The 65,887-nt window shown below is 40.4% G+C and overlaps 2 protein-coding genes across 3 annotated transcripts; one reads left to right on the top strand and one right to left on the bottom strand.

Annotated features, from left to right (window-relative positions):
- Positions 1-27,602: 27,602 nt before the first annotated feature.
- On the top strand, positions 27,603-53,917 carry ccnd2a (cyclin D2, a). Of its 2 annotated transcripts, none has more exons than XM_086163013.1 (5): positions 27,603-27,983; positions 29,426-29,641; positions 32,037-32,196; positions 37,500-37,648; positions 50,405-53,917. In XM_086163013.1, exons 1-5 carry the CDS (start codon positions 27,789-27,791, stop codon positions 50,603-50,605), a joined length of 921 nt encoding a protein of 306 aa, XP_086019139.1. In that variant the 5' UTR covers positions 27,603-27,788; the 3' UTR covers positions 50,606-53,917. The 2 variants fall into 2 exon arrangements, with proteins under 2 accessions (XP_086019139.1, XP_086019140.1); XM_086163014.1 differs by lacking the exon at positions 50,405-53,917 and adding an exon at positions 38,306-39,303.
- Positions 53,918-61,163: 7,246 nt separating this feature from the next.
- Positions 61,164-63,433, bottom strand: LOC147224780 (uncharacterized). The gene is made up of 3 exons (XM_086163320.1): positions 63,203-63,433; positions 62,459-62,562; positions 61,164-62,383 (listed from the first exon to the last, which is right to left on the bottom strand). The coding sequence occupies exons 1-3, from the start codon at positions 63,408-63,410 to the stop codon at positions 61,973-61,975; spliced, it is 723 nt and encodes a 240-aa protein (XP_086019446.1). The 5' UTR covers positions 63,411-63,433; the 3' UTR covers positions 61,164-61,972.
- Between the last annotated feature and the right edge of the window lie 2,454 nt (positions 63,434-65,887).

Raw genomic sequence — 65,887 nt, 5'->3', positions numbered from 1 at the left:
TTTTGGTTGGTGGTGTGCCCCAGGATTTTTTCAAATGTAAAAAAAAATGTGCCGCGGCTCAAAAAAGGTTGAAAATAGCCTTTACTGTGAACATACTGACACACATGAATGGGCTGGACGTGAAGCTACAAGGGAAAACCGGTTTGTCCGTGAAATGCGAACAAACGCCAGAGCCTTTAAAACCAAGCGGGTTTTATTTTCAAAGCAAATGTCAGATGAGTCTGATATGTACCGTTTACAAATGCGTTTTTTTTTTTTTTATATGTATCGTATCTTGTGCTAAAGTGTTGCCAGTCTGGCTGCTGTTAAGAGCTGGTTATCAATGAATCTCTTTTTCTTTGATTTTGGTCAAGACAGAAATTATGACTATTGGACCATTTTAATGTTTTACTCTGTCTGAATGATTCTGTTATCCATCGCTAATTCAGGTTCAGACATTGTTTTGACTGGAGCAAATAAATTTGAAAATATTACTCCTCTGCTGGTTTTGCCCCACGGGCTTCCTGTTCATGTGGCAGGTGAGGGCAATTAAAATTGTTGCTCCTCACAAAGTCAGTGGTACTGCACCATCATATTTTTCACACTTACATTGTACATTGCACTCCCAAGAATTTCACTCTAGTTCTAGTATTTTGTGTGCCATCAAGGTCTGTAAAAGCACTTTTTGCAAGAGGGACTTTTGTTTGTGTTACAGTCTGCCTCTTGAGTTCAGCCATTCTCTTTTGATGTCTTTTAATACAGAACTGAAGACCCACTTGTTTGCAGTTTCATATGCGTGATGACGGATGACATAGAGTTTTAATGTGTTATTGTAAACTGCAAACCTATTTATATATTTATTTATGTATTTATTAACTATGGGCAGAACAGTGGTGCAGTGTTTAACTCTTCTGCCTCGCAGTAGGGCCTTTTCTGTTTTGATTCTGATTGGAGAACTTTCTTGAGAAGTTTGCATGTTCTCTGTGTATTTGTGTAGGTTTCCTCCTGTGTTTTCAGTTTCTTCCAACAGTCTAATAACATACAGTACATGGATTAGAGATCTCTAACCCCACCGTGTCCATGACTACATGATAGGAAGAATATACAATCAATTTTTTAATTTCAATTTATTTGATTGTGTTTTACTCTTATTTTGTCTTGTTTGTGCAGGATTTTGATGAATTCATTTTCTTTATGAAGAAAATCGATCTATCCATCTATCTATCATTATTTTTTTCAGCAATCATTTCCTCCTTTAAATTTTTATAAGCTTTCACTGTCTATTTCATTATCATCCTCCACCCCTCATCATTGCAGACTTTGTTTATGTGGCTTTCAATTCAATTCAATTCAATTCAAACATTTTACTGTCATTACACAAAGTGCAACAAACTCGAGAGATAGCGGCTCTCAGATTCAGTGTTATTTCATAAGACAAAAGGCAGAACACATCAATAGCAGCAACTATTAGTTAAAATTTAGTATATAAAAAAACAGTATAAAACCCAGTATGTACGTGCAGCAGAGTCACTTAGAATTATTGCGCTGTGCTGTATTTAATGTTCATTTTTTTCAGGGTTGTGCAGAATTTAATGCATATACAGCTCAGGGTTTTTTGTTTTTTTGTTTTGCTTTGATAGTCGTGAAAAGCCTGCATGAGGGCAACAGTTTAGATAGGTGATGGCCAGGGTGGGATGGGTCTCTAACAATGCTGTGTGGTCTCCTGAGGCAGCATGTGTTATGGACGTCCTTGAGCAATGGAAAAGGACAACCAATAACTTTTCGGGCGGTGTTAATGATCCTCTCCAGTGCCCTCCTTTCTGATGCTTTGCAGCTGGCGAACCACAGTGAGATGCCGTAGCCCAGGACAGACTCAACAGTGCAGTTATATAAGGACACTAACAGCTTCGCCGTGAGGTAGTATCCGAGTATCTTCAGGTAATGCCGTGCCTTTTTCAGCGGTGCTGTGGTGTTAATGGTCCAAGTCAGATCCTCCTTTGTATTTGTGCCCAGGAACCTAAAGTCTCGGACTCTCTGCACCCTATCTCCTTTGATGATAATCGGTTAAATGTCCAATATCCTCCTCCTGAGGTTGACTATAAATAAGCAAACAAATAAGTAAATAAGCAAGCTCCGGTTTTGCAAGGTGATGCTCTGGGCTATTCTAGTTTTGCATAGATTAACCGTTGTTTTCTCAAACTGACTTGCTAATGTAATTTTTCTGACACGTACTTTTGCACATTTGTATGTCTGCTAGGAGGAAGATTTCACAAAACTCTGTTCACCATACTCAACGCTCTCGATGACTCATTTTCAAAATTCCAGTGAGGTGAGCTGTCACTCTCTAATGTACAGTGATCTCAAAAACATCCTTAATGCAGGCTCTCATATGTGCCATGTGTGTCCCCTGACAGACAAAAAAGTTAATATTTAAAGTTATTGGAAATTCAAAGCTAATCACCAAATCTCTCATCCTCTCTTTTTTTCTCTCTCTCCCCCTCACACACACACACACACACGCTAACTCTCTTGTCTCTTGTGCTTGGCCTTGTCTCTGTCCAAACAACCCTTCTATAGTCAGACGCTCTAATGGAGTGGATCAACTCCAGCTCCCTGTCACACATACAACCTCCTTTTCTCAGAAGCCTCCCTCCTGTGTGACAGGGGCCTTGTTCCATCCTTGCTCCTGACACAGAGCGTCGGGGGAGTCACAGATGACTCCAAATGGCCGGATTTGTCTCCATCAAGAAGAATGACGGAAAAATAACAGACATGCAGAGAGGAGGATGCTGCTGCTGTTGACCAAAGGCTGATTTTTGTTGTTTTTTTTTTGTTTGTCATTCAGAGATACTCAAAGAAAGACGTATTTCCTGTTTAATTAAATAACAGGAAGGTGGAGAGATAGGGTCAAGGAACAGTTCGATTTGTTGAAGAACATATACCGGCATGATACGACTCATAGGCACTTATTAGTGAAGAGGCCTGAGGATGGACTAAGATACACATTGCCTTCCATTGGCATTTTTATTCCTTGGAATGAGTCCTTATTCCTCATTCCACTTTGTGTTTTGTTTGCGAAACAATATAATGACTGAAAAAATAAATTAAAGGTTAACATCAGGGACCCTGAGTTTGAATGCCGGTTTTATACAGGAAATGACTTAAAGCAAACTCTCCAAGCTTACTGCAACTTATTTGCACCACATGATTAATCTGAGTCTGGCATTTCATTGTATCATCTGGAGATTTTAGAGAGGAAAAAGGGTGCGAGACAAAGAGAGACAGAAACGTAATCTGTGTAGTTTCCTTCTCTATAACTTATTTTCATATAAGATGATATAGAAACTATCAGCTGTTCTCAGCTGTCACATCGTTATCAGACACAAAAGAGAAGTCAACCTCAGTGTTTTTTCCATCTTCCCCAAGTCTCCCATTTACTTGGTCCACTAGTCTTTTGCAACCAGTTGTCTCACAACAGTCCCCAAAATTGCAACATCAATCCACTGTGGTACGTGTCTTTTAATACAGACTCAAGCCCCCTTTATCTTATTCATCTCTCCTATCCTATGTTTTTCACTGTACATATAATCTGCTCTTTTGCTGTTGTTACAGGCATTTGTCATTTATCTTTCCCATTGTCTTCCATGCTATATCTAAATGTGATCATTTGTGAGCTTTCTCCTATTCCTGTACTGTTCTCAATTGTCCTACAATCCAAACCGTGCTCACTTTTTCAAATGTCACAGCTTTGTATCTTTTCTTCTCATTTCCTTGAGAGTAACTACTTTTTCTGTATCCCCGTCCTGCCGTATTTTCTCCCAGGTGTCTTTACGGCAGGGATTTACATTTTCACAGGACGGGGAGCCCATGGAGAGCCCAACAGGCAGATCCAACACTCTGGCGGTAAAACGATCTGAAAGAATCCAGCATTTCCATCCATCAGTGTACCTTAAAAGCTCCCTGGTCAGCTGAGTTGAAATTTGAGGGGGCCTCAAAAGTAAAAGCCCAGTCTGGGGATGGATGATGGATGGAGGGTAGACTGGGAGCAGAGGGACATAGAGTGGGGTACAGATTAATAACCACAATAAATGCGGAAGAAAATTCTCAAAAAAAGCTGCAATTACTTTCAGCAATCTCCTCACATACCATTTCAATTTTCTCCTTTGTTTACTCTGCAGGAGAACATCACCGTGTTGCTCCTGGGCTCAACTAAACTGAAATTCACCCAATCTAAGCGCTGGTCAAAAAATAAGTAATTTGTGTCCGCACATATTACCTTCATAACAATTGCAATTAGGCTAATGTTTCCTGATAAGTCCTGAGAAATAACACCATGCCATAATGGTTGCAGCCAGCTTCATCCACAAATTTCCCATATACTTTTGTCACAATCAATTCAATATAGTATATGTCACGAAGAATCTCTTAACACCAAAATGGCAATGTTTCAGATCATATCAACCAGAGATGTAGGAGTTGTTTACATTATTATATTGGAGTCCAGATTTGGTCATTCACAGACCACATACCCAGCTAGACATAGTAGTCAAAGTGGGAACATATCAGATCTGTTGTGTAGGACTAGGTGTTGATATCCCTCGATAAAATTCAGATGTAAGACTATTTTCTGATTATAACAATTTACTGAAGGGAGACTTTTCATGTCTGTCATCTCAATATATCGTGGTCCAAGCAGATGGGCTCTTACAGTTTACTGCCTCAATTTTCTGAAGAGGAATTAATGGAATATTGTAATCAAAACATGATTATGTCAATATTTCCATAGTTACCATTCAAATACAGTATTTATTGCACTGTTTTAATTCTTAAAGTCTGAGGATCTATTACAGGATTTATTACATATCAACATTCCTTTTTGCATTCATACATATGTCAAGAGACACACACACACGCACGCACGCACGCACACACACCAGTTGTATTCATCATACTGACATGTGTGGAGCCCCTGCATGAAAGGAAAGGAAAAGGGCTCAATGCCAATGGATGTCCCATTTCTTACACACACTCAGACAGACAGACAGTGGTGTGTCCACCCAAAGATGAGTTCCTCCTCTGTTTAGGGAAAAGGATGTGATCTCACTTGTTAAAAATCCAACCTATGCCGCTTGCCACTCATGACTTAATCCAGGCTTCTTCATTTTACAAAGTACCATCCAGTTCTTCTCTTGTCTTTTTTTTTTCTGGGATAATCTTATATCCACATTCGGGGATATCGGTGAACAAGTGAAGACTGCCTCATCCTACATCTCCTTCTATGTCGACAACGTCATACCCATTAAACAAAACACCACGTTTACAAACAACAAAGAACAAGGTGGAGCGAACCTTTGCATAAGGGAACCTCCACTCAGTTTGGCAGGGATCAAAAATATGACCTTGGTGAACACTGCTTCCCCCAGTCATTCATCCATTCGAATCCCAGGGAGTAACCCAACATCAATCCGCAACAATCTCAATTCCCTCACCTGCTTTGAGAGTGACAACAGATCCCAGATAGACACCTCAGTCTCCACTCTCAAACTGGACTGCCGGACTTCAGCACGGTTCAACCCTCCAGGACTTTGCGCTCTGGTGCAAAGCCTCCTGCCTGAAACTGAATGTGGGCTAGATGAATATCAGCCAGAACGTGGTCATCACGTTCTCCAGTAGGCTGAGGCAAATGTCAGAGGCAATCACCACCACCATACAGGGGGAGCCAGTAGAAACCGTGAAGGGGTACAGATACCTGGCCATCGTCTCTAACAACCCCCCCCCCACACACACACTTTTTTTTAAGTGGCTTGTTTGAATGTGTAAAGTTCTCATTGTGTATCTGAATAGTTTTCTCCAGAAGAGCAAGCGGACTGGTTTTTAATTGAAGACTACCGTGTTTTCCGCACTATAAGGCGCACCTAAAAGCCTTCAATCAAAAACCGACAGTGCGCCTTATAATCCAGTGCGCCTTATATATGGATCAATATTGAGCCGCAAGAGGTCTCGCAACTACGGGAAGCAGCCGCCGACTCCATTTTCTCCTGTAGAAGAAGTAGCGCACGGTGCATGCTGGGATATATGACTGCTAGAAGCGTGCATTTTCATTTCAATTTGTGTGCGTGTGTGTGTATGTGCGCGCGCGTGTCGTCGAAGTAGCAGCGGTAAAAACGGTAAATGGGAATTCCAGTCCCACACCACTTGTGTGTGTATAAAGACCTCAAAATGGCACCTTTCAAGAGATGCAGAGTTTAAACTCAAGGTTATCAGGCAAGCAGTAGAGCGAGGGAAGAGAGCAGCAGCGAGAGAATTTAACATTGACGAATCAATGGTGCGGAAGTGGAGGAAGCAACAAGATGACCTGCGCCAAGTAAAGAAGACCAGACAGAGTTTCCGAGGGAACAAAGCGAGATGGTTTCAGTTAAAGGACAAACTTGAACAGTGGGTTGTTGAACAGAGAGCAGCAAGTAGAAGTGTCACCACGGTCACTTTTCGAATGAAGGCAACAGTGCGAGCACGCAAACTTAACATCAACGAATTTAGAGGAGGTCCTTGGTGCTTTCGTTTTATGAAACGCTTTGAACTGTGACAAATTGAGTCGGAAATACATTGTTTGAATGAAGGCGGTGCAAATACCGGTAAGAGCTACCAGTACGTATGCTACTGTATTGAGAATGCACTAAACTGTTTTGGGAGTGAACGGAGTTGTCAGAATGTTGGTTTGCATTCTATTAATAAAGTTTGACAGACTTATCTGACTGTTTTGTTGACATTCCCTTTAGCGCAGCTCCATTTAATGGATGCATAACGCAACCCCAGCTACTACTGTAGCTTCTATTATATGCGTCTTATAATGCGGTGCGCCTTTTATATGAAAAATGTTTAAAATACGCCATTCATTGAAGGTGCGCCTTATAATCTGGTGCGCCTTATAGTGCAGAAAATACAGTATAAATATATATGGGGTACATATAGATATATGTATATTTTTTTATATATTTATATATATATATTTTTTTTTTTCTCATGAAGCAGCCCTTCAAGCAGCACATCACTCTGGGTGAAGCTTCAGACCAGCCACCGATGATATCCTCTGGAGAACCCGCTACAGGGCCCCCAAGTCTGTATGGAAGGAGGTCCCATGGACCTGCACGTCATCTAAGTAGACCAGACATTCCAGTCTGGGGAGGTCAGCTAGTGCCTTCATCAGCTTTTTGAATGTGGCTGGGGCATTGCCGAAACATAGGACTCAGAACTGCTACAGTCCTCTGCCGGCACAGAAAGCAGTCTTTGGTCTGGCCTCAGGGCTGAGGGGCACTTGCCAACAACAGCATAGGTCCAACTAGGAGAGCCAGGATGAGCCGGATACAAAGTCTAGAGACTCATCGATGCAGGGCAGTGGGTATGAGTCTTTCTTGGTCATCCTGTTTGGTGGCCTACAGTTAACACAGAACCTAATTATCTGTTTGTCTTGTTCACCATGACAACGCCTTAGGACCACAGGCTCTCAGATGGCTTAATAATGCCAGCTTTCTGTATCTCCTTAATAGAGCAGCTGCTTGGTGTGCCAAGGGAAGGTGGCAGGGGCCCGTCTTGATCATCGGTGTTAATATTGGACACCTTGCATAGGGTGTGTCAGGTCCACTTCCTCCACTGTAAGGGCAAAAATGTCCTAAAATTCCAGCAGCAACTACCACAGTTCCTCCTGCTGCCTAAGTTTTAAGTAATTGCAGTTGCATTCCCATACCCCCCTTACTGCTGCCAGTCTACCAACCCCACAGGCTGCCAATTGCAGGTCCAGGACAGGCAGTTGCACACCAACTGGGGTATGGGGGACAAGGTTATCAGCTGGGGCATCCATGATGTGACTCTGCGGCTCTCAAGGTTGGTGAGAGTTGTCTTGGGGCCTGAATGGGGTGCATCATTTTTACTTTGGGTTCTCTTGAAAAGGCCACTGTGTTCTTCCCCAGGTCTAAAACACAGTGAGCAGCCTGTAAGAAGTCACGACAGACTCATAGTCACTGTGAGCAGACCCTCCTACGACCTCTCTCCCCAAAGCTAGCTCCAATACATCCTGCAGAGTGCTGGGGTATGCTAACTGTGTCTATGTGCAGGGAGATATGGCCTGGATGAATTGGTCCCTGGCCAGCTTGCCTGCACCTTTTCCAGGGTTTCAATGTCATTAACTAGCACACAGAGTGACCCCTGGCCTGTCTCTGCCTTTTTGACAGCTCTGAGCACAGAAAACTAGAGTGGTTGCATTGTCCAAAATGCTGCTGCAGAGCACCAACTAAAGTCCTGTAGTCCAGTCTAAGCAGCAGCAAGCATATTGACGTTTCATCAGTAAGACACAGTGCTAGCTGGGGAGCTTTATTGGCCACTGACTAGCCAGCAGCCCATGTCAATAGTTCAAATTGGGTGTGGAACACCTCCCAGTTTGATTTACAAGAGTATTTCAGCGTCTTAAAATGGAGTTGGTTACTGGGGGCGCCGCCATTCCCATCCAGCCCCATGTAGCCCCTGGCAACCATTCTCCTGGTGGTGTGCTCCTCCACACTCTGTGAGCCAAAGGCTGCTGTTAAACAATTATGAGTGGTTGGTAAACAAAAGCTTTTGTTAGAACACTTACATCCAAAAATATACAACAGATGCTCAAAAACCTGTTACCTTCATGCCTCTTAAACACTCTTGCAAACACACACCCTGCCTCAATGCTCTCTCTTCCAAAACAAATTCACAGCCTCACAGAACTCTGAACATTCCTCTCAACAGTACTGCAGGGTTGCTATACAATATGAGTGCACAAATGACCTGGGTCTGGTTGCCATTGTTCCCAAGCAAAACCAGAACCTAGATCTAACTGAAGCTACGCTCAGGGTGTGGAGCAAACGCACAGCTGCAGCAAGTTACCTGCACTCAGTGAAGACTTAAAAGCAAGAGCTTCAATCTTACTGTTTGTTGGGTCATTCCTCAGTTATTCTCATTTGCATGCTCACCACTGTCTTACACACTCGCTGTCTCCGGCACAATCACTTTTTCCACTCTAGCCACACTACACCCCAGCTTTTGCCCTTTTGCTGGAACCAGCACCAACCAATCACTGTTCACCTGTTTTTGGAACCAGTGCTCTCCTGTTCCTGATTTTGTGTAACTCTTAATCTACTGCTGGACCCGAAATAAAGTTGTCTGAGCTGCATGTAGCATGTTGCTCTGACCTCAGAACCATAACATTACAGCCCTGTCTGGCTTGTTCTCTGGCAGTTCCAACCCCTACATCATACATCAGCTTCTGTGAGGACAACTGCATTTCATTATATACCCAGGTTAGTTATAATAAAGATATACCCTGATTCACAGGAAAACAGAAAATTAAAGTCAGAAAAGCAAGCTGTGTTTAGGAGTGGTGACAGAGTCACGTTCAAACAGGTAAAGTACAGATTTAGCAAGGAGCTGTGGGAAGCTCAAAAGCTGTACTCAGAGAAACTGCAATACCAATTCGCAGCCAATAATTGTGCTTCTGTCTGGGGTTTGACTCCTTTTGGCTTTTCCCTTCATGGGTCACCACAGCGAATCAACCTTCTCCATCTAACCCTATTCTCTGTATCCTCCTCTTTCACACCAACTACTAACCAACTATCTATATCCTCTCCTACTGTGTCCATAAATCTTCCCTTTGTTCTTCCTTGAGACCTGCTGCCTGGCAGCCCCAATTCCAGCATCAGTCTACCAAAATATTCACTATCCCTCCTCTGTACATGACCGTACCATCTCAGTCTGGTCATCTCAGACCTTCTCTCAAAAACATCCAACGTAATGTTCCTCTGATAGACTCATTCCTTATCCTATTCATCCTGGTCACTCCAAAAGAGAACCTCAACATCTTCATCTCTGCAACCTCTAGCTCTGCATCCTGTCTTTTTGTTATTATAACTGTTTCTAGTCCATATAGCAAGGCTGTCTCACCACTGTCTTATACACCTTTCCTTTCATTCCAGCTGATAGTCTATCACATAGTACCCTGACAATTTTTTTCCACCCATTCCAACCTGCTTGAACTCACCTCTTTTCCTCACTCTCCGTTGCTCTGGACTGTTGACCCCAAGTATCTGAAATCCTCCAACTTCTGGATCTCTACTCCCTGTAGCCACACTGTTCCACCCAAGTTCCTGTCATTCACACACATACACTCAGTCATGCTGCGACTGGCTTTCATTCCTCTCCTTTCCAGCACATACCTCCACCTCTCTAGAGTTTCCTCAACCTGTTCCCTGCTCTCACTACCAATCAGTGTCATCTGCAAACATCATGGTCCATGTAGACTCCTGTCTAACCTCATCTATCACCAACGCAAATGAGGGGCTCAGAGCTGATCCCGGATGGAGTCCTACCTCCACCTGTCACGGGGGTGGACTCGGGCAGGGAACCACACCTTCAAGGCTGAAATCAGGGTTTAAGCGCTTTATTTAGGTAGACAGGCAGGTAGGGTGTCGCTGTCCCCGAAACAGAGTTGCACAAGGCTGGGTCTCACCAGGACAGGCCCCAGGCAGGGCTGGGTCAAGGCTGGATCTCAGACAGGGTCCGGTGGTCCACCGGGGGTCCCGGTCTACACTCTGGGTCCGGCGGTCCACCAGGGGGTCTTATGAGGTCAGGGTCCGAAGGTCCAGAGGGGGCTCTCGCAGGGTCGGGGTCCAGTGGTCCCGGTCTACACTCAGGGTCCAGTGGTCCACCAGGGTTCTCACAAGGTCAGGGTCCAAAGGTCTAGAGGGGGCTCTCGCAGGGTCAGGGTCTAAAGGAGGCCTGGGCCACAAGGGGGTCGTGGGGGTAAACATGGCAAAGGGGGAGTCCAGGAACCACGGCTAGGTCCAGTTGTGACAGGTGTCGTGGGGGTCCGCAGTGGTCAGGGTTGTTGGACAACCACAATCCCCCAGCGCCGGGCAGAGTGTGCCGCTGCCCTTTATAGGGATCTTGATTAGCGGCCGCTGCTGCAGCTGGCACCGATTACGAATTGAACCCAGCTGTGAGACCCTGACACCACCTTGAACTTCTCTGTTACCCCCACTACTCTTTCCCATAACTTCATTGTATGTCTCATCAACTTTATCCCTCTATAGTTGCCGAAATTCTGCACATCTCCCTTTTTCTTAGAAATGGGCATCATCACACTTCGCCTCCGTTCTTCAGGCATCTTCTCATTCTCAAAGATCCTGTTGAATAATCTAGTCAGAAACTTTACCGCTGCCTCTCCTAGACACTTCCATACCTCTGCAGATATCTTATCAGGACCAACTGCCTTTCCACTCTTCATCTTCTTCAATGCCTTCCTCACTTCACTTTTACTTATCTTTGCTACTTTGTGGTCTACAATGGTCACATCTTTTACCCTTGCCTCTCTTTCATTTTCCACATTCATCAGCTCTTCAAAGTTGTCATTCCACCTTCCAATCACTCTTCTAGCATCCGTCAATGCATTTCCCTCTATCCTTAATCACCCAGACTTGTTGTAAATCCTTTCCATCTTTATCTCTCTGTTTTGCCAACCTGTACAGATTATTCTCTTCCTCGCTACTGTCCAACCAAGCATACAGCTCATCGAACACCCTTTGTTTTGCCTTTGCCACCTCTATCTTTACCTTACGTTGTATCTCCCTGTACTCCCACCTGTTCTCTTCAGTCTTCTCAGTGTTCCGCTTTTTCTTTGCTAGTCGTTTTCTCTGTATATACTCCTGCACTTCCTCATTCCACCACCAAGTCTCCTTGTCTACTTTCCTTCCAGATGACACACCAAGTACTCTCCTACCTGTCTCCCTGATAGCACTAGCTGTAGTTGTCCAATCATCTGGAAGCTCTCCCTGAGCCTTTCTCAACTCCTCCCTGAAAACTATATAACACTCCTCCCTTTTCAGCTTCCACCATTTTATCCTCTGCTGTGCCTTTGTCCTCTTGATCTTCCTTGTCACCAGAGTTATCTGACAAACCACCATCCTATGCTGTCTGGCTACACTCTCACCCACAACTACTTTGCAGTCACTGACCTCTTTCAGGTTACCTCATCTATACAAGATTTAGTCTACTGCGTGCTCCTACCTCCGCTCTTATAAGTTACCCTATCTTCCTGTTTTTTTCTGGAAGAAGGTATTCACTACAGCCATTTCCATCCTTTTTGCAAAATCTACCACCATCTGTCCCTCTGCATTCCTATCCTGTATACCAAATCTGCCCATCACTTCTTCATCCCCTCTATTGCCTTTACCAGCATGTCTATTGAAGTCTGCACCACACTCTCATTTCTGGGAATATTCTGCATCACTTCATCTAACTCATTCCAGAACTTCTTCTCTCCTTCTCTCATTGGGATCCAGGGCTAGGGCTCTATGTGCATTTCCCTTCACCTCTGTTCTTCACTGGAGAACCTGGTTTGGATGTCAGCTGGGGGCAGTGCACACCTAAGGCTCATCAGGCCTTGTCAGGCTTAGGATAAGAGGAGCCTGCTGCAAGCCCTTTGGTTCCAGATTGTGTATTGATCCACACTAGTTCCCAATTCCTGTATTCTACATCTCCCCCGCGCCAGTCGCGAGTTCCCGGGGGGTCGACGGCTCCCCTCACCAGCCGCGAATTCCCGAGAAGCAATCCCAGAAAAAACCCGGACCTAACACAGCCCTCCATCCGTCTCCCTTGTCAGATAAACCCCTTAATACGCCTAACCCCCATTGCGTTTGGGTCTGGCAACATACCCGAAATCATGACAACAGTACAGCACCACAATTTTGAAAACCTGTCAGTTTGAGTGCTTGTGTGTTTGTGCACCAGGGCTTGTTCACAGCTTGTTTCAAAATATGATCCAAACCTCAGTTTCCAGGCTGATTTGTTCATGATTGGGGGCGTTTGTAAGCCGATGTTCTATTGTACAGTATTCTGCTAATTCAGATGTGAATCATTTTGTCGCTTAGAGGCAAAACATTTTTGTGTCAGTTTCTCTGCTCTCTTCAGGAAAGGTGCCAGTACCTTGTTCCAGGTTTATCTTCAACACCACAGAATTGCTTAACTCATCACATCCAATTGACATCCCCTTTTATTGGGCAGGCAGAGCTGCATCTTGATCAGCTCCACGTGAGAAACTACCAAGAACTCCGCCGCAACAACTCAAAAACCCAATTTTCTTTGGACCATTCATAAAAAGGACAGTTGGCCAAAACCTGAAAAGGGTCTTAGATGTCGGGGAGGTTGGACTCTGCTCCCTGTCTTTCACTTTCTTTACTTTTCACTTTTTCCAAGGTTGAGAATGTGAAGCAGAAAACTGTGTGTTTAATAGCTTTAGGCCATATTCCACCCAGTTTAGATTCTCCCCAATCCATGTCGCTCACAATGTGAATCCAGTACACAAGTATTGCCAGGTAGCTTGGTCCTCTAAAGACCCACTCTACCTCAACATCGGGCAGCACTTGTGGTCACATAGACAGACAGAGGCCAAAACAAGGTTGTCTTTCATTCAAAAGACCTGCCACTCTCTGGTACTCAGGGTCATCTAGTAACTTGAGCAAGTTTACACGCCTAAATGGCTGCCTGTGAGGGCCTTTTTTTGGTTGTGGAGTGCCTGTGTAATAAATGTGTGGCTTGGAACAACAACTGAGTCCGAGCCATGCCTCAGTACTACCACTGTTTCAGACACAAATGTGTTTTTCTATTATCTTGGCACTTTGTCATCAATGACCTTTTTAATTTTCCCCACTTCCAATGATAACCAAGTATATCTACTCAGCTTGTAAAGAAAAGTGCTGGCAATATTCTCAGGAGGAGTTTTTACCTCATATTTTTCTCCTCTGTTATCTTTTCTGTCAGAGTGAAATGCTGGGACACTGCCATGATAGTAATTGCTTTATAGTGACCTTTAAGAACGTGTAGGAAAATAGTTGGGCCAATATATGGTCAAAATATACCATGTCATGCCACTGAGATTTTCAATCCAATTCGAAAAAAAATATGAACATTACTTTTAAAACCACTTAATGTGAAGGCATTTGAGTTGATTAAAATTTTTCAATATTGGTACTAAGAGTAATGCTGCATATTAGTCTATTTGTCAGTCAACCAATGTTTATACAAAGTGGAGAAAACCTTTACCAAGATTTGGGATCTAATGGATAAGTTAAACTGTTTGTACACTTAAAGTTAGAGAATGTTTTATTTGTAAAATAACCGTTTTAATGCGAATATTTCACAGACAAAGTGAAAAATAACCATAATGCCACCTACATTATAATAACAATTCCATTAAAGCAGTAACAGAATTTCTGCTAAATGAAACATCTTTCTTTGACACAGTAGTAATGCCCACCCCTGCGGTAGCAGGAGGACAGGCAAGAGAGCGCGCCGTCACACAGGGACTCCTGAAGCCCGGCGGTAAAGCATGGAGACAAAAAGGGTTTATTTCGGGATGTCCCTTTGCACAAACAAGGTGACCTGTGCACTGGGAAGGGAAAGAAGGTAACCTGGGAACTGGTAAAGCTTTTAAGTCTGCATAGTCATGCTTTGCTAAAAAGGCCAAATCCTTTCATGTAATTGAGTTTACATGTAGTTCTATTCTGTTTGTGTCAGTTATATTAGTTCACACAAACGCTCCATCTATCTGATCCTGGCCTGGTCCCTCTGTCAAATATTAAATAAAAAAAAATAATGTATAAAATCATATATATAAGATTATATATATAATATTTAAAAAAATTGCTCACCCCAGGTGTAAAGTTTCGCGGTTATTTCAAACATTCTGTTTCTAATTCCATTGTTATTTCCAGTGTGAATTCAGGTTGTGCTTCTTTTCATGTTTTCCCTTCTCACATGACATTTGGTCTGATGCATTTCTTATTGACAATCGCCTGTGTTAATTAAAGTAATTTATGCCAAATGCATATTTTAAATTAATGGGATTATTACTGCTTCTTCTTTTCATTTCAGCTGTTCAAGGGCTGCCATGGCAAATCATCTGCCCTCAGAAGGCGTCAAAATAAATAAGCTGGCGAATACAGCAAATCATCTGCTTCATTGAATCTTCTGTCTATCTGTCTGGGATCATTTTAAACATTCTCTAAAAATTGTTGGCCCAACCTCCTTTTCCCAAATCTATCTTTCATCCTGATTCTATGCCATTTCTTTATGCTTTCCAAAGCATAAACAATGAAAATTGTTTTTGAAATGCATTGTTTTGTATTTCTATTTTGTTTATTTTGCATTGCTTGAGCTGTTTAGATGGCAGTCACGATGGAATATCTATTTTCCTGCATGTTTTGTGAAACCAACCAGTTCTTACACTACTGCTGTGAAATAAGTTGTTGCTTCCAATGGTGCTACAAATTATAAATGTGATGATACACACACGTTGCCATAAAAAGACAAACACACTCACTCAGTAGGATAGAATTAGATTAGAAATGTAAATAAACATCAAGGTTTTTAACAACTGAGAAAGCAAATATGTGGACCACCCTTGTGTGTTTGTGAAATGAAATATTGCACAGAAAATGAAAATGTAGTTTGGATTACTAATTACTCGTTTTAGTTATGGGACGAACTTTTAGTGCTATAATCTGAACATGAAAAAGCATTTCTGCTAATGCATTTCAGTTTTCAAATTTTACATTTCTCATCGAAAACTGATCACAATTTTCCGGCGTATGTTTAGAACATTAAATCCTAGATGTATTTCGCTTTTTAATTCGGGTTATGTCACAGAATGAGCAGTCTGGAAGAAGAAAATGAAAATGCTGTTCAGACTGGTTATGCTGCCACATTTTGAAAAAGAAAAAAAAGCATTCTTCCAATGCATTTTAATCAGAATTATGATACCTATATGCATCCATATTTTCAATGCAAACTTTTTTTTCTTTCCTGTCTTCCAAAATAAGGCATCCCACTGTCTTTTAGAAAACACATAAATTGGATTAGGCATATTGAGAGCCAAGGGTCAAACTCCTGTCAGTAATCGAAATGCAATTATATATGAGCTAACACGATTAAAGCAGGGAGAGGCTGGAATTGGGAGAGGATGATTGAAAGGTGAATGCCAGGTTGTGATGTGTTGCTTTTCCGCAGCTGACATTCCAGAGGTAATGGAACATGAATCAGTTCACATTCAAGGTGCAAATCAGAAGTTTATGTGTATCCCAGGTAAGGTTTCCGCGTTTGTGAGACACAGAGTATTTAGATGCAACAAACAAATATTGTATAAGTATAATAAATAAGCAGGAGAGGAGACCAATATAACAATATTTTAATGGGATAACGAACTTTCAGACTTCGAAAAGGGAGATACTAAATATTCTAGTTACACACTCTACAATCTACAATTTTCCCACCTCGTTGATATTCATTTATTGAAATATTATTAAAATTGTCAAAAAATATGATGTAATGTGTGGGGGAGACAGGCCGGCAGATTGTGGTTCTTTGTTGGAGAACTGTGTTGTATGAATAGTTGCACAATATTGTTGATGTGTTACACAAACCTGCAGCAGTAGTTGTGCCATAGCTGCCACCCTCCTCTGCTCCTTCTGCCACCTTGAAAACAAAGACTTCTACCTAAGGATGCTCTTTATGGACTACAGCTCTGCATTCAACACCATTATACGCGCAAAATGTCCACCCTTAGCCTGCAGCCCACCCTCTGTTTCTGGCTCCTGGACTTCTTGACTTGCACGTCCCATCTTTCAGGATAGGTAATAGGATCTCAGCCAGCATCATCATGAACACGGGCACTCCTCAGGGATGTGCTCCTCGGACCCCATCCTCTACATCCTGTTCACCCACGACTGTGTGGCCTCTGAGATATTTATGTGTTGTACTTATATGATATGCTCAGAATGATGACACAGAGCTTCACGATATGCTGCTTTATTGCTGCGGGAACTTACTGAACTCCTGCCCAAGAGATCACATCTAGTATACACTTACACCAGCTTCACGACGCAAGCAGTACATGCAAAGATTAACATTACATCACTTCAGTTTACTGGCGCTATCTGAATATTGCATCACTTTTTTTTTTTTTTGAATTCAACGTTGTCACCTTTGGTTACCTTAATACTCAAAAATTGAACATGAAGGTAGGTAAACGATAATATATCTTTGGTGCAATAAACAGTTAGGTAAACATTCACTTGGTCTGTGAACAACAATAAAACACTATGAGGTGAACAACTGGATTGTTTCAGTATAACACAGGTAAGTGCAGATTTCAAATATCGAGCACTGAAACAACCTATAGATACTTTAAAATACGACCACATGAATAAGCAATATGTATAAGTAATACTTATATGATAGATATATATGTAAGCACTTAGAGTTGAGTGTTTTCCTCAAGGTAATTTCAAGTATAGAGCATAAAGTAAACAATCTTATAAAGATAACTTATTTTGTTTTTCATCTCTTTCAAAAAAATTCAGTCCATTTCTCAGTTTCTGTTTTTTTTTTCTTTGTTTTTTATCAATCCATTTCACAGTATCATTTGTTTCTTTCTTTTCGGTAGCCTTCCTCCCTCAGGCTGTATCAGAGATACTCATTTAGGGACCGCGGAGGCTGTTGGCAACAGACCAGGTACCTTGCCAACACCGGCACTGTGTCAGCGGTGACTTCATCCTTTTCTTCTGCTGTGGTTGCGTCCTGCAGGCCAGGGTTGAGCTTCTTGAAGTATGAGGAGCTTCTTGTCATACAGTGTCCACTCGCGTTCAGCTGTGACCATAAAGCCCTTGACGGTGGTCACGCTGTATGGCTTGGGATTGTAGACCGTGGTGAGTTTATTGTGCCTGGGCTGAGAGCACAACACCATGTCGGGAGGTTGGAGAGGGTAAGGTGCAGCGTGACGGCGAGTGTCTGAGTACATCTTCATCCTGCGAAGATCCTCATCCGGTCTGATAGGCGTGCTCACTAAAGGTATCCTTGTGTGTATCCTGCGTTTGAGCAGCAACTCGGCAGGTGATTATGTTGTTGTGCTGTGCGGTGTTGCACGGTACTCACTCAGGATCATGCAGAGATGTTTTTTCCAGGGGATGTTCTCCATGTGGGCAACACGGAGGCTCTTTCTGAGTGTTCTCATGAACCTCTGCTATAATGTTGCTATGATGTTTCGATGGCGGAACCCCATGAAGGCTGCAAATTTGCCAAACTTCTCACCATTGAAGGGGCGTCATTTTCCATCATCACTGTTCTAGGGATGCCAAGCATTGAGAAAATCTTGTCCATGACAGGGATAACAGAGTTTGCAGAGGTGGAGTGCACAATATCCACAACCGGGTATTGGGAGTACTCATCCACGATAACTCGTAAGTGTTAACCCGTTGGTAGTGGGCAGTAGAAGTCTGCGTTGATGTCTTACCAGCCCGTGTCAGTGATGTTTGACACCTGCAGAGGCTCACTGTGTGTCTCAAGTGTAGTAGCTTGACATGTTAGGCAGTTTCTCACCGTTGCCTCAGCTTGTCGATCGATACCCGGAAACGACACCTTTTCCCTCAGGAGGGCCTTTGACTGATGTGCCTTGTTGCGAGCTGCAGGACCCTGTGCTTGAGTAAAGAGGGAATGACTATCCTGGAATCCATCAATATGATGTAATTTTCAGGTGGCAATGTATTTACATGCTCATATTGTCATTGTACAACTACAGAGCTCTTGGTCAATCCAAAATGTCAACAAACCCTCAAACGTTTAAGTAGTAAAAGTGAAGTTTTGGCTTTAAGAGAATATCTACAGAGACACCATTATCAGGCAACTGTTAGTGTGCAGAATTACTGTGCAACAAAAGGAAAAAAACTAAGATTTTCCCATGTCACTTGTTTATTTTCATCTGTTAAAGTGAGAATTATAAGCAAACTCAAAATTTACAAATAAAAATTTCTTAAATTAAAAAAAACAAACAAAAAAACAGTGACCAATATAGCCACCCTTCGTTTCAATAACAGTCACAAGCCTTCCATCCGCAGAGTCAGTCAGTTTCTGTATCTGGTCAGAATGAACTTTTTGTGCAGTCACAACCACAGCCTTCCAGATACTGTTCTGAGAGGTTTACTGTGTATCTTCACTTTAAATTTCCTGCTTAAGAAGGACTCAAAAGTTCTCAATAGGGTTTAACTCATGTGAAGAAGAGGGCCATGTCATTCGTTTTTCATCTTTAAGGCCCCTACTGGCCAGCCACGCAGTGGCGTACTTAAAACCCTTATGCGATCTTAAAATTGTGTTTACTCCCCAATCTTTGTACCCCAGTGGTGTACAGCCCACATGGAAACATAAACAAAAAAGAAGTATAGCTTTTTCGAATTATGGGGTCTCTTTAGGAAAAGTCATAAAATTTCAAGCTGGGAAAAAATAGGTTAAGGTGTTTTTTCTACAGCTAAACATGGTAGTGGGTCACTTTTGACCCGCAAGACAGCACAAGGGTTAAATGCATGCGATGAAGCGTTGTCTTGTATAAAAATCAAAGTATTCGTGAAAGATGCAGACTTTTTCCTGTACCACTGCTTGAAGAAAGTGTCTTCAAAAAATTAGCAATAGGTCCGAGAGTTGATTTTGAGTCGTTTTCAACCCGAAAAGGTCCAACTAGCTCATCTTTAATAATACCTTCCCGTACCAGTACCCCACCTCCACCTTGCTGGCATCTCAGCCGAAATGGAGCTCTGTGTCTGTGACTGATCCAACCATGGCTCCAACAATCTGGTCCGTGAAGAGTCACTCTTATCCCATCAGTCCACAAAATCTTTGAAAAATCTGTCTTCAACTGTTTCTTGGCCCATTCTCGATGTTTCAACGTATGTGTCTTGATCAGAGGCGGCCGGGTTTCAGCCTTTCTCACTTTGGCCATGTCTCTGAGAACTGAAAGCGTCGTACTTCTTGACACTCCAGGTAGGTTGAAGTTGTGGATTATGGCAGCACTGGAGGATAATGGGTTCCTGGTAGCTTCATGTTTGATTCATCTCAAGTCTTTGGCGGCTAATTTGCATCTTTTCTTCTCAACACATTTCTTGCAACCCTGTTAACTATTTGTAACAAAAGATTTAATGGTTCTGTGATCACACCCCAATATCTTAGATAGTTCAAGAGTGCTGCATCCCTCTGAAAGACTTTTTTGACTTTTCAGAGTCAGTAAATCTATTTTTTGGCCCATTTTCCTGAGGAGAAAAATCTGCCTAAATAATTATGCACACCTTGATGTTGGGATGTCGATCTCCTCAGGCCATACCGTCCCTCATTACGCAAACACACATCACCTGATATACATTAGATCCAATGAGCATTCAAGTTTATACAGCTTAGAGTTGGAAAGTATGGATAAAATTAAGATACAATCAAAATAATCACTTGCCTAATAATTGTGCACACAGTTTAATATGAAGTAGTCAAATAAGTGCTACTCCACCTATCAGTTGACTTGAACATTTATTGAATGTGCATTAGCTATGGATACTTTGGGCCCTGCTACTCAGTGCACTGGAGATTACTTGAGTTGGGCCTCTTTTCTGCTCCCATTTATCTTTCTTTCACCTCTCCTTACCCCCTTCCCCCAACCATCAGCGCCCCACCCTCCTTCTTTCTCTTTAATGTCTCAGCTGTTCCCTGCAGGCAGGGCTCTGACTAAGTGCCTACTCTGTTATGGGTTCATTGGGCTGGTATGCAGCAGGAATCTTTGGATCAAGGTAATTTCACACTGTTCAACTTTTTTCCCAGGCTGTTAAGCTTCCCTTTACCTTTGTGCCACTCACTGAGGGAAATAGAGAGCGACACATATGACGATTCAATATGTTCACTGGCTCATGAAAGATGACAGGAGCATAAACAAGGAAAAAGAATGTGAAAGACGCGGAAGATATTGCCCACAAATACCTCAGTTTCCCTAAAGGATAAGATAATTGCATCCTGAATCAAAGAGGTGGGCCGAGGGGGCACATTCATTTCTGGTGTTGTAATGAAGCTTTGTGTCTGTTGTGCTGCTTTTGTCAGCTTTGGTCAACTTTGAGAATGTTAACAGGTTTTCAAAATTCTTGCCTCCTTATGCACACACACACAAACATATATATATATATAGATATATATGGTGTATAAATTAAAAAATGTACATTGTGTATTTCAATACATTCATATACCAACAATATCAATATCACCTTTGTTGATATGTGCTTCTGTTCTTTGACTCTCTGATATATGTGCTATTACTATATTAAGAGCCAGGTTATATATGACAATACTGGTACCTCCTGCTACTGGTGGGAGATACTGTAGATTTTTTCTGGTCTGCTTATTATTATCAGTGATCTGGCATCTCTATCTGCAGGAGATACAGAAACAAAGCAACAATAGGGGTATTTCCTGCAAAATTGATAAGTAAATGTGGGGCACATTTTAGCTCCCCCCACTGCTCTCTATATTTTAATAAATACGGTTGTGCTACTGTTCATTTGTTTGTTTGTTTTTGGTAAAAACCCATACAAACAATGGGAGAAAAGGCCTCCACTCAGACCTGACACTCGACCCATACTGACTCTGAGGTGGCAGCACTAAACAATTGCCTAACGATGCCGTGGCCAATACGTCATTATTCATCATATCATCACATATCTAAATTCAACAGAGTGACAGCATCAGCTGGCAACTATAGACATATATCAACAGATCATACATCTGGTTTTGAAAATATCAATTTTTAAAGCATTGGTATCAGTCCCTACCTGCTTGTCTATTGATATTGACCTGTCAAGGGAAAAAGATGTCAGCCAATAAAATGGACAGCTTTATTTTGTGACAGTTACAGTTATTCTAATATGATTTATTGATAGGCCTCGGCATGAGATGTCTTGACCTCATGTCTGAGCATTTTGTGATCCCGGGTGAAGGTCTGTAAAGCTGATCCTCCTAAACCACCAACAGAGTGGCTAAAGAGAGGCTGCCTTCATACTCTTGTCATGCTGAGATAGAGCACAACAGATTTCTATTTTTTAAAAGCTAGTGAGTATTAGGTAATCAGTGCTGACAACTGATACAAGAGGTTAAACTTCCTCAAAAAAATGATCAAATCCAGTCGGTACAACAAGATGTGTACTGATTGGAGGGTTTAAAGAGGGTTGAAATATCCATCTTTTTTTTGTCTGATCTTGCTACAAATACAGAAGAGGGCTGAAAACATTTTGGATGAGTGTAATTTCTTCATCTTCTCTGTTGGAGAGCAAACATGGTTTGCCAAAATATGCCAAAAATTACATTTATAGTTAAATGTGGTTTCAAAAAATGAGATGTCTGTATGTTATGTATTTATACATACATTTTTAAAGATAAGCAAATAAATCAAACAGTGGAATAAATAAATAAATGGTTAGATTGATAGATACAGTGAGGAGAACAGGCTTCTCACGCTTACAAAGCATGTAGAGGTCTGTAATTTTTATTATAGGAACTCTTCAACGGTGAGTGATGGAATGTAAAACAAAAATCCAGAAAATCACATTGTCTGATTTTTAATAATGAATTTACTTTTTATTACATGACATAAGTATATGATCACCAACCAGCTAGTAAGAATTGCGGCTCTCACAGACCTATTAGTTCTTCTTTTAGAAGCCCTCCTGTTCTCCATTTATTACCTGTGTTAACTGCACCAGTTTGAGCTCCTTACCTGTATAAAAGACACGTGTCCACACACTTAATTAAACAAACTCCAACCTCTCCTTAATGGCCAAGATCAAACAGCTGTGTAAGGACATCAGGGATAAAATTGTGGACGTGCACAAGGCTCGGATGGGCTGCGGGACAATAGGCAAGCAGCTTGGTGAGAAGGCAACAACTGTTGACATAATCATTAAAAAATGGAAGGAGTTCAAGATGATGGTCAATCTCCCTCGGTCTGGGGCTCCATGCAAGATCTCACCTCATGGGGCATCAATGATCATGAGGAAGGTGAGGGATCAGCCCAGAAGTACATGGCACGGGCATTGACCTGAAGAGAGCTGGGACCACAGTCTCAAAGAAAACCAATGATAACACACTATGCCGTTACCGATTAAAATCCTGCAGCGCATGCAAGGTCCCTCTGCTCAAGCCAGCACATGTCCAGGCCCATCTAAAGTTTGCCAATGACCATCTGGGTGATCCAGAGGAGGAATGGAAGAAGGACATGTGGTCTGATGAGAAAAAAATAGAGCTTTTTGGTCTAAACTCTACTTGCCATGAAGAAGGATGAGTACAACCCCAAGAAAACCATCCCAACTTTGAAGCATGGAGGTGGAAACATCAGTCTTTGGGGATGCTTTTCTGCAAAGGGGGCAGGACGACTGCACCCTATTGAGGGGAGGATGGATGGGGCCATGTATCGCAAGGTCTTCGCCAATAACCTCCTTCCCTCAGTCAGATCCTTGAAGATGGGTCGTAGCTGGATCTTCCAGCATGACAACAACCTGAAACACACAACCAGGGCAACCAAAGAAGCACCTCAAGATCCTGGAGTGGCCCAGCCAGTCTCCAGATCTTCGGAAGGAGCTGAAAGTCCATATTACCCAGCAACGTCCCCGAAAGCTGAGGGATCTGGAGAAGATCTGTATGGTAGAGTAGGCCAAAATCCCTGCTGTAGTGTATGCAAACCTGGTCAAGAACTACAGGAAACATCTGATCTCTGTAACTGCCAATAAAGGTTTCGGTACCAAGTATTAAGTTCTGTTTCTCTGATGTATCAAATACTCGTGTCCTTCAAAAAATGCAAATTAATTACTTAAAAAATCTCACATTGAGATTTTCTGGATTTTTGTTTCAGATTCCGTCCCTCACAGTTGGGGAGGACCTATGACAGACCTCTGCATGCTTTGTAAGATAGATAGATAGATAGATAGATAGATAGATAGATAGATAGATAGATAGATAGATAGATAGATAGATAGATAGATAGATAGATAGATAGATAGATAGATAGATAGATAGATGAAAAGTCAGACTTTCATTGTAAGGGGAAATGTGTATCCTTACTGTGCAAATGAGACACATTTTTAGTCCTTGACATCTAACACTCAATTTCAAAAATTAAATCACAGTACTAATCAATTGTTACTTGACGTTCATCACTAAACCGACAGATGTGCATATATGTATATTGCTCACTGTTATTTTACTATTTCTGCAAAAAAAGGATTTGTTGAATTCCCCTCCAATCTTTTTTTTTTCTTTGGTACATTTTTCTGACATTATGATACCCATGTCGATAAAATACTGATGGGAAAACCAAAGACTAGATTTCCACACGTCTGCATGGCATGTAGATGCCCAGGAACAGTACACTTTTGAAATTTCCGTTTTCAATTAAGCAAAGGTCTTCTATTAGCAGCTGACCTGGCAATGTCATAAACCTTTGTACTAATGGTATCTCTGCTATTTTTACCTGATTTTATATGTACTGCGCTGCTGTGTGAACTCACTGGAGAGGACAATGCCTGTATGGAAGATTAATAACAAATAAAACCTCATAACAGTCAGTCTCCATGTGCTACCTTCTTCAGATATTTAAATAAAAGTGGGAGGCGTTTCTCGTCTTTTTTTCTTTTTCTTTTTTTCTTTACTGTGATAATGAGTCAAAGCTATGGGTTCTCAATTGTTATATCGTTATTATTTCACTTTTTGATCGCTCCTGATTGCTTTCACTTGTCGCATACTGAGATATACAATGAATGAACAGAATGTCAGATATAGTGGCACATTTTCCAAAATTTTCAATCAAATACATACTGGATCTGACATGCGTAAATGAGGATTTTGATCAGCTGCTGGTTTTGAATCCAGATAATTTGAAGCATCTGCCTCTGAGGCGCAAAATTGTTATTTCCTGGAGCACCGAATTAGACACAGCAACAGTCCCATTATGTTTGAATAAAATCTTTAATTTTGTTCATATGTACATTGCGTATATCAATTCACGCATCTCAAAAGAAACGCGATCTATCAATGAGACTGAATGACCATCATCGTGCCTTCATTAATGAAACATAGATATAAATTTCCTGTAAAGCCATAAAAGAATGGAATGGGCTTCCAGACAATCTAAAGAACGTGACTGATTTTCACATCTTTACACGGGCCGTTAAAAATTGGATTCTGGAGCACCAAACATGCTCACACTAACAATGCCAGACGGGTATTTTGCCATCAGATGTTACCCAATATCACAACAATAGCACTTTCAACTTGCAAAATACATATTTTATTGCCTGTTTATATATTGTACAGTTATTTTATTGCCTATCTGTATATTTTATATATATTGTCTATTTTGTACAGTTTTATATTTTATATTTGTATTGTCCAGGACTACAGATGGAAATTAGCTATGAGCTACAATCTGGTACAAACATCTCTGCCTCTGTGCTTAATGTATTTGTACACTGTCCTAATAAACTTCTAAACAAACAAACAAACAAATAAAGGTCATTTGGATTTCTAAAAGTTAAACACCTAAATCGTCGGGGTTATTTCTAATTCCCATAACACCGCACTTATTTTCAGTAGACATTTAATAAGATAATATAAGATAAGATAAGAACAACTTTATTAATCCCGAAGGAATGTGTTGTGCCAGAGTTACAGAAAATATAACAGTAATAAATAATAAAAAGAAAAAGGCAGAATTAGAAATAAAAACAAACTATAAACTATAAAGTGTCTCAGTGAAACTATAAAGTGTCTTTGTAAACAAGTGATAAAACTATAAGTGTCTTAGTAACAAGTGAGCTAAGGAGTGCACAATAGTATGATAAAAGGAAAAATTGTAGTGTAGCTGTTATGAAATGAAATATTGCACAGTTCTGAATATTGCACAGTGAAATGAAATATTGCACAGTTTTTGTTTTTTTAGGTTAAAGATAGGTTTTTATGGTTGCGGCTGAATGGAGAGGAATTAAATAGTCTGATCGCCTCAGGGAGGGAAGACCTCCTGTGGTGTTAAGTGGAGCTCCTCGGTGGTATCAGTCAGTGGCGGTATCAGTAATAAGTATTTTAAAAGGGTTGTCTCTCTCGTTTCAAGTTTTGTGAAAAATTAAACAACTAGATCAATTTTGTCCCCCATGTATATGTTGGTCCCCAGGGGCCCAACGGGACTCATAACATCACATGCTTTCCAAACACCCGTATCATCCTTTGTGACAACCTCTTGAATGACCACGAATGGAGCTTAAAAAAACTAAGTAATTCTGCCCAGTAACAATCGCACAACCACAGCCGAGGAACTATTGGCTATGCAAATTGAAAAACGGGGAGGAGGAAACAACTTCAACGGGTGTGTGTTGGGGGTTGGGGGGGTTTAAAGAGACATTTCTCCCAGTTTCTCACAAGCGTTTTTCGGGTGGAAATGAACAAATGTGCAAAACCCACCCACCTTATCCCCCCTCCTTCCACTGAAGTACAATTTCCCTTTAAGTCATTGGGTTTCGCCCATTTGTTTCTCACTATATGTGTTAGTCTTGGATGTAGCATTTGATATGTTACATATTAATCCTTTTAGATTGTGTCTACTGAGGGTCTAAATCTTCAGATTTTTAGCATTTTTTTTATCAGATCCCCCAAGTTTAATTTCCACTTGGTGGTTATTCAGTGTTAAATATCACACTCCTCACTAAAACTTTTTCTTTCAGGAAATTGTGGTTTGTTTTGGACTGTTTTACTCTAGTAGAAGTGCACGTCATTTATTCTTTGTTATCTTTGTCGGAATATTGTGCAGAACAGAGTTGCGACTTTTCCTCGAGAGCAGTTTCAGACCACAAAGGTTTCTGCTGGTGGTATTTAAAAATCTAAGTGTGCAAGACATTGTATGCGCGTGAGTGCGTGTGCGTGCCTGAGTGTGGAGGTGGGTGGTTCAGTCGGGGAAGCGCGTCCCCGTAAATGAACATGCAAAGTTTACAGTTTTATTCTCTCAGTCTCTACTCACCTCAGATGGTGCATATATATATATATATATATATGCTCAAAAAGTTTATTTATTTTTTTTTAAAAAATAAATATATATATATATAATATAAAATATTTTTAAATATATATATATAAATAATAATAAAAAATATGTGTGTATATATATGTATATATATATATATATATAATTTTTTATTTTTTTGAGCTGAGATTATTCATATAGTGTTCACCATATGAGTGTAGAAGGATTCCTGGTGTTACTTGTTTGCGCAGTGCATGTGTTGCAACGTAATGACTTGGGAGTGCTTATTTAATATCAAACGGTTGTGAATAGACTTTTGTTAATTTAAGCTTCATTTTGAATATCAAGCACAAGTAAATCTATATGGCAATGGGTTTTACCTGTTTTTATTGTGATCATAACCCATGGGAACGTCCCATTTAATTTCTAACACAGTTGCACCGTGGGTTTATCCATCATTGTCAATCCAATAGATTGATCCGTTTGAATTGTTGATGTAGTTCCGGGGGTGTTATCATCTGTTCAGTCGCGATTGAACAAGTTATAGGAGGAATAAAAAGCAGAATAAAAGGGGGACAGGCGTGCTGCGTATTGCGTCTGATCTATTCAGAGGTAATGAAGTGTATTGCGTCAGTGACGCATGCTGGGCAGGCTTGAAATGCGCCTGATCTGACCAGGCGGATGAAAGTAGAAGCGCACTGTGGGGAGAGGAAAAAGTTCTCGGCGAGGAGAGGCTGGACCCTCGCTCGGAGCCCCAGCAGTCTCTTTTTTATGCCTTTTAAGACAATTCTCTGTCATCGGTTTGCTTCTATCGCGCTCCAAAACCGCTAACCGGTTCGCAAGAGTGAAATCATACTTTTGCTAGTTAAGTGAAACCAACAATACCATGGAGCTGCTATGCCTCGAAATGGATACCATCATAAGAGCCCGTCCCGATCCCAACCTCCTGTGTGATGACAGAGTTCTGCAGAGCTTATTAACTATAGAGGAGAGATTTCTACCCCAATATTCATATTTTAAAGGATTCCAGAAAGACATTCAGCCCTTTATGAGGAGGATGGTCGCTACTTGGATGGTGGAGGTACAGCAAAACACGAGTACAGCCTCGTTATTTCCGTGCTCGACTTTAACCTACCCCGATTTCTTTCTTTTCCCCGCTGCTGGGCGCTTCGTGTAATGTACGGACAATGGATGGCACTTGTATATTTCTCACATTAAATGCACCAATTCAGTAGTGATTTGTTTATCGCAGTTTCTCACCACCTTAAAGTAGGTTTTGTGCCGTGTTCATGGTACCGCCAGCTTTGTCGCTAGGACATCGAAGAATTTCACATACATGCCCCACGTACTGTTTCCAAGCTGGCTTTTGAAACAAGTTATCTTATTATTTTATATAGCCTGGATGTTTCCATGCACACGTATGCACTCATCAACGCAACGCTGCCTTGCACTGCTGTATCGCCATGTTGTTTTTTACATGTGCTTTTAACTCGACTTTGCCATATCATAGACGCTATAACAGCGCTAAAACTCATGGACAATGACGAAGGAGTGACACGGTTACCAATATATTTAATAACTAATCAGAAGAACTGTTGCAGATATTTTATGTATATGTTTTAAATGTATAAAGGGGTAGGGGCCTTATCTGTGCTTGCGGTATTTCCCCCATCGCAATACCTTACCATGGATTTATATTTCATATTTGACACTCTCTTTAATATCTTTTGGTACTACACACACCAAATCAATCGTGAGCCCTTAAGCTTTTTTTTCATCTAAATATTAGTGGGTTCCGAGAAACTGCATATTTTTAATTCATTTTTGAAGTGAATCTATGCTTTCGATGGTGACGCACACCACTACAGCCTTCTGCTACTTGTCTTAAATTTTGACATTTTCTTCACGTATACCATGCATCGATTTGGATACGAATTGTCGGTTATGATAGCAGAGTCTTCTCTCAGCATTATGGTGTAACAAAAACGGAACTAGACAATTTTTCTATATTTTTATTTATTTTATGAAAATGTGACGAATGAGGAAAATGTGCATTTCCGTGTGCTGGACTGCCGGGATGTGTTTTTGCTAGCTGCATTGTAAACTTCAATTATTTCATTGTGAATGAACTGCAGGACTTTTACTCTTCTAGCACAAAGTTTGTGGGATTAAATTCAATTTTAGATAATAATAAAAAGAATGATGATGATGATACTCATGATGATAATAATGAGAAGGATAATATTAAGCCTTCAAGTATTTGGATTTTTTTTATGTCGCAACCAAATGGGGCTGGGTGCTATTTTTTGGCCGCACCCCAACTATGTGTGTCATTGAATTTATATGTGCCATTTATGTGATTACATCCTTTTGTTTCTTTAGCCCCCTTCTGTTTTTTTTTTTTTTTTTTGCTTTTTACTGTTTTTAGCTCAGTTTTCGAGGGGATGGGGGGGGACGCTTGGCTCTTGAGTGTTTGTTACCGATTCCAAATGATGAACCTTGCCGCTTTGTCTTTTTGGTCAGGTTTGCGAGGAGGAGAAGTGCGAGGAAGAAGTTTTTCCCTTGGCTATGAACTACTTGGACAGATTTTTAGCCATGGTACCTACCAAAAAATGTAATCTGCAGCTGCTGGGAGCAGTATGCATGTTTCTTGCATCCAAATTGAAAGAGACTCATCCATTAACAGCTGAAAAGCTTTGCATCTACACAGATAACTCCATCAGACCGCAAGAACTTCTGGTAAGCATCTTCTGCTACGACACTTTTTCTCAAAATGCACATGAGATAATACTGTCATCACGACCTGCTCCAAGCCAAACATTGTTTTATAATTAGAATCTAAATTCCCCCACTTTTCCAGTCTTCAGGGGTGCATGAAAACCAAAAACAGAGAGAATCATTCGGCCAGGGCTCTCTTTACTATGCAAACCCTCTTGAGCTTTCCAGTAGCTATTCAGCCGGTGTAATGGTCTCCATCGCTATCTAGTGGCAGATATTTGCACAGAGCAACGAGGTCAGCTTGAACTGCTGCCAAAATTCTGACTGTTCCTGTCAACTAGAGGAGGGAGACAAGCGATTCAAGCATGCCTTTTACAGTATATCTTTGGTCCCAAAATAAACATAAATGCACAAATTAGCAATATTATGTCATACTGCTCTTTTATGGATTCCTGCAACTATAAATATATCGAATACAAGCAGATTCAATGTACTATGGTGGAACAAAAGTAGTGTTGTGTTCTATTCAGTGAATATTTTTTCTCATTGTCCTTATAATTTCAGCCTGCCTCTACTCGTGCAAACCAGCTGATTAAGTAGGCTTCACATCCAGTAAGAGATTCTTCAGTGCTCCAAAAGGATAATATTTCTTAGTAAAATTAGTCATTAAAGAGGCCACATATGAATTAGATGTTGCTATTGGTTGTGGTTTTCACTCATTGGCAAATCTAGCCATTAAAGTACCTGCTGTCAAGTATTATTTTGTGTGTGCGTGTGTGTGTGTGTCTGTGTGTGTTTCATTAGTTTATATTACATGTTTCTGTCAAGGAATATTTTATGTGTTTTAATTTACGCTCAACAGTTAGTTTGGGTTTAATAGTAGCCAGAATGCGAGTTTAACAACAGAAGGTGCTGATAGCCTAAGGTAGACAAACCATAAGTACTGCTGCAGTTGACAAAAGACCCTCCTTTATGTTCAGTCTACAGAGAAAGCTCAGTAAACCTGTTTGGATGGATTTGCTGTGGCCTCTTTTCAGTGCTTCTGTATAAGGCAGTATTTTGGCTGACATGCAGATACAGGAAACAGAGATCAGCTGCCTGGGACATGTGATTTTTCTTTTTCTTCTTCTTTTTTTTTTCTTTTTTTTTGTCCTCATCTTTGGTAACAATTTCTTGTAAAAACAACCACAGTGTTACAAAGGTGTGACCAGCAGAAGGACAGAACAGCAGAAGGAAGTAGTTACTTGCCTTTGACTATCTGTTTGCAAGGTTTTTTTTTTTTCACAGCTTCTCTATACCTTCAGCTGTTACTTAATGTAAAATGTTGTTGAGAATTGCAAAAATATGTGCTGAGGATGTGTTGGCTGTTATGTCCAACACAAAGATATGATGTTAAAATCCCTAAAGTACAGTTACACTTTGAACACGGTTATTCTTTCTCATGGTTTTAAGGTGATCATCAAAAGGTGAAAACAGTTACTTTGATTTGAATTTTACAAATCTACATCTGGGTGACTGGAAGCCATGTTGAAATATCTCATGACTTTGGCCATGTGGTCATTCTGACAGAGAAAATGAATGGCATCCAGGGTTGCTGTCACAAGGCTACAGTCTAAGACTAACCACGGAAATGTTTTCACAAATTAGTCACTAAATCTTCTGTTAATCACCTCCCTCTCTATAAAATAAAAGTAATAAAATAACCTAAAAGAGAAGAACGCCACACCCAGTTAACCCCCCAAGTGACACAAATACACATAGACTAGTAAATACCAACACATCTTGCCAAGAGGCCAACATAAATATGAGGTGAGGAACCCACTATGGTGAATTTGACTCTACTTCAAGGCTTGATTACAAAAAGAATTTGTTCCCATTTCTTTTAGCTGAAAGGGTGTCTTTAGTCATGTCACAAAACTAGATATTTTCCACTGAATATTAGAAACATTTTTATGTAGTTTCCTTTTTCAGCAGTGCTGATGTGAAACATAATATCAACTACATTCACTGGAACATGTTTTTATTTTGTTGTATTTCTTTTTTATTTTGAGCATACTGTACATATTTATTAACAAAGTCCCTCTCTCCACTAAGATTCAGTACCCGTAAAGGGGAATGCACAGATTTTAGAATATCCTGAGGAAAGTGCCCAGATGCCACACAGACGGAAGTCATCTTGGTTGGTGACCTTGCCGGATTTTCTCTTTCCCAGATCTAGTCAATCTAAGACTGAAGTAACAATGATACTAAAAATCTCATCATGGTAGCCTCTGCACACGGGCTACAGACAAGGGACACAATCGAGTCATTATCTCACAAAAAGAGCAGGCATTTAAATGACTGAGCCACTGTACTAAAGTGCAGCATAGTGGCTATTTGCTTCAGTGTACAAATATATGGTTGTCTCCTCCCTCAGGAATGGGAACTAGTGGTATTGGGGAAGTTGAAGTGGAACCTCGCAGCAGTGACCCCGAACGATTTCATCGAGCACATTGTGAGGAGACTACCGCTTCCAGAGGATAAGCTGGCGCTTATACGAAAACATGTCCAGACCTTCATTGCTCTCTGTGCTACAGGTACAATTCAGTCGAGAAGAAATTTTTACATTATTATAATTGCCATCGGAGGGGTCTGTTCATTTCCATATTCAGTATGTTACATAGGGAGTGTTGTGTAAGATTTGATATTTTATTAATCATGCAAACTGAAAAGTAAAAGTCTTCTATCAATTTATATATATTTATTCTCCCATTCCCCATTTTCTATTTTTATGCCAGTGTTGCGTTTCTACAAAGTTTTTATTTTCAACGTATCACAGGAGACAAATCCAAATTAGGCTCCTTTGTTTAACATCCATTATGGATCTTCCCAAAAATGTTATGTTTAAAAGGTGTGTCAAAGGCTTTCAAAGCATCTATTATCACATGAGAAGACAAGTTGTTGTAATAGGTGCATTGATTCACATGCGATGGAGAAATGTAATAACAGGGTTAGAAGCAGACAGGCTGTAGTATTTGCATTGTTGAGATTAATTGTTCACTCAGATTTAAAGTCCAATGAGGTAAGAAGAGCAAAGAAAAGAGTGTGGTTTTTTTTTAGCTTTTTAGGTTTTTAGCTACCAATTCTAGGAATTGTCATGGTTTCATGTTTGTTTCGCTCCTTATCTCTTCCTCTCCCTCCTCAATTTCTCACACTTTCATCCTCACAACCTGACAACATGATACTTTTCCCATGTAAAGATCTTCTTTTAGGCATGTTTTACATGACCTCTTGCTACATGTTTAGCGCTACCAACACTTCAACATATCAATATATTTCTGATTCAATTTGTACTTATTTATATTAATTGGTAAAGCTTTATTTCCTCCTACTTCCTCATCCACCTCTCACATTGTATCAATTGCAAGTAGATAATTGTATGATAACCTCTCCCAGAAGGAATACCGTATGTGTATTTGTGAAAGAGAGAGTCATTATGGTTTATGTGATGATGTGGAGGTTCAAAATCCCACTTTTATGTATCTATTGAGATGGATATCTCAATAGATATCTATATCTATCTCCTTAAGAGATCAGTTGAATAAAACTGAAAAGTTAAAGCCATAGCAGATGGAGATCCTTTAGAAGATTAACATTTGCGAGAAACTTACAGTTTACTACAGTCTCATTTACTCCATCCACCACTACTCATGTGCTAAAAAAAAAACTTGCATGAAACCAGGCTTATTCGGTTTTTTAGCAACCAAGACCACAAAACACAAAAATGGAGAATGTGATCTTTCACTGCTCTCTTTTTGATACAGCTGTTCCATTCTGGCAACGTGGTTGGATTTTGTTAGGTGATGCAGGCTGTGTCTGTATTGATTAATAACAATACTGATTAGTCGGTCCAATCAGGACTACAAAAAACTGAGGAGGCTAAACTGGGAAAGGGGTGACAAAATCCTTCGCCCTTACATTTCATATGCAGAACCATGCCAGGATCAGCACTACTTGGTCGATTCATAGGTATCACAAGAAATTCCTTTCAATGAACCTTCAGAAAATAGTTCAAGAATATAGAAGATTATGAGCCTTCATTTTCACACAGAGACAATGAGCACTGTGAGCTTCCTTTTCTACGCTTATTCAATTCAGATGATGAGGTAGAGCAGGAAGGGTATTTTTAAAACATGAATGAAGTGTTGGAAAACAAATGGTCTTCAACTCAGTCATTTTCTGTCTTGCAGCAGATTAACATCAAACATGATTAATAATCAGAATGTTACTGTGGATACTACACTATTTTCCCTAAATAACATTTTTGTTCAGGTTTTCACTTAATAATGAGTAATATAATGATAAAAATGTGCAGATTTTATTCAATTGCGCTGATGTCTCTGCCACAGAAATCTAAGCTATTTGTGGTCAACAGTCTTGACAGTATGTGCCTTTCAATCAAGATTTTATAAATGAGAGTGTGAGAATTATTTCATTATGTTTAAACTTATTTTATCACACTGCATTCTAAATTGATGATTTTGGATTTTGTCTTCTGAGTATCTTGTAGTCAGGAAATACGCTTATCGGGTAAGATGTACTTCATGGACCCGTGCACACAATTTGGTCATTAACTCATGAGCAACATCTTTATTTGTAGTCTAAAATGTTAACAACACCTGTCACGGCTAACATGCAACACACTAAACACTACAAAAGACATTTAAAATGTTTCAAAGTATACACTGTCACTCTGCATCACATTGAAGTTTAAAGAACATTTGCTATGTGGTTATATTTATGTGTAACAGGGCTTTATATAACATTGCAAACTCGCAATCCAATTGCCAGTCTTACAATTCCAGGTATCATGCTGCATCTGCTAAAGCTCCTCACAGGATTAGTTACTTTATGAAGGGCTGATTTTATCTCCACTTTTTTTTCCATAGACTGCTCTGCTCACAAAATGTTGTATGTTCTATTCTGATGCCCTTGTAGAAGTTTAAGAAGGGAACAGCCTTTGGCATATTAAGCAGTATATAATTATGATCTCTAAACACTGATGCTATGCAGACAGGCTTTTCCAGCCTAGTTTGCAAGGTGTTGCCATTCATGTGCCTCAAAGAACCCAAAAAAGTAAGCCTCTTGAGGCATTCTCTACGAACCTCATTTCACATAAAGGTCCTGTGGCAGTGGTACATGCCAAATTTCTTACTGTTATTAGTGTACACGTTTAATTTGCATAGTGTGCACAGCAGCCAACAAAATAGGTGTGGGCCATGTGGAGCAATAGACCGTGTGATCAAAGGTCCCAGGATGAAGTTTCAGGGGCTGGGTCCCGTAGGGGAGAGGAGGCAGTGAGGCCCAGGGAGGAGAAAGGTTCATTGAAGCAGTTGAGAGGCATGCAAACCATGCCAGCCTGCAACTGCTCACCAGGAGATTTCCATTGCAGGCATCCCCTCTCAGCTACATACACTGTTTATCCTCTACATGAATATAAATGAGCTCCTTCTAAAATACAACCATTACTCTCCCAAATGCATCAGCAACCAGGCCTGAGTGTCAGCCTGCATTGGTTGCATGCATGTGTCCATGTTCCGCGACAGACCAGTCTTGTCTTCAGTCAGCATGCTGTCAATTGGCTACCACTTACCTCTCACAAATTGTTGTTTTTTCCAGTCGTCAGCATCATTTTCAGTCTATTATAGTAATTGCCTCATGATCTAGTGTGTGTGTGTGCGTGCGTGTATGCGTCAACACAGGCGTGGTTATGTAGTATTTGTGGCGTTTTGTGTTTCATGTCTGCATCTTAGCCCATGAGATCATGATTGCATTGTATTGTGACCGATTGTCCGAGCTGTCGTCATTCTTCTTTCAGCCTGTTTAAATGCACTCATTCAATACATCAATTTATTCTTTTGTGTTTTTCCCTGCCAGAAAGTTTTAGGAGTGTTGTAATGCAAAGGGCCTTTGTGTGTGCGTTTTTTTTTTTCCTTTCAGCTAAAGATAAGCTTTATGGATATAGGAATAAGTTACTATGTTCATTTGCAGGGTATGCCTATGCCCACACTATTAACTAGTTCAGTACATTTGTGACCGAGGATCAGAGGCATACTTTTAGCGTAGAGCAAGAGGGGAGAGTCTATAAATGGTGAAGCTTTTCCCTCTTCAAAGTTTATTTTTTTTCCTTTTTCCAAAGTTTATGGGCAAATGCTTTAAATTGATGTGAAGCAGATATGCCAACTCCTTCCTTATCTTCCCCAACTAAGCCCAACACCATCCCCTGTTTTCTTCTTGTAGCTTTACATCCACGGCTCATTCTCCACCTTCCTTTTCCCTACTGATACCATGCCGGCTGCATCCAGCTACATTTTTACCAGAGCCTGTCTTACTGAATTGGTACCAGCAGCGTACAGATGGATGCTGAATCTCTCAATTGGGTGAAATGAGGTGATGACTCTGGACAATGAAGTGACTCTCTTTTGCCTTCCCTCTTGCTAGCCTGCCCCTCTATTAATATGCTAAATGAACAGAGAGCTGCCAATGCAAAGCACAGGCTGTTGTAGCAGGAAAGACCAGCTCATGTGTGCCATTCAGTGGCCCCATCTAAGCCATGTGCAATCCAAAAGGAAAGGTAAAAGCTGAGCAAAACATAGAGGCGAAATGGAGAGATGTGAAAATGCATGTGTGTGTTGGTTGGGGTCTGAGGGGTATCTTGCTCTCTAGGTCTCTCTTTTTCAATCCTGCTGTATGCCAATTGCCTTGAGTTTTTTTTGGGCTTCTGGCTTGTTCACAAGCTGTCTCATTTGCATTACGAATGACAGTGAGGGGAGCTAACAAGGTTATTGGTCTTTGAGACGCACGCCTCTGACCACACGTGGAAAGAGGACCTACAGCAGTGATTATTGGCAGAGGCACTGAGCCTCTTTATTCCCCCCTTTCCAAGTGCTATGGGGCTTTTTCAGTTAGCACACGATTTACTTAGGAGATGGTAGAAAAAGGCCGGGTCAGGGGGACGAGGGTGGGGAGCTGTTGAGGGTGCTCGCTTTTTAAATCCCTCGCAAGCAAACCATCATCCAGGCCCTTGGTCATTTAGAAAGCACGTTCAGGATTGCGGAAATATTCATTCCACGATTGCAATAAATTAAGGCGACTAGATTATTTATCTTTACTGTCTGTGGGTGTATCTGCAGCCTCCACAGTGTAAGGATGAAACACCAGGATTTTAAAACTGTTTATTTATATATACCGACACCGGTTATAAATTGAAACTTTTGTTGATTTATCGACTTAAAAATGGCAAGGCAAACAAGAATCACAGTAAATGATTCATGTTACAGTTTTGTGATGGTCTGCATAATATATTTTTCTTTACTTCACTGACAGATATAAGATAAGAACAACTTTATTCCGAAGGAAATTGTTGTGCCAGAGTTACAGAAAATATAACAGTAATAAATAATAAAAAGAAATGGCAGAATTAGAAATAAAAATAAACTATAAAGTGTCTCAGTGAAACTATAAAGTGTCTTAGTAAACAAGTGATAAAACTATAAGTGTCTTAGTAACAAGTGAGGTAAGGAGTGCACAATAGTATGATAAAAGGAAAAATTGTAGTGTAGCTGTTATGAAATGAAATATTGCACAGTTCTGAATATTGCACAGTGAAATGAAATATTGCACAGTTTTTGTTTAAACCCTGAGGATATTCTCCAATAATTATATATATGTATTATGTTAAATTGGTCTGCCCTCATGCAACAGGTTATTCCTCCCCTCCCTGCTCTCTACTAGTTTTGTGTGAATTCTTTCGGTAGCTTTTACATTAATGCTGCTGGTAAACTGAGGAAGGGATGGTTGAAGACACAAGTCATTAAAGTATTACTTTTTATTTTAACAGATTTCAGATTTGCCATGTATCCTCCATCCATGATTGCCACAGGAAGTGTCGGGGCCGCTATCAGTGGCCTACAGTTGGATTCAGCAGAGCAGTCGCAGTGGGGTAACAGTCTGACTGACTTACTGGCCAAAATCACAAACACTGAAGTGGTGAGTTGATTATGTTATCCTATATCCAAAGTCATTTTATAGTTTCCCTTTTTTTTTCTTTACTTCCAAATTCCATCAAACCCCCAAATTTATTTTGATGTGAAATAAAAAATGCATGGATTTTTCCCAAAGTAATATTTGAAATTCCAGTAAATAAAGCTCATACCAGTAAGGTGTTTTGTGATACTTGTGATCTAAAAATTGACTGTGTTTCAGTAGAATAAGGTTTCAGTCCAAGCTATTCATATTTCCATAAATTGAGCGAACTTATAGGTAACCCTTCTAATTGCAGCTGAAACACACTTGAAAATAAATGTAGTTATTATTTAGGTCAAGAGTTAGAGGGAACCCCGTCTGGGAGGATTAATAGGCATAAATATGCTTTACTGTTTCTTACAATTGAATATGTTGTTAAAAAAAGCACAGAGAATTGTGACTTCTTTAAAAATTGCAATTTATAACATATTTTAATCCACCATTGCCACCACGATTGTTTTGGTGGCGTAATGCATGCTGGGTTGATCAGGTATACAGGTTGCAGGTGTTAACTTTGGCTTTCTGCAAGTGTTAACTTTTGCTCGGTACGGTACGGTAGGGTACGGCACAGTATTTACGGTAATAATGCCACATTATGCTGCTTTTGGGTGCAATTTCCAGTCCAAGGGAAACAAAGGGACTGATGTTAGTCTACACAGCTTTAGATGGATCAAGACAACAAGAGAAGAAAGGAGTGGAAGAGCTTGCGGATATAAACAACATCCTAAGGTTCTCAACGCTTCTCTTCTGGATACATTTCACGCATTTATCCGCCACTTTTAAACGGACACAAAAGCCAAACGCCGCTCCAACAGTTTTCTTTCACAAGCATACACAAGGTCCTCGAGAAACGAGTGAACCCCGCTCGAAGAAATGCCACATGCAGGAGACGCTGGATGTTTTCCTTTGAGGATGTTAGCAACACACTACTGCAGAAGAAGCGTTTGATTGACAATAGATCGGGCGCTGGCGTGATCATGGAGGAAGCTGAAGTGTCACCTGGTCAGTCAACGCCGCAGGCCGTAAGTCTACGGTGAAGAACCGATGACAAAAAGTGGAGATCCTTCCAACGGATGCTCTCTCTCTGTTAGCATAGCAATGCAGTTGCCGCACACAGACAAGCGACTTTTTCTGACTCTTACCTCTTTGCCGTCTTCGTTTTTAAGCAAATTTTCACGTCCGTCTTTAGTGTTATCCTCCTCGCTTACCTCTCTAAAACCTTATGACCCCACTACCCAGAAGGGGGTAAATATTATTTTACGATATTATACAAACTAAGATATGTTGAGATTTTATTGTTGTTTATATGTGACTGATACAAATATTGTAACGGCTTGGTAACACATGATTGTTGACACTGTTTGCAACAATCATAAGGTGAGTCGTTGCAAATTAAAAGCAGTTTGGTTTCTTGACTAGAATTCCATGGAGTTTTGTATGGTTTGATTTGGCGAGGTTACAAAATGTATTTACTATTTCGCTCATTGGTCTAACAGGACAGGCATGTTGTAGTTATTTTTTTGAGATTTTGATGCTATGTAAGAATTATAACCCGAACTACTAATCTGTTTCAAAAAATATTCAAATGTACACAGTAAAAAGATAATCTTTCTGTTTTAACAATTTTTGTATGCATTTATTTATTTTCTTTTCTTAAATACATACACCTTCTGTACTTGCTATCTGAATCATGATCCCAAAAAATTGGGCCGGGCATGTATATCACTGTGTTTTTGCACTTTTTAAACACTCAGTACCTTTTTTAAAATTTAGTAAGCTTTTGGAAAGAAAGGAGACACATTTTCAAAGTTGTTAATTTGGAATTGTTTTTAGTATATGACCGATGCACGACTTTGATCACTACATTGTGTGCACAGTTATTAGGCAAGTTGTATTTTTGAGGATGAATTGTTATTGTACAATTAAAGTGCTCTTGATCAATCCAAAATGTTAACAAACCCTCAAACCTAAACATTTAAGTAGTAAAAGTGAAGTTTTGGCTTTCTTAAGAAAATATCTATATGTACACCATTATTCGTGTGCATAATCATACAACTAAATGAAAAACAAGGATAAATAAACATTTCTGAAATAAAAAAAAAAAACACACAGCGACCAATATAGCCACCCTTTTTTTTGATAACAGTCACAAGCCTTCCATTCACGGAGTCAGTCAGTTTCTTTATCTGGTCAGAATCAACTTTTTGTGCAGCCGCAACCACAGCCTCCCAGACACTGTTCAGAGAGGTTTACTGTTTACTTTCACTTTAAATTTCCTGCTTAAGAAGGGCCCAAAAGTTCTCAATAGAGGTTAAGTCAGGTGAGGAAGGAGGCCATGTCATTAGTTTTTCATCTTTCAGGCCTTCACTGGCCAGCCACGCAGTGGAGTACTTAAATGCATGTGATGTAGCGTTGTCTTGCATAAAAATCAAAGTCTTCTTGGAAGATGCAGACTTTTTCGTGTACCTCTGCTTGAAGATAGTGTCTTCAAAAAATTGGCAGTAGGTCTGAGAGTTGATTTTGAGTCAGTTTTCAACCCAAAAAGGTCCAACTAGCTCATCTTTAATAATACCTGCCCGTACCAGTACCCCACCTCCACCTTGCTGGCACCTCAGTCGAAATGGAGCTCTGTGTCTGTTACTGATCCAACCATGGATCCATCAATCTGGTCCGTGAAGAGTCACTCTCATCTCATCAGTCCACAAAATATTTGAAAAATCTGTCTTCAGATATTTCTTGGCCCATTCTTGACGTTTCAACGTATGTCTCTTGTTCAGAGGTTGTCGGGTTTCAGCCTCTTACCTTGGCCGTGTCTCTGAGAACTTAACACCTTATACTTCTTGACACTCCAGGTAGGATGCATTTGTGGATTATGGCAGCACTGGAGGATAATGGGTTCCTGGTAGTTTCATGTTTAATTCTTCTCAAATCTTTGGTGGTTAATTTGCATCTTTTCTTCTTGATACATTTCATGCAACCCTGTTACAACAAAACGTTCGATGGTTCTGTGATCACGCCCCAATATCACTCTGAGAGATTTTATACAATTTTTGATTTCAGAGTCAGTTAAATCTCTTGTTTGGCCCATTTTTCCTGAGGAGAAGAATCTGTCTAATAATTATGCACACCTGGATATAGGTTGTCTCCTTAGGCCACACCGTCCCTTGTGACACAAATACACATCCCCTGATATGCATTGAACCCAGTAAGCAGTCAAGTTTATATAGGTTGGAGTCGGAAATTATGGATATAATGATGTCAAAATAAGCACCTGCCTAATAATTGTGCACACAGTGTAGTCATATGACAGTGAGCTTTCTATTACCATATTAACAATTCCTCTGTATGTCTAGTACATGTGGAGAAATTGACAATAAAGCTGACTGACTGAGTTTGATTATTCGGTCAATAATGTGTTACACAGTTGAAAAGAGGGCTAGACTTCAAGTAGACCAGTACAATGCCTAAAACTATCTATGTTGTTAGAAAGTCAGGTTGTAACATGCACAGAATGCTCACTTGGCATCGTCTCTTGCAAGCATGAACATCCCTCACATCAGCTGGATGGCAGGATACAGTCTTTCAAACTAACCAATGTGGTTTATCAAACTTTGACTCATTGGTGCTCGCTGAGAGAATGCATTTCTGAATGCTGTTGTTGTGCTTTGTATTACAAGACCTTAACTTGCATTTGTACATGAGTTGTGTTAAACAACGATGGTTGATCAAAGAGTTTCCAACCTGTGTTGTCATTTTCTGAAGAATTACATAGGCTTCAGGAATACATTCCTCATTTTATCCTTGCCTAAGTATAGATTTTTAGTATAGAATTATTGAATTTTTGGCACAATGTTGACAGGGTTTAACAGTCAAAGTCAGCTTTGTTGTCAATTTCTCGACATGCACTAGACATACATAAGAATCGAGAAGATATCTCTCACTATCCCACGGTAACATGAAATTAACAACATTATAATAATAAAGTGCACATTAAACATTAGACTGTAAAGTGCACGGAGATACAATCTACTGGGACTGAGGTGAAACGGTGACAGAGATTGAACAGCACAGAAATTGAAAGGTATAACTATATGTATTTTGAATGCATATAGTAGCAGCAGGTGTTTCTGTACAGTTAATTGCAAAAATTGTCAGGATACAATACCATACAGTAGCAGCGTGGTGATAGCAAGTGAGAAATTGAAGTTGATTAAAAAGCATCAAAAAATAACTCAATTTATAAATATATGTATTGTGTGATTTTGGAAAGAATAACCACAGAGGTTTCTGTACGGTTCTGTAACCGTGCAAAACAGTGGTAGTGCAAAGAAATAAGAAATGGTAATATTGCAATATACTGTAAGAGTCCATAGTTTTGGGGGCTGGGGTTGGCAGAGAGGAGGGAGGGAGGGAGTTAGGAGAGATTTCAGCATCCTGGGGAAGGAGAATGGGACGACAGTTCAGCATCCTGACAGCCTGGTATATGAAGCTGTCCGTGAGTCTGTTTGAGTGGGTACAGAGGCTCCGGTACATTTCTCCCTGAGGGCAGGAGGCTGAACAGACTGTGTGCAGGGTGGCTGGCGTTGCTCACAATCGAGGGTGCGTTGTGGGTGAGGCGGGTGGTGTGTGTGTCTTTCAGGGAGGGGGGTGGGACACCAATGATCCTTCTAGCTGTGTTCACTATGCGCCGAAGGAAGTAGAAGCACCGCTGTGCCTTCTTTACTGTGATATAGTGTTGGTGGTCCAGGAGAGACATTCTCACTGATGTGCACCCCCCAGGAATTTGGTGTTCACTTTGTCCACAGCAGCACCATTGATGGTTATTGGGGGTTGCTTGGTGCGGCCCCCCCCGGAAGTGGAAAACAATCTCCTTAGTCTTGTTGAAGATCACCAGGAGGTTGTTGTCTTTCCATCACATGGTCTGAAGGTTTACCTCATTCCTGGAGTGAGTCTTGTTGTCCTTGGTGACAAGACCCTCCGGAGTTGTTCTGTCCGCCAAATCCACCATGTGATCGGTGCTCCAGGTTGGTTTGCAGTCGTGAGTCTGCAGTTGCAGGGGCAGGTATTGAGACCCTGCTGTTGAAGTTTGTTGATGAGCTATTGGGGGATCATGGCGTCGAATGCCGAAGTGAAGTCCGGGAATGGTATTTGAAGCAGTCCTGAAGAGCAGAAGAGGCCCTATCTGGCCACACCCGTTCTGAACCGGTTTGATCACTTTCACTCTGGGTCTATAAGCCAGCGTTAGCATAACAGTGGTGTGGTTAGAGGGTTCAGGGTGGGGGAGGGGAGGGGAGGGCCTTGTATGTTCCTTTATGGGTGGTGTAAACCAGGTCCAAAGTGTTGTCCCCTCTTCTTGGGAAATCATCATGCTGGTGATGTTTTGGGAGCAAAGCCTTGAGATCAGCATGATGAAAATCTCCAGCAAAGGATGACAAATCCATCTGCGTGTTCTGTCTATTGTTCAGTGATGGCCTGGTTCGGTTTACTGTGCCACATTCATGCCACTGCTGTTGGAGATGGGAGAGATGTAAACAGCAACTAGCAAAACCGCTATGAGTTCCTTCTGCAGATAGAAAGGATGGCACATAATGAACATAATCTCTGCCGGTGGTGAATAGCGTTTGCATATCACCACAGCGTTTCAGCTCCACGCATCTCGGTTGTAAACACAGACTCCATTGTTGCGAAACTTGCCTCCATTTGCGTGGGGTCTGTCCACTCAGTAGCATGTTAGCTGCTCCAGTTGTGCAGCTGAGTTCGTAATGTCTTTACACCACGTTTCCATAAGGACAAGCACACAGCAGTTACTCACATTTCAATTCGCTGTCCTCAGCAGCCTTGTGTGATCCATTTTATTTTCCAGGGATCGTATGTTTTGTAGAAGATGGTATGGCTGGCCGGGGAGGGGCCTCAGCACTTCCCTCTCTGCTGCTTCCTTGTACACCGCTTGCTGTAGCTGCAGCCAGCAGTTTGTAGATTATCCATGGTTTCATGAGGCATCACCTACAGATGTCGAGCAGATCTTGTCAACTGTACCTGTATTCCTGTTAAAAAGACGATTGGGTGAATGTGAAAAATGTGAGAAACAAGGGCAAAACAAGGGGCCGCTGCATTTACATGCACACCGCCAGCCAAATATATTGACTACATATAATAATTTCATTTTGACCTATGTCATTTTAAAACTATTTGCAAATACACTCCGCTCCACCTCTTGTTGTGAAAAATTTCTTTCAAAAGGGGTTATTTTTGAACCCCTCTTACACATACATATGATTCAATCACTTCTTACAGTTATTTGCTTTGAACATACTCTGTTGGTGACAGGAGTAAATACAGTGGTGCTGTAGTGGGTTAGATTAGTCCAAACACAGGTTGAGCCTTTACTTGCTTTGAGACGTTAATCAAACAGTCAGGAAGTGAGTTTAAGCTTTCCTCAGGGCAGTGAAGGGTAAAAAAAACAGTAGATGACAACTTGAGTTATTGAGGTGATGTGTAACCATTGTGTGTCTTCCCATTTGATCTATCTTACCCCCCCCCCCCCCCCCCCGGACATGATGGAAAAGGTTTTCAGACTTAATTCGAAGTTGAACATTGTGGCTCAGTTGAACATTGTGGCTCAGACAAAAATCATTTGTTAAGTCAAAACACAGAGGAAGTCAAAGGAGAAGTCATGCATGCCTCTTGTCACTCAACACCCTTTCAAATCCTCTTCTGCTGCTCAGAAAGTATTGCTGCAAAGTATGGCTCTCTGACGCTGGCTGTTTCAAGTCTTGGTGAGGAGTGAAAATAAAAAACTTCCCAGCATCGCAGTTTTTTGATGGGATGGAATTAAGTTGCCCTGTGTTAGTGATCAACAGATCAGATGACTGGATTCCCATAAGCCGTAGCTTGCTGTAAATACATGGGTTAAACCCAGAGGCACCTTTCCGAAGCCAACATATATGAGAAGCTTTAGTTCTGTTCATAATCCTCATAACCCTAATGTTGAGTTCTGTTTTCATGTCAAGATCGAGGACCTTGACTACATTTAGTTTGTGGCCTCCTCTAATGGGAATTGCTTTGGTTGAGGATTAGAGAAGTATGTAATTAGGATGTTCGATGCTGTATGAAGCAGAGGCGTCGCCACGGGAACCCGTTGACGTGTCCGGTGCATCTGTGTGACAGAATCAGGTGAGTGAAGCAACTGAGTCACAGTGGATAATGAAAGACAGGTGACTGAGATGATTGTTTTTATGTAGCCCAATAAACAGAGAAGTAAGCATATTGTGGCGGGTGGAATGGACAATGCAGTGGAATTGAAAGCCGCTGTTCCGAGTACAGTGACGTCTTGCTCGTACACACACTCACGAATGGGTAGTCAAGAGATGTTTTGTCACATCATGAGAACCACTTTTAACAAAAGACATGCATGAAGAGTGTATATCTAGAATGCTATTTCCTAACTACAATGTTTTTTTTATTTTTTATCATGAAACCAGGCACAACTTTTGCCAGCCAAGGACGTATACACCCAAAAAATAGCGACATCCAAAGTCAGAAAACAGATATGTTGATCTCATCTTTTAAGAATCACCGTCAGGACACAAGCCAACTGGTTGGGACTATAACAGGAAAAACCAGAGATGATTGATATAATACCGAGGAGAAAGATGTGTGTCCAGGAGACCAGGGGGAAAGGTAGCAAGGCTAGAAGGTTGGGAGTTGGATTTAAGTTGCTCGATCATTGTACTGATAGGAAGAGAAATATAGTAGGAGTTATCTTGATGGAGTTTTTTTAGAAATATTTTGGAGATGAAATAGTCGTCCGTTAGACTGAGGCTGAAGCTCGGTGTTTGGATATGAGTTTGAAAGGAGGGAGAAATTTTGGAGTGAGTACAATAGAATGATGCAGGATATCTCCTAGAGGTGAGAGTGGTATCGGTAATTGGTGCAGACGTCAGTGGCCATGTTGGTGCTGGCAGCAGAGGTGATGAAGTGATAAGAAGGATTTTTATGCTGGATAGGAACACAGACAGATAAATGCACAGTAGTGATAAGAGAGTGTAGCCAGACAGGCGTCAGATGGTGGGATGACTCTTGCAGCAAGGAAAATGACAAAGGCAGAACAGAGGATGAAGTGTTAGAGGCTGAAATGGCAGTGATGTGTGATTTTCAGGGCGGGGTTGGGCAGCACGGTGGCTGCGCTTTCACCTCACGGCAAGAATACCCCAGATTCGAATCTCGCATGGGGCCTTTCCTAAAAACATGCTGGAGGTTAATTGGAAAAACTGCCCAGATGTGGGAATGAAGAGTGAATGGTTGTTTGTTTCTATATGTGACCCTGCGATCGACAGGGTCAATGTTTAAACCGCCTGTTGCCTAATGACAGCTGGGATAGGCCATAGCATCCCTGCAACCCTGAGTATAAAATAAGTGGTAGATAATGAGTGAATGAATGAGTTGACAAAGGCGTTGGGAGGTGAGGATGTATGGTTAACTGCTGCTGATGTGATCAGGTAGACAGGTGGTAGAGTACTTGTTAAAGTACTTGTTGATAAGAACACTTTTTTAATATAAACAGTGGGGAAAACAAGTATTTGATACACTGATGATTTTTCAGCTTTTCCTCCTTGTAAAGCATGTAGAGGTCTGTAAGTTTTATCCAAGGTACTCTTCAACTGTGAGTGACAGAATCCCCCCCTAAAAAAAAAATCCAGAAAAATCACATTGTATGATTAAGTAATGAATTTTGCATTTTACTGCATGACTTAAGTATTTGATACATTAGAAAACAGAGGGGAAATTGTATCGACAGGTGCCAAAAATGTTGAGATGTCGGGAAGAGTTCTTTAAAAGGTTAATTAATGAGGAAAATGAGAGAGATTGAAGAGTAGAGGAGGAAACTGTTATGGACAACAAATTAGCAAAGATCATTAAAGCTGAAGTGAGGAGGGCATTGAAGGGAAGAAGAGTGGAAAGGGAGTAATCCTGATGATGTACTTGTGCGGGTATGAAAGTGTCTGAGAGAGTTGGCGATTGAGTTTTTGACCAAATCGCTCAATAGGATCATAGAGAGTGACAGAATGCTGTTGTAGTGGATGAGAAGTGTGCTTGTACAAATTTTTGTAAAATGTAATGGAAACTAGACTGAGGCAGAGGCGTGATATTGATTTAGCGGTATTTGCTTCGAGAATATTGGTAGAAATATGCAGAGAATGTCAGAGGGATCTACATTTAACTGTTGTAGAAGTAGAAAAAGCTTTTACCCGGATGCCATTATTAGTTTTTTGAAAACAGATTATCTTATCACATTTTACACAAATTTTATCTTTGAAAAAGTCAGGCAGTGCAAACTTTCAGTGAGTAACAATTTCTCACCAAGCTATTTGCAGATCTTCATAAGCAGTTCCATTGCAGGCTTTGCAAGTGACACTAAATACTACAAGACAGTATCAATATGTTGCCCCTCAGAATTAAATAACCTGTGGAATTCTGAAAATATTTCATGCGCCACAACTGTTATGAGATGATGAGATGAGATGTTCTATAATAATCGCATGCTTGGGAAAGTGTCTTGCTCTCCCATCCTTCTAGCTATAGGATACATTGTGTTGTTGGGAATATTGCATGTTTACATTATTGAAAGTTAGCTGCGGTGCATTTTAATTAATTCAGCAAAGCAGAGCAATTGTAATTTTCTCTGCCGACTTCAGCATTAACTTTAATAGTAGTCTGAGGTGTTACATCAGTGTTCGCTCACTCAAACAGCAGCTGCTGCTTCTTTACAACCCTCATACCTCATCTGTATCTCTGCTTTTCTTTCCTGCTTGCTGCTGATTGATCCGTCAAGAAAAGATTTTGACCCACCTCCCCGAGTTGGATTTTTAGGTTGCTTTGGCAATATTGCACTGTGATCATCTAAAGGCCGGTAGATGGATGGCCTGGCTTCTGTGAAAAAAGGCACCACCTTTGTTTCTGAAAGGAGGTGGATGTAATTACTGTTATTTCCAGGCTATAAGCCACTACTTTTTTTTCCCCACACTTTGAACGCGGCGGCTTAAGCAACGATGCAGCTAATTTACAATGGGGCAAAAAAGTATTTAGTCAGCCACCGATTACGGAAGTTATCTCACTTAAAAAGATGAGAGAGGCCTGTAATTTTCTACAAGATAGAATTCGGGAAAAAAAAAATCCAGAAAATAACATTGTCTAATTTTTAAAGAATTTATTTGCAAATTATGGTAAAAAATAAGTGTTTGGTCAAGAACTAAAGTCCATCTCAATTCTTTGTTATATCATACTGTGAAGCATGGGGGTGGAAACGTCATGCTTTGGGGCTGTTTTTCTGCAAAGGGACCAAGACGACTGATCCGTGTAAAGGAAAGAATAAACAGGCCATGTATCATTAGATTTTGAGCGAAAGCCTCTTTCAATCAGCGAGGGCGCTGAAGATGAAACGTGGCTGGGTCTTCCGGCAGGGCAATGATCCCAAACACACCGCTTGGGCAATGAAGGACTGGCTTCGTAAGAAGCATTTTAAGGTGGCTTAGTCAGTGTCCAGATCTCAACCCCATAGAAAATCTTTGGAGGGTGATAAAAATCCGTGTTGGCAAGCGGCGACAGCCCCAAAACATTACTGCTCTAGAGGAGATTTGCATGGAGGAATGGGCCAAAGTACCAGCAACAGGGTGAAAACCTTGTGAAGACGTACAGAAAACGTTTGACCTCTGTCATTTCCAACAAAGGGTATGTAAGGTGTTATTTGGATGCGACTCAGCATTCCTTCTCCTCCATGTTGGTTTCATCTGACCATAGGACATTCTCCCAATCCTCTTGTGGATCATCCAAATGCTCTCTCGCAAACTTCAGAGGGGCTTGACATGTACTGCCTTAAGCAGGGGGAAACATTTGGCATTGCAGGATTTGAGTCCCTGGTGTCGTAGTGTGTTACTGATGGTAGTCTTTGTTACTTTGGTCTCAGATCTCTGCAGGTCATTCACTAGGTCCCCCCATGTGGTTCTGGGATTTTTGCTCATCGTTCTTGTGATCATTTTGACCCAACTGGGTGAGATCCTGCGTTGAACCCCAGATCGAGGGAGATTATCTGTGGTCTTGTATGTCTTCCATTTTCTAATAACTGCTCCCACAGTTGATTTCTTCACACCAAGCTGCTTACCTATTGCATATTCAGTCTTCCCAGGCTGGTGCAGGTCTACAATTTTGCTCCTGGTGTCCTTTGACACCTCTTTGGTCTTGGCCAGAAATGGGGTCACCACAGCGAATCAACTTTCTCCACCTAACTCTAACAAACTACCTTTATATCCTCTCTCACTACGTCCATAAATCTTCTCTTTGGTCTTCGCGAGACCTCCTGCCTGGCAGCTGCAATTTTTTGTAGGTGACCAAATACTTATTTTCCTCCATAATTTGCAAATAAATAAATTAACATTCCTACAATGTGATTTTGTAGATTTTTTTTCGCATTCTGTCTCTCATAGTTGAAGTGCACCTATGATGAAAGTTACAGGCCTCTCTCATCTTTTTAAGTGGCTGACTAAATACTTTTTTGCCCCACTGTATGGACTTTTTGGGCTAACGAGTTTTAAGCCACCAAAACATCGGACCGATGAAATTTCTGTGAAATTCTGAGGCTGTTCAATTCCAACACCGTTTATGGTTTTTGTGCGCAAGAAGAAGACGAAGATAGCAATCGGCGAGAGTAGGAATACAAAATGGATGGGTGGATGGATGGGTTTCCTTGTGTTATTTATTATTAATCTTTATCATCGTGCCGTGTTACAGGTACTGTTCGGAGAAAAAAACACATTTCCATTACATATTTGTGGATGTTAGTGGTATGATCCTGTGGTAATGTTTCAAGGAATGTTCAGAGTTCAGTGATTTCCTACTGGCTGTGAATGTGTTTTGGAATGAGAGGGAGCGAAAATTATGTGGAGCCACTGTTCACTTTAATATTATGATTGTTCATATAAAGATCAAGTTTGTTAACCCGCAAATAGTAATCGTGGGGCACGTCGGCTCAAACATAACAGTATTTAATTAAAATAAAAAAAATTCTGTGTGAATATGTCATGATACAACATGGACACCTGCAGCTTTTATACAAGTGTGGCCTATATATGTACACATATATTTATTCCGTTGTTTTTAGGCTTATATTCAGGTGCGCTCAATTATTGGGAAAACACAGTAACAAAACTTTGCTTCTTGCCAAAGATAAATGACAGCTGAAAAATACATGTTGTGCCTGTATTTTTAAGTCATTGTCAAGGCTTCTTCTGTTTCAGATTTGATTGTTTGGGAAAAGTGGAGAAAGTAGACATATTGCGGGATAAGGATAGCACAGGCAGGTATTAATAATAGGGGTCGTGTTCGTTACCACTGGACAAATTTAATTCTTAGGTCTGGTCCTTTTTAAAGCCTTGGTGAAACCTAGGAAGTGAGTGGCGGTTCAAATCCCTTGGCCCATCCAGGACCGCCAAACTTTTCAAACTATTTCTTTCAAATTTTTTTTTTTTTTTTTTTGATTTGACACAGAAATTGCCTTTCTTTGATTTGAAATATCAAATCACATTTTCTAATAATCAGAATTTTTCCTTTAAAGAAATACAGTTCATTTTTACAGGCTTTAAATTAAAAAAAAAAATATTGATTGCCTCTCCATTGTGTCCAAACACTTCAGCCAACTGTTACTAATTTTCTCCCATTATATTACAGGATGTTCTGAAAGAGTGCCAAGAGCAGATCGAGCGCGTGTTGGTGAGCAACCTGCGTGATGGACGCCAGCCGCAGCAGCAAACACAGAGCGGCCACAGTAGTAAAGGCCTGGATGAGCTGGATCAATCCTCCACCCCGACAGATGTTCGTGATGTCAACTTGTCACCAGAGGGCATCGTTGCTCAGGATTTAAGAAAATGAATTCTGAAAAAACAATCAGAAAAAAAAAAAAAAACAGAAAATGTCAACAACAAAAAAAAACACAAGCCCTTTAAAAGAAAAAAGGAATACTTGCTCATTTTTGTTTCATTTGTTCTGATTTTTTTTTTTTTTTGTTTAGTTTTGTAGACTTTTCATATCTACTTCAAAAACAACATACCCCACAAAATTAGTGTTTTCAAGATTATAAAGTGAAAAGTATCATATTATATCGCTAGATTAAGCTCTGTGGTGTCTCGGTTACACAGAAGGGATGTTGCGTATTATGATCTTTAGCTTCTGGTTGAACCATAGGTTGAGAATAAAGGAGGTATAACAGTATGAGTTAGGATATCGTTCAGAATTTTTAGATGTGGTATCACAGTTGTTACCCTATTTTGGATTTTATGCATATTAAAGCTGTTACTGGTCTAGAGAGAGAACTTAAAGCCCTTGAATACAGAGGGTTCATGTAAGCATAAAACATGAGTCAGAGAGAGCCTTTAAATGCCTTAAAAACAGTAAGCTATAAGTAGTCCCAAGCCGTGCGTGTGTACGTGTGTGTGTGTGTGTGCGTGTGTGATTTGACTGCTACATGAGTTCCGTCATTGAGTTTAGCAGTAAGGCAATTGAGCACAGTTGTTGACTTGCAATGAAAAGCTCAGACCCCTGTCCATACACACTGTCTGTCAGCATAAAAGGGCATCTATGCTATATCACTGCCTTCAAGAATCAATGGAGAATTGCAGCCAAGTTTTGGACAGCAATAAACTTGTGTACATGGACTATGAATGAGAAAAAAAACAAGAGGATGGGGTGTTTAAACTTGGGTTCATTATTGTTCGGTAGGTTATCGTCGAGGTCTTTTACCTCGTGCTCAGAGGTCATGCAAGGTTTTTTTTTTTTTGTTATTGCTTTTCTGTTAATGAAATATTACCATATGTCTGATCACATGTTGTTAAAATTTTATCTTTTTTTTTTTCAAAAAGCTATTTAGAGTCTAAACCGAATAGTAATTAAACGTCCCCCTTACAGGTCTTGAAAACAGGGCAATACTTGTAAAGTCTAGAGAAAGTAAAGATTCCTTTGTATAAACTAGCTTGCAGGAAAAGGTGTAGAAACACATGTAAGGTGCAGCCTCATGGGCTGTAGAGGACCTTAGAGGTGTGGGAATATGCTGCTAATGGGCAGTGGTTAGAGATTTATAACGATTAAGAGACTCATTGGACTCACAGTAAGGGTGTTTTATCAGAATTGAATGTAATTAAGAAATAATTTGTCTTTTTTTTGCATTTACAAGGACAGTAAATGAGGAAGACTTTACTCCCACATCACCTGAGGATGAACTCTCTCAGCCTCTAAGAGGAGTACAGGGTAGAGACAGTCAGCGCATGTGGAGACCTACACAGGGTTTTGATTTCAATGGCAAAGCACTTTGATAAAATGCTCCCCTGGAGATAAGTAAAATCAGTTGCATTGAATTATATGTTTAGACAGTGTTGTTTTCTCTTTTTACTTTTTTTTTTTTGCCTCTTTTTTGGGCTGGTTTCCCAATTGTGAGACATCATTTCCTAAAAGTCAATTTAAAAAGATATTCCACAACTTGAAACAAGAGGACATTCCAATCCAAGAAAAAGCATTCCTATACACACAAGTTGTGGTAGAGTTTGACCATTTGAGAGAATCCAAACAAATAGAAAATTGGAAATACTAATGCAGTTCACTGATCAATGAGTTATGTTGTGTTTTTTTTTTTTTTTTTTTACATTTTACAGATAATTATTTCTCTTACTTGAATTTCTCGGTCTGTTTATCTGCATCAGGGCCGCAGATAGTAATGGTGCTGGCTTGAAATAACAAAATGTTTCACATTGTGTCATTCTAATTTTTGTTTGCCAATTAAGCACACCAATTCTCTTTGAGCTTTGCTGCTTCGGATTGTTGGCGAAGGGGTTTCACAGACAAATAGACATCTCCCCCAAAAGAACTCGACATTTTTTTCAGTGTTTTGGGGCTATAAATTTGCTTGACTTTTTCATTAGTCTGCAACATTGTTTGTTCGCCTGAAGAAAATAGGGGGGTTGTAATGTTTAAATAGATGCTGATAAAATATGTTTACCAAAACATCATCTTTCAGTTATTCAATGTGACCCCTTCATTTGCCTCTGCTGGATGTAAGCTCTCTCCCAAACCTAAATGTCTATGATTTTTCTCCTAGAAAATTTTTATTGCATGTATTGAGACCATATTTTTAATTTGTATTTGATATATTTTATGGGTTGATTAAAGTATTTTTTCTAATATAAAATGATACTGTACTCCAAAGTAAAGAGCGGACAGAGGAGACGGTGAAGACATCAAGAAAAAGTGTCAATATTTTTAAGTCGTCTTTTTGCGCTGCTAAAAGCTATGATTTTTTTTTCCTTTATACAAAAAAATACATTATCTTGTGATGTGTCACTTGAGTGTGCTGCTATTTTATATACATTTGTATTATAATATAATTATTTTAATGCTTAAAAGATACATTCAGAAAAAATGAAGTAGATGGTGTTAGAACAATATGAAATGTGTATTCAACTGGAAATGTTCTTTGTACAGTGTGACAGTTTGTTTTGAAAGTATACTCCACACCTTTCTATTTTACTCTTCTCTCTTTCGCCACATTTTACATCAGCGGTATATCCTATACCTCAGGTTTACTAGACAAATGAAAAAACAACAATACAAATCCATTACCAATACCTCTGCAGTGAGATATATATCTGGAAAAGGAAAAAATAATGCAGTGGGAAGGGGAAAAACAAGTTGTCATTTTCTGGATGGTATTCTCTGCTTCAGGAGAGAAAAAAAACGATCTAAGTCGAAAAGGAAAAGATAGCGCATGGCATTTAACTGGACTTTAACTATAGGGGAGGAGGTTGGGGTTTTATAACACTCTCTTGGTGCCATGAATATTTCAACCATTTTGCTCATGTTGCTTGCCACATCTGTCCTTTTGTGTGTGGGAAAGAGAAACCTAGCATTTGGTACTCTCCTTGATTCATACAACCCCAGTCGATCAGAAGTCTACATCAGTATGGTCAATGCATGTGAGAAGGATTCATTTTGGTCTGAAATCATACATGTGTGAACCATTGTACCTGCCACAAAATGATGGATTTATGTACATTTGCCATAGGTCTTCTGATATAAAGTTTCAATGGTACAGATTTCTGTTTGAGTCCCCCTCCACTACAACTCATATCATGAACCTTAAACATCTGTCGCACAACTTCTGTTCAATAAACTTCTGCTTTAAAGGGTGTGAAACCACATCAGCTCAATGTTTTTTTTCCAGTGGTCTGCTTCAGTTTCAGTCCATATGTTAGATCTGTGTTGCATTTGCAGGTGTTTGTACACATGTGTGAAAGAGGGATGGAGAGACTAGGCGGCTAAGTCTGAACTTTTGCTTAAAAGGTGATAAAAATATTTGAGATGGTCATGGGACAAGAAACCAAGGTCTGAGCATGAGAGCATAATATGCTCATACCTTCAACTTGTGTGTGTGTGTGTGTGTAACAGACAAATCTCAATGACAGTCTTCATGTATCTTTTTGTCTGCCGGTCCAGCAGCACTGTCCCCGACATCACGCAATGCTGCAGAGGCTGCATAGCCCTACAGCATCCAGAGCATTGATGCATGTACATTTCTGGTGAGGTAGTAAGCCTTTTTTCAACTTGTATTTATAATCGTAGTTGTAGCTGTGTTCCCAGCTAACACCGAGACCCTCAAGTTAGATGCTGTCATTCTGACTTTGTGTGCAATGCATTCTTCTACATTGTTGCTTTATACAGGCCATGTAGTTTAACTGGTTAAGGTGAGGCTCTTACTGAAGTATATCCTTCAGAAAGATGGTCACAAACATTAAGACAAGGCAAGGCTTGTCAAACCAAAAGAAATACACAGAGATGTAACCTTTAGTAGAAAAAAATATTGTGCTAGTCTCATGAACAAACACCTACTACAACATCACATTTCAATCTGCCAGATATTTTGGTCCACATCTTTGCAAATAAAGCCAATAGCATTGATCAAGAGTCAGGCTAAGTGGCCTCTCAGCTTGTAGGTGACCAATCCTGTCATTTTCAATAACATGACTGTCACATTACTAGTGACCAGATCACATTGGCAGCAAACTGACCAGGTAGCCCCCAGTGTGGTCTGAATTGACAATTTGACAAAGAATTTCGATCTCTCAGATAGGTAAGACTTTATCCTGTCCAGTGTAATTCCAGTCAACCATTCCAGGCTTTGCTAAAATTTCATGATCAGTGGTATTGAATGTGGCACAAAGATCTAAAAGGACCAGAACAGAGGCAGGTCCCTTATCCAATGCAAGCAAGTTTCCTAGGAACTTTGATCGCTCCTGTTTCAGTACTATGGCATATTCCAAAGTCTGATTGGAAAACTTCAAATAGCCTATTGGTAATCTGAAATGGAGCTATATGTTCAACCTGGGTTCAAGATTTTCTTTTTTTTTAACAGGGGTTTAAGTACAGCTTCCTTAAATGGCTGTGGTACATAACCTGTTAGATTACCTGTTGATTATATCTAGGTTAGCATTGCTAAGAAATGCTTTGTGCATTTTGATGAGGCGTGACAGGGTGGGACCAACGGGGGAAAAAAAAAAATCCAGAGAACCCAGGCGAGGGGAGGTGTAAAACTGGAAGGCGGGCGACAATTGCTGAGCCCGAGAACTCTGGATCAGAAAAGGATAGGGAATGGGAGCTAGTGTAATCTAAATCAAGAAAATCAAAAGCAGGGACTCGAGGATTGGGACCAGAATCAGAGCTGTGGACTCTGGGAACAATGTTGTGGAATAATGTCCACTCATTTTCATAACAGATAACAGGTATCCTTTAGCCGCTCTACCTTTAGGGGGACAGTGAAGATGTGTCCCATCATTACTTGGCTACTCCACAATCAGCGGACTGTAGCTACTAAAGGTGTTGAACAGCCCAGCTTCTGTGATAATACCAGGACACGCGCAAGAGTGTTGCTGGGTCCATATATGGTCATGTTGTACTCTGACATGTGGGTTATCCACCAAACCGCAACACTTACAATCCCACACAAACAAGACAAGTGTTGAAGACTTCTGAAAGCTGGTAGCAGTAGAGTAATTCTTTGGAACAGGCAAAGCAGGGACTCGTACAGCCATGAGCTCACTCTCATTTGCAAGAGGGCATGGGGGTCCTTGAAGTGGAGCCAACAGTAGAGCCAGGGAAAGTCAGCACCAGTTCAAGCAACACACAGGGAATCCTCTCTGTATCCTCCTCACTACATGTAAGCAGTTAGCGTGTGAGGATACAGAGAATAGGGTTAGATGGAGAAGGTTGATTTGCTGTGCCAACCCCTGAAGGGAAAAGCTGACAGAAGAAGGAGAAGATTAGGTTATGGACTGTCATTTTATGATATCATAGATGAAAATATGACTCTGTTTTTCAGTCACAAAATTATGTTAATTGTAGGCGACATGGTGGCGCAGTGTTAAGGCTTCAACCTCACAGCACGAAAGGACACCTTTTTCTACGGCTAGCGAATGCATAAAGACACTTCTAGATATGGTCAACAACAAAACACGAACGAAATTTACAGATTTCATACCACCGGAGATACAGATCATCGTACGCTCCAACCCCATCACCTCCACGAAGGCCTTAAAACGTCGAGCCCGGGTGGACAGACCCGGCGCCTCGGAGACCGCGACGCAAGCTTGGCAGGCTACATGCTAGGCTAGCGAGCCGACCCGACCACCGCTACGTAGCCTCCTGCTAGCTAACGTGCGGTCCCAAGAGGACCAACTGGACGAGCTGAGGACCAGAATCACCGACGAGTGCTGCGCCCCGATCTTTACTGAGACCTGGCTCTCACGCAAAGTTCCGGAATCCGCAGTTCAGCTGCAGACCCACTCCGAACACCAAGGGGACCGGAACGCAGCCCCCGGTAAGGCTAAAAGGGGTAGGCGTGTGTGTGATCGTGAACAACGCGTGGCGTGGAGACGTGCGGACTGTAAGCAAGCACTGTTCGCCATACGTGGAGTTGTTGCTGCTTAAATGCCTATTATCTACCGAGGGAATTCACTGCCGAGGTTTTTAACCGCTGTTTACATCCTGCTGCGGGCTGACTCTGCTGCAGCGCTGGTCAAGCTGCATGACGTCATCAGGGCGCTGCAAACGGCGCGCCCTGATGACGTCACTAAAATACTGGCCCCTTTGTGATCCCAGGTGGTGATTTCAACCACTGCAGAATGTACTCTCCATGTACCACAAACATGTGGATATTCTCACTCGCTACAAGAACACCCTGGACCACGCGTCCAGAAACGTCCGTGGCCAGTTCAGGGCTGCACTCCGAAACAGTCAGACGTCTCTCCTGTTTCTGTACCTGGTGTAAAGACAGAGACTTAAACAGACAAACACTGTGACCATAGAAATCAAACACTGAACCCTGGATTTAGAGGACATCCTGCAGGACTGTCTTGCTACAACCGACTGGGATGTGGTTGAGACCGCAGCCACTCAGGAGGACTTTTCTGTCAGCATACAGGAGTACACTGTGTATGCGACCAGGTAGAGCATACAAGTCACAAAGTTCCCCAACCAGAAGCCTTGGCTGAACAGTCAGGCACGCCACATGCTGTGTGCCCGCTCTCATGCATGTAGGTCCGGGAATGAGACGGAGTACAATGCTGCTAAGTACAGACTGAAGAAGACCATCAGAAAAGCCAAGAGGCGGTACAGAGAGAAGCTGGATGGCTTCTACTCCACTGCCGACCCTGGGCGGATGTGGCAAGGCCTGCAGCACATCACGAACTACAAGTCCACCACCAGCATGGGCATCACCACAGACAACCTGCCTACTGCAGTGTGAAATGTAGAACGGCACGATTAAAGAACTCGTTCTACCCGACTGCCATCAGACACTTAAAAAGCTGCCACTCATTCTTCTCCCTGCACATGTAAAGTCTACTGCCACTTAATTTGCACTGAAAATGGAACAAATAAATCAAAAAAACAATGTGTTATGAAGCTGAAAACATCTAATTAATAATAGCCTCTTTCTGTTCAGGGGAAAATGATCTAATCTGAGATGTTTTTCTGTTTGTTTGTGTTCTCGTCTTTGCTTGAAGTGGGGAAACTCAAAAGTTTCTCTGAACACGAGCTATAGAAAACAGATTCAGGATACAAGGAGTTGCTATTTATCCTGTCCTCTTGAGGTTCTGATGAGGCATAAATGTTTTTTAAGCAAAACTGAGTTTAAGTCTTGAGTCTTTACTAAATAGGGGGACAATTTAAAACTGGCAGGGGTCTCTGGTGAGATTATGGACAGTAACCCCCCTATCAGTAACTTGCACTATGAGTGAGTTTATGATTTATATACTTATATTTATATATATTTTATTTTATTGTATTTCTTATTCTCCCTCCTTCCTACTATTATCTATTACTGTTATGTTTTTGCTTGAAACTCTGGCACAACAATCTCCTTTGGGATAAATAAAGTTGTTCTCTCTCTCTCTCATATTACTTTCATTTTCATAGTTAATTGAAAATAAATTAAAGAAATCCACAGTGGTGTGTGGTTCATTTTTAAAAAAGAATTGTACATCTTTAATTTTCAAGTGCCAGTTTTGTGAAAAAAACAAACAAACAAAAAAAAAAAAACACACAGTTAAATACCTATATGAATTGAATTATTGATTATATATTTTCAAAATGAATTATTGTATTGGGATTCTATGAAATAATAAAACATGCTCAGTTATGACATAGCTTTCTTTATTTAACCTGAAAGTGAGATTCCTGTTGCAGAGCCACACTTTCTGACTGTCTGGTTGTTCATTACTGTAAACTTGGGCAGCACTTTGGTGTAATGGGTTTATGTTTCTATATTTATCCAGCAGGAGTTGATTTTTATGCAGGAGCACAGAGCAGAGCCACAACAGTGTTGACTTTTTCGGAAATCAGTGACTGCTCCATAGTTGCGATTTAACACGAGGGTCAACAATAACCCCCCTCCTCGGGCCGCCACCTTATCGTGCTGGAGGGGTTTGCGTGTCCCAAAGATCCCCACCAGGCTATGTTTTCAGGGTCTTTGTGCCTCAGATCAGGGTCACCCAAGGCCAGCAGGTCCTGGATGAGGGATCAGACAAAGCGTGGCTCAAGAAGAGAAGAAGAGACAAATGGACCTGGTCACCAGGCCCCCTCCCTGCAGCCAGGCTCAGGGATGGGACTCGATGGTGAGCGCCTGGTGGCTTGGCCTGCACCTATTGGGCCCAGCCAGGCTCAGTCCAAAAGGGCAACGTGGATCCTCCTTCTATTGGCCACACTACCCATTGGAGGGGCCACGGGGGCTGGTGTGATATGACCCAGAGCTGTGGGCCTACCTTGGTGGTCCAATCCGCGGTAATAGAAGCTGGCTCTAGGAACATGGAATTTTACCTCTCTGGCAGGCAAGATATAGTCTGACTCACCTCACGTTCTGGTACCAGGCCTCTTGAGAAGGGATGGACCAGGGGTGGGCAAACTATGGCCCGCGGGCCACATCTGGCCCATTGGTCCATTTAATCTGGCAGTAATCTGGTACAGTCTTTACCAAAGATTGGTACAGAATTCATACTTGATGTGAATGATTGGATTAATGAATGCGTGAGCTCAAACAGGAGATTATTTCATTCTACTCGAGAACACTTTTGATTTTTTCTGTTCTAAATAACACAGATTGGCTCTGTGATTTAGCCTTTACTGTGGACATACAGTATAAGGGATAAACCGGTTTGTGTATGAAATGCAAGCAAACGTCAGAGCCTTCAAAACCAAGCTGGTTTTCAAAGCAAATGTCAGAAGGTGTTCAGACAAATCTCAGATGATTATATCTCAGATTTTTATATGTATCGTATCTTGTGCCGAGCCGGCCCGTCTGTCAAATTTTAAAAGTCAATACGGCCCTTGACCCAAAACTTTTCCACTCTGTTACACCAAATGGTGGCAGTGGTTAGCACTTCAGCCTCACAGCACGGAGGACCCTGGTTCGACTCCGACCAGGGGATCTTTCTGTGTAGACTTTGCATGTTCTCCCCGTGTCTGCATGGGTTTCCTCTGGGTTCTCCGCTTTCCTCCCACAGTCCAAAAACATGCAGCAGGTTAATTGGAAAAAAATTGGGAAAATTACCCTGAATGATTGAGTGAGCTAATGGTTGTTTGTGTTTATATGCGGCCCTGTGATTAACTGGCGACCAGTCCAGGGTTTACCCCGCCTCTCGCTCGATAACAGCTGGGATAGGCTCCGGCATCATCTGCGACCCTGACTGCAGGATTAGTGGAAGAAGATGCTAGGATGTTACACTGAAGTTGTTAAAAAATTATTGTGTATTTCCTTAATTCAATGGGTGCATAAGAATTGCAGGCATGTGATTACAAAAATAAATGCTGGCCCAGTCCTTAAACCAGCAGGAAGACTGGATGGCAAAATGATAAAACAGTGCTTACCCTTCCTTTTCTTGAGTAAGAACTTAAATCATGTGTTCTAGAGTGGAGCTACTCGCTGGCTGCAATTCAACTGTGGTTTTCGTGAGCGCTCTCCTGGGCTGAAAGTCTGCATTTGGCTTTTTTTAATGCAATCTTTAATGCAATTTTTAAGTCTCACTGTCAATTTGTGTTTGTTATTTTGAGATTAAAGTTCTCGCTCCATTTGCTCCTGGCAAAGAGTTAAATGGCATTTTCTTGATCTCCAAATTATTCTCAAAACTTCCAGGCTTTATATCAGTCAGAGAGGAGAGCTGTTATTATGACTTGGCCTCAAGTGATTAAATGTTATAGTATCATTTTATTCTTTTACTTTATTTTATTCAAGCTTTTCAAGTCGTGGCAACCGGACTTGATTATCATCACCCGATGATGTTTCACCTCTCATCCGAGAGGCTTCTTTAGTTATAATGGCCTCCGGGGAGTTTCCAAATATAACATCTTGGTTACGATGGATTGTTATACAAATGGAGAGTTAATCATCAGAAAACCGTCCAAATGGGGTTAGGTGGGAATAAATGTACAACATTTGGGGATTTACCTGAATTAAAATCTGATTAGAACCTAATCTAAAATTTCATATCGTATCTTAGAATTACCTTTCTGCCACCGTATGTGGAAAGTCAAGAAATAAACTCTGCTCAAGATGAATACTTTTAATATTGAAAAGGTGAGAATATACCCATGTAACACACCAATGGGACTGCATAAGCACACTTGCACACATCTGAATGCTATAATTCCTGACCAGCTTTAGTGAGCAGGGATTTTTGCACTTCCTCACAATGACGTAGGTATGCTTTTCTGTGTGGAATTTGCTTGCTCTCAACATGTCTGATACTTTGTTTATTGTATGGTTGCAGAAGGTTCTGAATCAGATGCCAAGACAAAATAAATGAATGGATACATAAACTACCAGCATTCAGTGTCATTATAACTAATGTCACATAACAGTAGGCCACTTAAACTGCTGAAATGTATCCTCTCCCTCCAAATATTAACTTAATTCATTTATGAGCGATGTAATGAACATAATTTGGCTTCAACCATAAATACACACAAAGAAAATATATTCTTTATTTGTCCACATTAGATACAACTGGAAAATGAAATACATAAATAATAAGATGAGGTGTCAGAGAAAATCATTTTGCATATTTCAATAAATAAATATTATTTAATTTCTCTGATTAATGGTGTCCCGCACCCAACATTATTCCAACCGTCCAATAAATGCGTAAAAGATATCTTTTCTCAGTTGCAACAGTGTGCATGCGACTGATTAACTTGGATTTCTACCATATTACAGTATGAACATGTTTACGCACAAATATTCATAATTACTCAAAAATTACACATTTTACATGTGCAAAACAAACATTACCACATTTGGCCAAAGGTTTAAAATTCACTGGATAAAGACGTTAAAGGGCATTCCAGATAATCTCATGATTATCTGGGATGTTGCCAGATTCTCTGTTCATTGGCTATTCAAATAGAAACAAAATGCAATTATGTAACATTTTGAGTAAGTTATGTCAACATTGTTATATATGTATATTTATTGACAGTGAATATTTTAAATGTCTTTTTTTTCTCCATAGTTCTTTATTTATTCCGGATTTAGTTGAACATTTCAAGACCTGCTTTTGATGATCTGTTCCTCCCATCACCCACGGGTGACAAAGATGTGAATAGAAGTATCTACTTTTACTATGTAGTCGAACACAAACCAACTTTTCTCAAAGCCTCCACGTAGGTACGCAGCCTATTTACCTTATCCAACCAAAGAACAGTATTTTAGTCTTGTTCTACACGGTCTGCAATGTTGGTCTTGACAGGACTGATTGGCCCATTGGACTGCAAGACTTGCAAGGGATCATCAACAGAGGTGATGGTCTCTTTGGATACCGCCCCTGCCTGATCTGGTTCAAGTTGCCTTTGGTTTGGGTCTTTGTGATCTTTTCCAGCATGTGAGGGATGTGACTCTGACCTTAGTGGATCAGATGGGTTCACCTCCTCGCTCCTCCTTTGTCTCCTCACAAAGTGACGCTGAGAGATCTTTTGCAGGGTTGTGGAAGGTGAAGCTGACTCCCGGTGAACAACTCGCAGCTCAGCACCATCGAGTTTGAGCAGCTTGCTGATGTCACAGTATTCTGCTACGTTAAACAGAATGCACCGGAAGAGACTATCTTCGCTGTCCTTTTGTTTCTGTTTGGAGAAAATAATTTAGGTCATCTCTTGTCTGATTACCCTCAAACTGAATGCAGTTTAAAAAATACTCACAAAGTTGTACAACTTCTTCTTGTAGACTTCACAGAGAAACCTTTTTCTTCTCGTACGAAACATTTTCACAAAGTTGCCTTGATTTGTTTGTACCGGTACAAAAACTAGAAGAAACAAGATCATGCTGTGTAAGATATAGGGGTTTCAAGGATTGTATTGCATGAAAGTTATTTCTTATTGTATTCTAAATATGTATGCAATTATTTGATATTGTCGCTAATCTTTTTGCATATTCTCAAATGTTTTGCACAAAATATGAAGAACATAATTAAACATTTAATCACATGTTCAATACCTCCATGCGGGCCTTTCTTTTAGTCATCTAAAAATTTTCTATTCATTGAATCTCTGGATCGTCATAATAAAATCCTTATTTAACCTTTTCTGTAATTTAGCAGAATTTTTCCATTAGTACCCCAAAAAGCATTCTGTCACATTGTAAGTTGTGAATAAAATCACTTATCAGTGCTGTGACCAAAGACATTGTTGCATAAAATTGTTTCTCCGAATATACTGCAAGATATTGTTTTTGGCTCTTTAATGATTCTATCATTTCAGGTGGTATGAGATTTGTGTTTGTGAAACAAGGTGAATTAACTTGGCAGAACCTTGGCAGAACCACATAGTTAAAATATGTTTACCTCTTGAGAAATTCAATTAACCAAGCCTGATTAAAAGATAGATGAGTGTAATTTTACATCCAAAATCAAATAAAACCATTTGCAAGACCAGAGGCAGACTCACCTAGAAATTCTCTGTGAATCCTTTTTTTCATTGATCCATTCAGCTCAATGTAGAAATGTCCGATACTGGCCAAAATATCTGTTCCTGCGTTAAAGCTGGTCTGTTGATGTTCTTCCAGCTGCTCTGAGTCCCATTGGCTTGGTTTACAATCCACAAGAACAGATACATTTAGGGAAATTTGGAGTATTAAGAAGAAAGCTTGTTGCATGTTAAGTGAGGATGCTATTTGAGCAGAACAAATGCTCAAGTTGGTGTATGAACAGTCACTGGAGGAGGAGAAAGTCCAACAGGACTATTTAAACACGAGGTCGATAGAGCAGCTAACTCATTTACCAACACAACACAAAGCCTGTTTATTAGTGTTTTCGGGGTTGACAATGTAAACTGCTTGTTGGCTCTCACTTCAACCAGCCTATTTAACAACTAATCAAGAGACTTTAAAAATTTAAGAAATACTTTCACAAAAATAAGTATTTTTTCTTTCATAAGAAGGACAGTTACATAATTGAATGTGTCTGTGCAGGCCGTTGGAAAACAGAGATGAGAGGGAGCAAAATGTTCAATAATCTCAAGTGATGAAGACGATGGTAAAAGGAGCAAGGTAAGAACAGCTAATTCTGCTTTATCTAATATTTTTATTCTAATATTACTGACATGTGCCTGCCTATAACATGATATACATATAATAATAATATATATAAAATATTATATAGTAATATAATATAATAAAACATGAATAATATTCAGACACAAAGATATATATTGAATATTTTTTCAGTTCATGCTTCAAAAATACAATGCTCTAAGTCAATATTCTATTCAGTAAATAACTGTTAACTGTGTTTTTACACACTTCTAATCCAGTCTACTGGATTAATTTGAATTAAGTGTGACTTATTTCTGCAATTTGTGCTATGACGTTATTAGATTACTTGAAAGCTTTGCAGAAATGCTATCTTTATAAATATTATACTTGTTATTTTGCGGCTGTAAGATTCTGTCAAAGATGATTTGAATAATTTTAATAGTTATTGTGATGTTTTCTGTGCAGGTGAAGAATCAAGCTGGCTACCATCTTGTTGCTGTTTAGTTTTATTTGGAGTTGTTATGAATGTCAGTCACGAGTCCTGTTCAATGTAATGTTGAATACTGACATTAGCTAATGTTGATAATTTCTTGGTTTTAAGTTTTACTCTTAAACACCTTTAACCCATTGCTCATCTAAATTAAATGGACAAAAATAAAATGACTCAATGACATAGCAATTAAAAGCAGTGATGTAAGGCATAACGGTGCAGTCACATTTTAAGTTTTCTGAAAAGAAAAATAACACATTTTTCTGAAAATAAAGTACTTCTGATTGATACTTTAACAGTAAGTTCGACTGGATGTGTTAAAACTTGTTTGCAACAAAATCAGACATCAAGGATAGGATAGCAAATAAAAGTGAAGTAGGGAAAACTTGCAGACAATATGCTATGACATGAGTAATTTTTTTCTATTACATAAAGTTATAAATGCCTAAACATGACCAAGTTAGGCAGGGTAATGCAGCAGTGTTTGGAGAGTATTTCATCAGTGTCACAATTATTTCTAAATATGGCCTCATGGTGTAACTGCCTATGTCATCTGTTGGCCAAAGTGAGATTTCTGCATATTGTTTCTCTCCAAACATTGCTGCATCATCCTGCCCGACTTTGGTTATCATAAGGCAAGTAGTAAAACAACTTTGGTTATGTTTGCAAGTATGATTGCTTGTAAAAGAAAAAGATTGGGTTATCTGCAAGATTTGTGTCCTAGCGTGTCCTGCTCTTTCTCCAAAATTGTCACATCGAGTTTAACTTATTGTTATAGTATCAATAAAATGTATTTACATGTTTGCTGAAAAAATGTGCTTTTTCTTCTTTTTATTAGATTCATTGAGAAAAGTAAGTGCAATTTCAACAACACTTTGTCTCAGTTCTGTCTTCTCAGTTCTCTGTACATTTTGTTGTATTTTTTGCCATGGCGAGTCTCATAGTGGCATCGAAACTTGCTGCATCCACACCAAGAATACAGGTTTCTTATTAACCTCAACAAAACAAATAAGAAGTGGTCCATTTTTCTTGGAAAATCCTATACTCCATGTCAACTTTTCTCTTTTTCGGTAACCACATCTTGCTGACGAAGCTGTCTGGGACAACAGAAAAGCAGGTACATTTTCTAACAAATAAAAATGGTATTTTCATACCCGGAAGTTACATTGCTGCCATCTGCTGTAAGTTCTGAGTCACATAAAAGTAGTTCATGATTTTTATGTATCTTTTTAAATTGTAGATTTATTCCACAGGCCAGATTGGCCCCGCTGGTGGGCCGGTACTGGCTGGCGGGCTGTCCGTTCGACACCCCTGTCCTAGACCATCTCCACTCCCTGTAGCCTCACTGTTCCACCCGGGTTCCTCTCATTCACACACATATATTCTGACTTGCTGCGATTAACCTTCATTCCTCTCCTTTCCAGATCATATCCTCAGCTCTCTAGATTTTCCTCCATCTGTTCTTTCTCTCACTACATATCACAATGTCATCTGCAAACATCATGGTCAATGCATTTTTGTTGAAATCTTCTTGTCTTCTCTGTACTTCTCTACTAGCATTCACAAAACAAATACTGCATCTGTAGTTGTCTTTCTAGTTATGAAGCCA

Source organism: Fistularia commersonii, chromosome 17, assembly GCF_037954325.1.
Source record: "Fistularia commersonii isolate RoL2024-O1a breed Wild chromosome 17, RoL_Fcom_v1.0, whole genome shotgun sequence".
Lineage (NCBI taxonomy): Eukaryota > Metazoa > Chordata > Actinopteri > Syngnathiformes > Fistulariidae > Fistularia > Fistularia commersonii.
Note: the sequence above shows the minus strand (reverse complement) of the source record. Positions and strands in the feature narration are given on the sequence as shown.

Bases quoted from the DNA above. Each gene is read 5' to 3' on its own strand.
- ccnd2a (XM_086163013.1), top strand. From the start codon at position 27,789: ATGGAGCTGCTATGCCTCGAAATGGATACCATCATAAGAGCCCGTCCC. The intron at 29,642-32,036 runs GTAAGCATCTTC...CTCCTCCCTCAG, and splicing joins TCAGACCGCAAGAACTTCTG to GAATGGGAACTAGTGGTATT. The intron at 32,197-37,499 runs GTACAATTCAGT...TTATTTTAACAG, and splicing joins CATTGCTCTCTGTGCTACAG to ATTTCAGATTTGCCATGTAT.
- LOC147224780 (XM_086163320.1), bottom strand. From the start codon at position 63,410: ATGCAACAAGCTTTCTTCTTAATACTCCAAATTTCCCTAAATGTATCT. The intron at 62,563-63,202 runs GTGAGTCTGCCT...TGTTTCTTCTAG, and splicing joins GATTCACAGAGAATTTCTAG to TTTTTGTACCGGTACAAACA. The intron at 62,384-62,458 runs GTGAGTATTTTT...TTCTCCAAACAG, and splicing joins AGAAGAAGTTGTACAACTTT to AAACAAAAGGACAGCGAAGA.